The sequence below is a fragment of the Cololabis saira genome, chromosome 24 (assembly GCF_033807715.1).
Source record: "Cololabis saira isolate AMF1-May2022 chromosome 24, fColSai1.1, whole genome shotgun sequence".
NCBI lineage: Eukaryota > Metazoa > Chordata > Actinopteri > Beloniformes > Belonidae > Cololabis > Cololabis saira.
The window spans coordinates 16279368-16351456 of record NC_084610.1 but is presented as its reverse complement, the minus strand read 5'-3'; the positions used below and the strand labels follow the sequence as shown (position 1 = coordinate 16351456).

Genomic DNA, 72089 nt, shown 5'->3' with positions numbered 1-72089 from the left:
GTTTTAGCACAACTTTATCAGCTTGGTGGGAATTTCTTAAAGTAGCTAAAATTTCACTTTTTCCATGTGACCGTACACCCATATGGAACAACCCAGACATCGTGAAAAATGATAAAAAGATGGTTAACTTCGTTCAATGGAGAGATCAAGGAATACGGTACTTACAGCACGTAATTGTAGGAGGACAGTTTGTACCTTTCAATACACTTATGGTTCAATACGGAGTTAGCAGGAGTAAATTTTTAGAGTATCAACAACTCAAGGCCATAATAAATAAAACATACAAAATTAGACAATTAGACTTACAACTTCCCGCTAAGATAATAGATTTATTAAATCTAAGCACTTTAAAGTTGTTATCAAAACTCTACAGGTTAGTGTCTAAACTGGACGAGTCAGTCTCTCTCCCGATCTCCAAGTGGGAGGCGGATCTCTCTCTGAATACCGACCAGCTTTCTTGGTCACAAATATGCTTAAATACGTTTACTATGACTAAAAACCCAAACTTACAACTTATACAGTATAAAGTTCTTCATAGAATACATTATACTGGACAAAGGATGTTCCAGATGGGCTTTGTCACCTCTAATATCTGTTCACAGTGCACAGAGAACACCCCAGATAATTATATGCATGCTTTATGGTTCTGTACACCGGTACAGAGGTTCTGGAAGGAGATTTGTGAGGATTTATCCACATGGATCAACTACAGAATCCCAGTTTGCCCCACGGTATGTATATTAGGTCACCTGGGAGACACTCAAATAGATCCTAATTGGACACACCGGGTTCTCACTGCCTTATGTATCGCAAAGAAAACCATTCTAGTAAATTGGAAACAAAAATCCAGTTTATGTATCAACCATTTTAGGAACCTTTTATCAGATCATATTAGTAGTGAGATAATGTCTGCCTCCACTGAACAACACTCGGCTGAATTGCACTCTCTGTGGTCCCCGATTATTGGCCTCGTTACCTAGTGGGGGCGGGGGGGGGGGTGATCTCGTAGCCCTTGGGGTTGGGGGTCGGCTTGGGGGGTCTGGGGCGCGGGCCTCTGGTGGCCCCTGGGGGGCGGTGGGTGGGGCCGCGGGGTCCTGTCCCTGGCCGGTGGGGGCCTTGGGGGCCTGTGGGGGGGGTACCTCATGGCGGTGGGGGGGGTGGCTGGGGAGGGCTCGGGCGGGGGGCGGTGGCTTGGGCGTCTCCGGGCCTCCTGGGGGGGGCTGGGCCGTGGACGTGGGGGTCCCACCCGGAGGGCCCGGTCCTGCCTGGGTGGGGGGTGGCTGTCTGCGCTGGGGGGGCATTGCTGCCTTGGTCCTCCGTCGCTGGGCGGGGGCCAAGTGCCCCTGCGGATGTGGGGACTCCGTGACCCTTGGGGTGTCCGCCGGGGTGGCCTCGGGGGGGGGTGGGGCCGGGTCCGGAGATCGGGCCTCCCCTGACTGGGGGGTGCACGGGCGGGCGCGGCGGCGGGGTGGCGCCATTCCCAGGTATCTATGTCTTATGTTGTCAGTATGAATGGGAGGATGTTGGACCGTTTCCCCCTCCGTCTGGGGGCTCCAGCGGCTCCGGGGGCGCCCGTGGAGGTACGGTGGGGCCCTGGCCCGGCTCGGGGGGCCGGCCCCCGTCTACTGGATGGCCGGTGGGGGGACGCGGGTGTCTTATCAGGGCCGGCTTTGCTGGTCCTGCCTCCTGGCTTCGGCCTCCGCTCCCCCTCTTGCCCCCCCTACACGATTCATACGTACATAGGCGAAAGGCGGGGGGTCCGGGTCGTGGGGGGCACTGTCCCGCGTGGCCGGCACTCCCCGCCTCACGGTTTTAACAGCAAACTAGACACTGCACATTCAACACTTTATAAATACACTTGACAAGGACACGTAGTTCGGGAGGGGAGGGGGTCGGTGTCAATCGATACTTGGCCCTCCCTCCTCCCTGTTTTTATGGCATTAATCACATGCACTCAACACAAGGGGCGGGAGGGGGTCCCACATCACCCGCGTTCCCTCGCCGGCCTGGGCCTCGGACAGGTGGGTCGGGTTACCCGGGCCTGGCGGGGCCCGCCGTGCAGCCTGGGGTGCCTTCTGGCGGTGCTGGACCCCCCCGGGGAGGGGGAAACGGTGCGTGATTGTGTGTCTGTGTCGGTGAGAATGCGGTATGGAAGGGTCCTGCCATGGAGGATTTGAGCCTCCATTGGCAGGACATCAAAAACTTAATAATTTATCAATATTATATTATACAAAGATGGTTATTATTATTATTATTATTATTATTATTAGTATTATTATTATTATTATGTATAGTATATTATATTATTATTAGTATAGGTATCGGATAGGTGAATGGATGAATGAATGGGATGCCTGGGTCTGGGGCCCTCCGTTGTCGGGCCTGCGCGGGTGTCGCCTTGTTGGGGGGTTCCCTCTCTCCGGGCCCGTCTCCGGTCCCCCCCGCTGCCTCTACGGCGGGGCGCCCCTCTGGTCTTGGAGGGCCACTTTCGTGGGGGACGGGTGCGCCTGCCCGCGTCGGCGGCCGGGGCGGCTCTGTCTCTCCGGGCGGGCTGGCCCCCTGCCGGGTGGGGGTCGTTGGCCTGAAGGGTGAGGGCCTCCTGGCCGCGTGTCCGGCCCGGACCGGGTGGCCGGGGATTGCCTGGGTCGCGGTCCGCCGCCGCGGGATCCCTGGCTGCTTCTTTCCGCGCCGTGGGGGCCCCGCCCGCGGGCCCCCTCGGCCGCCGCCGGGTGGGGGGGGGGCCTCGCAGGCGGTGGGTTGCCTCCCTCCTACTTCTCCCCTCTGTGGGGTTTGCCGGTGGCCTGGGTTCCGGGCTCTTCCTTGTCGGCCTCTGGTCTCGCGGGTGGCGGGGTCGCTCCCCCCCCTCCCCCACTATAGATACACTTCAGGTGGAGCTTTGTTTGGTTTATTACACACACACACACACACACACACACACACACACACACACAGTCATTTAGTCACATGCGCGCACACACACACACACACACACACACACACACACACACACACACACACACACACACACACACACACACACACACACACACACACACACACACACACACACACACACACACACACACACACACACACACACACACACACACACATGATCATATACATACACACACACACACATAGACATACACACTGGCTTGTTCACCTGCATGCTGGCTCTCTAGTTTTTGGGTTTAGGTAGCGGTAGCGATAGCTTAGCTCAGACTGCGATCAGATCCCAAGATTTAGGTCGATTGCTGTTCGTGTTTTGGTTGGCTCCGTGCCGGTTTCGTGCTTTGTTTGTGGTTTTTTGTTGCAGATTTCCAGTGCTTGACGTGTGTCTCCGTGTGTTCCTGCTTCCTGGATTGGCAGTGGATGTCGTCACCCCCCCCCCCAAAAAAAAAAAAAAAAAAAAAAACACTGGGTTTGTATGTGTATATTTATGTATGTGTACGCATATGTGTGCGTATATATATGTATATATTACATATAGTAATAATGCACATATATACACTTTTGGTTTCTACCGACATGGTATCAATCAATAATATGTGTGCAGACAAGGTTAAAAAAAAAAATAAAAAAAAAAAAAAAATTATAGCACATTAAAGTACAGTTACAAATTCACAGTATACACACATCAGTGTGCATAGAGTACAGGTCATAGTGCAATTTTTTGTTTTCTTAGAACATAATAAATGATATAAAATGTGGAATGCAAAATACCAAAAATACAAAAATAAATAAATAAAATAAAATGAGAGGGGACCACATTTTTTCAAAGTGAGTTTATCCAGAAGAGTATATCTTATTCTTTCTAAGTGGGGCGTGTTAGTAAGGTCACTGAGCCACATCTTTGAGGTGGGTATCTTTTTTTTTTTTCCAATGAGTGAGAAGTAACTCTTTTGCAATAATAAGACTATAGGAGAGGAAACATTGTTGGAAGTTGCTTAACTTTATAACATCATCTGATGTTCATAAATAATAATGAATGGATCGGTATCTAGCTGTACAGAAGTATAGAAGAGTATTAGGGCCATGCAGGAGAACAAATATTTTAGAGGAGGAAGATTTTTTTTTCATTATGCACTTTGAGAAAAAAGTTGAAATGTCGAGATTAATGTTGAAGTACAATTTCGAGAAAAAAAGTCTGCTGGAGCCTATCCCAGCTAATTTCAGGTGAGAGGCAGGGGGCCACCCTGGACAGGTCACCAAGGGCAATACTGAGTAGTACACCCTTACTGACTCCATAAAAGCAGAAATCTTGGCTGTTTGCTGCTCGGGACCATTCAAGTGTGTCAGGAAATGATGGAGTAGGACCCAGATGCAGGAGACCAGGAGTTCCAAAAATAGTGATTTATTGTACTTAAATCAAAGAAAAGCGCTGCTTTGCAGGATTGCAAAAAACAAGAGCTTAAACATGAATCAAGACTACAAAAACCAGACCTGAAACATGGAGGAACAAAACAGTACGGACCAGCAGGGAGCGAGAGAAACACAAGACCAGATATACACAGAGGGGTTAACGAGACACAGGTGCAGACAATCAGGCCAGATGGGAACCAGGGAAGTCAAGACAAAAACAAAGACACGGGGTTTCAAAATAAAACAGGAACTGTGTAAATGCAATACCAAGAGGGAAAGATATAAGCAGGGGTCTTAGAGAAAACCAATTCCACACCGTTTGAAGTTGTGTCCTTCAGTAAGAAAGATTATTCACAAGGGGAAAACCTTCCAGACTGCTGTTCCCAGAAGTTTTCAAATAAAATTAAAACCCAAGAACTTCAAAATCGACCCAGCAGGCCTCATGCAGCATGTTAAATGTTGAAATTCATGACAGCACAGTCAGAATAAGACCGAACAAGTCTGGGAAGGTTTCCAGGATTTTCCAGGAAGAACGTAGGCAGGACTGAGGTTAAAAAAAAAACACTTGACTTGTTAAAAGTGTCCCACGGACAGATGAAGCCAGACCAGAGCTATTTAGAGCGCCATGTTTGGCAAAAACCAATCATTCTATTCAGCAGAAGCACTTCACACCCACCATCAAGCACACGGTACTTAGTACTGCTCATGTGAATGAATTTTCTTAAATTAATCTTGTCAATCAAATAATGGCACAGTCGTCAATAAATATATACAGACACATTATATTTATATATATATATATATATATATATATATATCAAAAGACAGGCTGATTTGAAACGAAGACTAAGAATGTATTTGTTGTCATCACCTCATCATATAGCGTATCTGATTGAGTGAGATCAATACATCAAATTGTATATGATTTGTGTGATATTTTTTTTGATTTCTTATTTGTCATTTTATTTTCATTTTTGTAAATGTACTATATGAATTGAGATTGTATGTTTGATTTTGTATTTAATTGTCTGGACCCCAGGAAGACTAGATTTTGTTTTGGCGTCAGCTAATGGGGATCCTTTTAAAGAAACACACACACACACACACACACACACACACACACACACACACACACACACACACACACACACACACACACACACACACACACACACACACATATATCTTTATTCCACATTTCCATCCCAGTGCTACACTATAATCTGATTTAGACACACTGCTGGCTCCCCCTGTTGACTGACCTCCAGTAGTTGCAACAACCAACTGTTTTGGTCATTTTACCTTTCTTTCAATTTTGGTGATATTTCTTCACATCTTTCATATGACTGTTCCACAGTTAATCTGTGCTTAGATACAGAAATGAAAATGTGTAGCACGTTATTACAATTCAAAAGTCCCTATAAATACAAAATGATTACTGTAATACATATAAATCAAAAGGTATAATTCACATAGGCATGTACCTATGGACATGTGTATGTATGTGTGTGTTTATATATATATATATATATATATATATATATATATATATATATACACACACTGTATGGAATGATATTTAATAATTACATGTGGAATATGCTGTATGTTTGTGTACAGTTATTTTATTTATACTCGGGCAACTTTTCATATGGATTTATTTATGTATGTACTCCTAAATGCACTAGTTTATAAAAGCTAACATTTCTGGGTTTTTTTGTGAAAAGGGTAGGCGTCATAAGCTTGTCTTCACAAGTTCACAATATAGCAGGAGTCTGAAAAGAGGTGCAGTAGCATTGAAGTATACCCGAGCTCGGCCTGGTGACACTGACTGGACGCTTTCAAAACTACATCCGTGGTACTACCGGCCCCAATGTTGTGTAAAAGGCTCTGTGAAAGGATGTAAATGTACACCACATTCAAGGACCTGCATGTACACCAAGGACAGGTTGAAATGGGCAAAAAGAGTGAAAACCCTTCATTTGTTCTGTATTTAAAGCGAAGAAGGCCATCTTTTTTGAAGAGGGGAAGTGTTTTAAAGCCAACCGTACAAAGGCACGACCAAGAAATTAGTTTACCCAGAAATTAAGGATTTTGCATATTTCAAAACCACTATTTGTGAGAAAGTATACTTTTTCACAATCTGCTTCCCCCTTGTGGTGGGGAAGTGGTTGCATAGTGTGGCTTTAAAAGGAACCCTGGCTATTAAGACATGTAGTCCCTAATTAGCCACAATTGTTCTCTTATACTAAAATATGTTGTTAGAAACACATAAAATAATCTAATTGCTTCAAAAATCTACAATGTTTATCACATATTTTGACCTGCGGGAGGCGCCATGTTTTACCTGCTCAATGCATTCTGGGGGCGATGACGTAGAGCGGTGGCTCTGGGAAGATAAGCCGCGTTAGTTTAACTGGGACAGGTATCTAAAACATAGATGAGAAGCTCTCTCCCGGCCGTGGAGGCTGACGAGGGAGCCCATAAGACGTCTCGGTTCAGGCAAACTGGATCAAAGTTCTGTGATGCATGGGAGATCTGCAAAAATGATCAATGTCGTTCGCATCTTACCAGTGCATTAGGCTCCTGCGTAGACGGCGTAGCCTACGGCGTAGCCTGCGTAGCCGGGGCTTTAGAGCCTGCAGCGCACCGCCATCCGCTCTCCGCTCTCGCCGCCGCAGGGATGGAGACGCCGGTGGGCAATATGCACGTTTGGGTGGGCATAGCCCACCCCTGCCCCCCCTAAATCCGGCTTCGGTGCTGGGTGATGACAGACCAGAGGCTGAGGGGACTGGCCCGGGACTTTGACGAAACGGGAGGCGCAGACTTCGCTTCAAATAGGCAAGAACATCTTTATTTAATTTAATGACGCCAGATCTGGCTGGGGTTTTTATTGTAGCATTGGCTATCTGCTAGTTGAAACGTGTGGTCGGTTAGTCTATCTGAGTTTTATGGTGTTTTTATAGTTCATGCTTTATGGTGCGGCACTTTTTTTTTTTTTTTTTTTTACTTTTTTGTCGGTGCGCCGTCACCTTAATGTTTAGCTGTGTTTTCATCTGTGTTTCTGGTGCGCCGTCACCTGTTTAGCTGTGTTTTCATCTGTTTCTGGGTGTCTAAACAGTGGACGGGGGCCAGCAGGAGCCACCGTCTGACATCACTACCCAGAATGTAAACAACAATGGCGACCTACTAGTTAAATTATATTTTCAAATTTTATAAAAACGAAGACATCAAAAAGGTTTTTTATATCACATTGTTATAATTGATACCAACATTTATCTTTTAAGACCTACATGTCTTAATAGCCAGGGTTCCTTTTAAGGCTCTGGCTTTATTTGATTTACCTCCCGTTTTACCTTCCCGTTCTGTCTTCGGTTGCATTGACTCCACAAACAGAGAAGTTGACGGTATTTTTGTTAGAAACTGTTGATCCGATTTCTGCTGCAGATGTCACATGCTTCTAAAAACGCAATACTTGAGAGGGTTCTTGGTCTTCATAACTATGATTTTTGTGCTTTTGTTTGTTTTTTTTTTCTTTTTAAGAGATGCTTTTATGTGCAGGCTCATGAGGAGGTTGGCATTCAGTTAAAATACAGATAGTAAAACTTAATACATGGGTAGTCATTTCCTTCTTTTAGAGCAGAAAAACAAACTTATATTGAAATAGTAAATGTTCATTGGCTTAAATGTCTCTTGGCTCAGGCCTGGCGGTCGATCAGAGTGTTAAAAAATGAATAAATGGTTATTCTACAACTCTTGAGCTGTATACCAAAATAAAAGTTCAAAAGGGCAAAAACATCCCTCTCAAGAGTTATTATCAGACTGCGGTTCATTTCATGGGGTCAAAACGGGAAAATCTCTGGTATTCATTTTTCCCCTCAGAATCTGTACTCACTCACTGGACTAGTGTGTACTTTTTAATAAATGCATCAGTCTCATACATTTACCTTTAAAAAGATTAGAAGACGAGAACAACAACGTGTGTTTGGAGTTCACCAAAAGGACATTAAGGACTTCCAAAACATGAAGAAGACATTTTAGTCAGAAAAGACTAGTAAAACATGGAATTGGAAAAAAAAATGAAAAAAATCTGGAATAATTAATTCCTCTGAGAACACCATACCCATAGTCAAGCATGGTGGTGGCAGTGTCATGATATGCAGAGGTATCTTCCTGCTAACTCTGTTATTTTATTATGTTTTATTTATTGATAGACTGTCACATTGGTATCATTTAAAGTTCCCATCCACCCCATAATGCCTAATGTATGAAATAAAACACAGAAAATCAAAGGAAAAGCTCATTTTAAGCCTAGGAAAGAACCTCTACAACAAACGTCTGCTACCACTTTAAAGCCGAAGCTGCACAGATGGCAACGATGTTCGAACAATTGATCACCTGCAAAAACTCACCGATCATGCAGTCAGAATCAACTTTATTAGCCAGTTTCGTGTAAAGAAAGAGGAACTTGAGTCCGGCAGACGTCAGTAAAGGAACCTTGAGGAGGTCCACTGGAGTTCTCTGGAAATTGTGAATGACTGCAACATCTGTTTCACTCCTTGTCTGTACGTAAGACTCATCGCCATCCTGGATCAGTCCGGTAACCGTGACGTCATCCGCATACTTGGTTGTATATACCGACCACAACCCGTTGACCTTTCTGAGTTCGCTACAATGTCCAATTCAACGTCTTATGCGGTGGACGTTATTCCTTCAGGCTCATAGCCTGGATGTCAGACACATTAAAGGCAAAAAGAATGTCAAAGCAGACGCTCTTTCTCGTGCCCCTGTGGGCTAGATAGTGTTTAAATGTGTAAGAAATATATGTATGTTAACTCCATTTTAACCTTAACTTCTATTCCTGTCTAACCTCTTAAATGCTTCATTTTCAGGTACCTGGTTGCAGAGGTTGGGGGGAGTGGGGAGTCATAGAACATCACGATTCGATTTCGATTCTTTGGGTTTCATTTCGATATCGATTCGATATTGATTTAAATGCTTTGATATCGATTCAGTAAGACGTAGAAATACACAAAACCTGTTGGCAATTTTTCATTATTTTTATTTTCAGGCCTATAACACGTGGCATGTTACTTCACATAGAAATTAACTGAGCAATAAACTTAGCAGCACCATAATGGCTCACTTGTGCATTTGTACTGTAGTACAAAAGTTAAAATAAAAAAAAACATGACAGTTCTGTGTCAACATGATCCGCAGGTTTGTTGTGTTGCTGTTGTATTTTAGTTCTGCCTGGCACAACTTAAGCTGCTTTCACATAGAGCACGGTTTGCGCCGCGCCCACCGCCGGGTAGGACGCAGAGTCGGCCGAGATGACGTCACAGCGCGGCACGGTGAAATTAAAAAATGTTCAATTCAGGCAGGCAGGCGCGGCGCCAACCTCGGCGGCAGAGCGGTCCGCTCTTGCGCCGCTGTAGCACATACACAATGAATGGGGTCGCCGGCGGCGGTCTGCGCTCTATGTGAAAGGGGCTTTACACACCACCCTACTTTTGTCTGTTTCTCGTGTTCCTTCTTTAAATGGGAATTCAAAATGAGGCCAAACGTCTGATCTGAAAGATTTTCTGCTTGCCATCGTCGCCATTTTATTGTTGTTTGGTCGCGTGCAGCCACCGTCCACAAAACATGAATCATAAGAAAATGTTGCGCACAGCGCCCCCACTGGCCAGGAGGTGAATCGATTCAGAGGCTTTGCTTAATCGATATTGAATCAGGGCGGGGATAATTGCGATGCATCGATTTTTCAATATTTTTACCCACCCCTACTCTTACCACACCAGCAGAGTGGGAATCAGTGCCAACTGGTGACACCTGGGCCCGGTGTCCACCAGTCTATAAATCCAAGCCTGCTATTCATTCTCTCCCTCTCTCTTCACCTGCAGGCACCTGGTTGGTGTTCAAATGCTGCTTAAAGTAAAATTTTGGGGTTTGTTGTTTTTTTTTTTTGTGAAAGTCAGTCAGTAAAACTTCATTTTTCATTTCACTTGTATTGTGCTGGTCCTAATTAATAAAGGGTTGAGTTTTTTCCCTTTTGCATCATGAAGATATGCAGCGCGGCTGGTTGTGTGAGAGAGAGGAAAAGTGGAGTGACTTCTCAGGAGTTTTTGCGTAATTATGAAGACCTGATAGTCATTTCCTTGGCAGTGTTTCTACTCCCACATACAGTCACATCACATTCTCCCTCACACACATTTAACTGCACGCCCCAAAAGTAACCTTGTTCCCACCATGAAATGTTTTTATACCCTTCCATGGAAAAGAAAATAATCTGCAAAAACTCAAAACTAACGATAGGTAACAACGTGCCTTATTATTTAAGACAAAAGCAGTGGAGAAGAAGGGATTTTTTTTAGGTTTTTTTGGAATCACCAGGGGCCTCATTTATCAAAGAGTGCGTAGGATTCATACTAAAAGTGTACGTGTGCTCAAAAGCCGAAAATGGCGTCACAGTCCAGCTGGAAGGTTGCACATGTGAATTCGCCTCATATCCCGCCCTCTACGCGACAGATGAAAATACCACGTCAGATCACGCTTCCACATAGACATCAACATTTATCTGTGTGGAAGCGTGATCTGACGGGGTATTTTCATCTGTCAAATCATCCTACCTGCCAATATCTATGTGGAAGCGTGATTTTACTTTTTTTTTTTCTTCCGCCAAAGCGTCGTACACATAGATCTATGTGGAAGCACATTCTGACATCCTGCTGTTAAATCGTCTATTTGCATGAAAAAGCCTTTAGAAAAAAAAGAAACTGAGATAAAAGAAACGGGGATCGTACGGTAGTATTTTCTGCCGAGGTAGGACACCGGCTTGGGTGTACATGGATCTATAAGTCTGATGTGATGACATTAAAAGTATGACATGAATATGGATCAATTTCACCACCTCACCGCCTGCGTCGCCAGTTCCCCATGTCTTCAAAATGTTCGTGCGCGAGGATCAGGGTTGGCTTAAAGATACGCACATTTTTCAGTTAGTTTTTTTTTTTTTTTTTTTTAAATCACAACCTTTGCGTAGAAGGTGGCGTGCGCATCTTTCAAGCCCTGTTTTGTGCGCAAGCAAGCTTTATAAATGAGGCCCCAGAGCCGGTGAAGTCTGCCTTTTGAGCTTCGAACCAACTCTTCAGATAACCGTAGATGACATCACAGCTGTTTCTCTGGATGACGCTGCTGCAAACAGAGACTATTATTAAGTTTAGTTAAACTGAGCCGTAAGTAGGGATGGGAATCGAGAACCGATTCTTGTTCAGAACCGGTTCCCAGTGTTTCAATTCCCTTTTCGATTCCAGTGGGCACAAATGACATCATCACAGCCAGCAGTAAACGGTAAACATGGGCCCAAGCGATTCAAACGCTCGAAAGTCTGGTTACATTTCAGTAAAAAAGATGAAAACAGGGCAACTTGCAATACTAACGAAGTGAATATTTTGTCAAAGGGAGGAAATACTACCAACAATCAAAAACATTTGTGCAAACAGCATACAATAACAATCAATGAATGTTGCGTTTTTTCGATCCGCTCCGGATCAACGTTAGTAATTCTCAACCCAGCAGCAGCAGTAGCAACGTTAGCATGTCCCTGGCTAATAATACTGCTGGTAACTAATTACCTAACGCACACTGCCTATCATATTAGTGCCATTTGCCTCATTGTTGTCCTTTTTTTCCAAATGAGAATCGATAAAGAACCGAATCGTTAAGCAGAATCAAAAAATGGAATTCCCATCCCTAGCCGTAAGGGTGCTAACATGTAGTTGTTTCATTAGTGACAGTCAGGGCCCCTGACTGAATTGGGGCCCTAAGCAAAATGTTATTTGGACGCCTCCCCGCCCCAAACCCTCACACCTCTCCCCATCCCAAATCATTGGTACAAAATGACCATATAACATGCTATTTTCCTTGACAACCTATCAATAATAAATGTACGGTATGTCTGCATACAGTAAAGTAGTTTGACTGTATGAGTCAAAAAAAAAAATTAATCCACCTGAAATAAATAAATATTGAATTCAAAAAAATTCAGCCTGAAATAATTTATTTTAATTTAGAATAGGGACAGCGCATATTAATAAACATTTAAATAAGTACCTACATAAATGTAAATATGCCAGATATAGCCAACAGGCTCATTTTCATCTGCAGTCCCTTGTCGGGTTGATGGCAACAGAAAAAAACAAATAAAGACAAATTTTTAAGAAAAATTTAAACTGAAATAAACAAATCCAAGTCACTAATATTGATCAATTACTCATCAAAAGAAAGTTACCTCCACCACCTCAATCCCCCACAAAAAACTGAAAGCAGGTCTGAAATCAGAAGTAAACACGCACGTGTGCCTTTTACAGATGCACATTTACCTCCTAAAAAAAAAAAAAAAAAAAAAAAAAAAAAAAAAAAAAAAAAAACTTCTTAACAACATAAATCAATAAAAATATAGACAATATATGATTTATTAGCTAAAGTTTATAGCTTACCACCAACTGGTCATGTCTTTTTCCACAGAGGTGAATGCAGAGGGCGTTAACAAGGTGTTCCATAAATGTTCATCAGGACCGCTGGAAAAACACAATCCTCCAGTCTAGACAGAGATGGAGACAGAGATTCCTGTCTAATGAGTGGCAGCTCAGGTGTTTGGGCCAGTTTTATTTCAACAACATTCCCACCTTCAAGTGAAGCACGACTTTCATGTGTTTTGCCTTATTTTCTCTCATGCTCATTCCTGATTTTTCTTTTTATTATTATTTATTTGCACATTTTTGAAAGAAGAAAAGAAAAAAAAAATACAATGGAATGCATTTAGAGAAAAATGTTAAAAAAAAATAACGACATAAAAGAAAATGTGCTGGAGAGGTCAGAAACCTGAGAGGGCTTATCGAGTGGCCTCCCCTCTTTGATACACTTCAGACAGTAAAACAAGAAATACCTTAGAAAAAAAACACAAGATGATTAAATAATAGTTAAAATAGACATAAAAAAAATAGACTTAATAAAAAATATGATAACAGGAGCAGAATGTAGCATAAACCAAAACAAAGAGCATCTGAATATACAGTGTACTTGTATATAGGTTAGCCGCTGTTTACATCTCAGTTATGAGTTTGTTTTTTAATCTTTTTTTGAAAACAAGGAGGGTCTCGTGATGTCTTTTGGACAACATGTTGAAATCTCACCTTCTGTAGCTCTGCAAGAGCCTGCTTGCACGCAGCCCTCTGATTGGTCGGGTATACGCTACGGTGCAAATGAGTCCCCTCGTGCAAAACATGGCCCCCGTTGGAAGATGAGGCCCTACGCACAGATGCTGACACTACAAGTAAGATTAGTTGTCTCTCTACAACTAAATGAGCCAAGAAAATCCTAATCCTGTTTTTATACTCAAAAAGATAATTAAATCTTGTGGTTTTGTTGGGTTTTGCTTAAGTCAGCATCTGGGTGGTCGTTGATGTGAAGCTGCAGGAGCTGCTGTTTGTGAAAGCTGGATCTCTTTGAGGGAGATTGGCTCCATATTCTGCTTTTACTGGTTCGATGTGGAATCAATCAAACTTTGGACAAGCACAGTAAAAGAATACCCACTTTTTTCAAAATCGAGTTACGTCCTTAATCCACGCGCAGTCATTTCTTAATGGTCTCCTTATATTTTATATAGTAACTATTTCCAGAAAGTCTGAGCTTGTGTAAAATGGCAACTTTGAAAGGGACAAAATGACATCAGGAAGTTTGCTTTTATATTTGTATTGTATTGCACCAATCACCACAACAAATTCCTTGTGTGTGTTTAACAAACTTGGCAATAAACCCTTTTCTGATTCTGATTCAGACCAGAAAACATACAACATCTGACTTCATAAACTCCTGAGATGAAAAGAAGAATCTACGGAAGAGTATTAGGGCCAGGCAGGAGAAAAATACAAATAATATTTTTGAGTCGAAATGTCGAGAGAAAAGTAGAAATGTCGAGATTAATGTTGAAGTACAATTTCGAGAAAAAAGCTGAAATGTTGAGAAAAAAGGCGAAATTTTGAGAATAACGTCAACCTTCTGAGACTATAACAAACAGCGTAACAACAAGGTTCAGAATACAAGAATTGGCTTTACGATATTGATTTGAAACACATATCGCACATATGCAGTTGCATAACTTCAGAAACACTCACAGTTACACTCCAAGGATGTAAGTTAGTTAGTTAGTTAGTTACGGCTGCTGCTGCATAGCTGTCAGTCGCTCTCCTAACTGGATTTGATGGGCCAGAGACATTTCCACTTTATTCACAAATTTTACTCACCATTCTTGTGATCATTTTTACCCCACGGGTGAGATCTTGCATGGAGCCTCAGATCAAGGGAGATTATCAGTGTCTTGTATGTCTTCCAGTTTCTAATAATTGCTCCCACAGTTGATTTCTTCACACCAAGCTGCTACTTATTGCAGATTGAGTCTTCCCAGCCTGGTGCAGGTCTACAATGTTGTTTCTCTCGTCCTTTGACAGCTCTTTGGTCTTGGCCATAGTGGAGTTTGGAGTGTGACTGTTTGAGGTTGTGGACAGGTGTCTTTTATACTGATAACGAGATAAAACAGGTGCCATTAATAAAGGTAACGAGTGGAGGACAGAGGAGCCTCTTAAAGAAGAAGTTACAGCAAATCTTGCTTGTTTGTTGGTGACCAAATACTTATTTTACCCAGGAATTTACCAACTAACTCAGTAAAAAAAAAAAAAAAAAAAAAAAAAAAAAAAAATATATATATATATATATATATATATATATGTATATATATATATATATATACACACACACAGAGGACTGTCTCAGAAAATTAGAAAATTAGAATATTGTGATTTTCTGTAATGCATTTACAAAAACAAAAATGTCATACATTCTGGATTCATTACAAATCAACTGAAATATTGCAAAGCCTTTTATTATTTTAATATTGCTGATCATGGTTTACAGCTTAAGAAAACTCAAATATCCTATCTCAAAAAATTAGAATATTCTGGGAATCTTCATCTTAAACTGTAAGCCATAATCAGCAATATTAAAATAATAAAAGGCTTGCAATATTTCAGTTGATTTGTAATGAATCCAGAATGTATGACATTTTTGTTTTTTTTAAATTGCATTACAGAAAATAAAGAATTTTATCACAATATTCTAATTTTCTAAGACAGTCCTGTATACATCTTTCTTTCTTTTTGTGCGTGTGAACAGCCATCGTGACACATCACAACGTATCAGAACTTTATCCCAAGTGTTGTTTCACTATCTTTTAACACTTGTATAAATAAATTCTGATTCATTTGAATGAGAGAAGTGGTTTGTGTTTATTTTATACGTTTCACAGCTGCTGGTTGCAAAGGTCTGTGCTCGGACTCCTCTCACTGTTATTCTGTAACGCCCCCCCTGGAAACAGGCTTAGGGAATAACCGCTACTTGAGACTGATTTTGCTGTTTAGTTATTATTTCCTGATAAAGTCAGGTGGTGCCCCGTTTGGATTGATTCATTTTGATAAGTCGTCTTCTTTATTAATTATTAATAACTATCGTAAGACAATTATTAATAACTCTCCAATAACTGAAGCAGCTTTCCCTTTGAGCTCCCAGCAGTACTTGAAGGTAAATGTGATTTCTAAGCATCTCATCTTCTTGTATCTCCTGTGATTTGTCCTCGTCGTGGCTGTTAACAGGAAACAACCTCACTCACAGGTCCAGGCACCTCTAGTTGTCTGATATTCAGCAAAAGAAACAGAAAAGCTATGCCAGTATGTAAATATCTGGAAATAATATTGAAAATTGGTCCGTAGATGCTGAAACAGTTTTTTTAAGAAAGCTCACAGCTCCTCATTTAAAAATCCAACCAAACATCTTTATTTTCCTCACACTTAAAAACACATAGTTTCAACAACTGCACAAACTTTTACACTTAATGAAATTACCATAAAAGGTTTTAGAAGGTGATTTAATCCTCGACATTTTAGTATTTCAACCCTCTGCTGGCTTTCCGGAGAAAATGCTTGCCCTTATTTCATAATTGGACTCAAATCCCTGAAGTATTAATGACACTTTTTGACCTGCTTTGGTCAAAATACGTGATCGACTTTAAAATCTCCCCTTTGTCAACATTTCTATAAAACTTGAGTGGGAGGAGTAACCCGTCCAACTCCTCCCAACCGCTCCACCTCTGCAGGATGTGCCTATTGTGCTGCACGTTTGAGGTCCAGCAAACGCAGAATATCAACTTGGGTGAAGACTTTCATCTGGGTTTGTGATGTCGTACGCTCAGACATGCAAATATTACTGAAGCGTTATACTAATTTTACCTCTTTTCTTATCATTTTATTTGTTATTTACTGTTTAATTGTGTACTGTTTATTGAAGCGTACTCTTCAATTAAATACTTATGATTTTTGAAAACCGCACAAAGTTACGGATAAGCCCTGAATGCAGGCATTGTGACGTAGAATTATCAAATTGGTTTGATTCACCGCACGAATCGGCACAGATTACTTTTGTAATACTGTATTTGACCCGGTCTGTGTACGTTTTGACCGTATAGAAACGTAATTTTTGCCATTGTAAGAATACCTTGTGTTGAACTGTGCTATACAAATAAACTTTCTCTTGCCTTGCCTTGCTTTGCCTATGTCTCTCAAAGCACATTTTTAAAAAGAAAAATGCTCCCTTAAAAACCTTTACCAGGAATGGTCCTGCTGTAAATATACAGCAACATGGAATCGCAGGTTCTTTTTGTGACCCCATCAGAACGCTGTAAAACCGTCTATCCTGTTTGGATCCAAACAGGATAAACTCCAACCCCCGTAGAGCCTAAAACCCCCCGATGTGACTCGGACTCAGTCATCCATACAGAGTCCACAGAACTTCACAGAAGGCCCGTCCACAGACACAATGTGGTGTTTACTTTTTCACCAACGGACACTTGAGGAAAACCATCCACCTCCTCCCGCCTCGTTTATTCATCCCAGGAAGACGTTACTGGGCTACGGAAGAGTATTAGGGCCAGGCAGGAGAAACAATATTTGAGGGGATTTTTATTGTTGTGCACAGTACTGGAGTTGAGGGGGGATGAGGGGGGATGGCATCCCCCCCTGAAATAAAAACAGTCCAAATCATCCCCCTGTAAAACTGCCATCCCCCCTTTCCATCCCTTATGTCATTTCATCAATGAATGTGGTTTTACTGCTATTTCAACATTTAGAGTAATCACCAGAAAAATAACTTATTTGACAATTTTCACCTGTTTCAAGTAAATTTTCACTTGAAATAAGTAGAAAAATCTGCCAGTGGGACAAGATTTATCTTCTTATTACAAGCAAAAAAATCTTGTTCCACTGGCAGATTTTTCTACTTATTTTAAGTGAAAATCTACTTGAAACAAACAGTTGAAAATTGTTGTTTTTTCCAGTGATGAGTCTTGTTTTAAGTGTAATGAGATTTTTTTTTACTAAAATGAGACATTTTAACTAGAAATAAGACAAATATTCTTGTTAAGATTTTGAGTTTTTGCAGTGATCCATGTTACTTACCCTGTGAAGGACAGAGGCATGTTGATAAGTTCAGAAAACTGTTTTTTATTTTTGTGTTTTGATGTATTTGATGTAAGCCCAGTGGATATTTAAAGCTTACAGAAGGCTGCATTTAACTGCTGCTATGTCATTCCTGCAGTATTTCTGCAGGTGTTTTGGTCAGTGCTATTATTTGTAATATATTATATTAGTACTGGTTGTGCACTTCGAGAAAAAAGTTGAAATGTCGAGATTAATGTTGAAATACAAATTTAGCCTTTTTTCTCGAAAATTTTTTTCAACATTCATCTCGACATTTAAACTTTTTTCTTGACATTTCGACCTTTTTCTCGACTCTTCTCAAGAAAAAAATCTTCCTCCTCTAAAACATTCTTTTTATTTTTCTCCTGCCTGGCCCTAATACTCTTCCATACTGGCCGTTAACTGGAATGATGTGAAGGAATAAAAAGGTTTGGACACATTTTACCCGTTTGAATGAACGTGTGCAGCAGCAGTGACACGTCCAAGTGAAATGAAGTGTCTTCATGGCGTCAAACCCCAGAGAAAACAGACGAACAGTCCCTTTGGTCCTTTTATCCTCTTTTCTGAGCAGAAAATAAAATAAAGCCCCCCTACAGCTCAGAGTGGACGTTGTCCTGGTCCAACATGTCCTCTGTGACCACATGCTCCTCGACGTGAACTCCTTCTTCACCCCCGTCCTCTTCCTCCGTGGGAGCCTGCTGCTGGGAGGACTGGGGATCCTGCTGGTCCATGACGGCCAGGAAGTCGTAGGCCTCCACCGGCGGGGGCCAGCGCTCCTCTCCCAGCATCCCTGCGGAGGACGGAGAGGTTAGAGGACGGAGAGGTTAGAGGACGGAGAGGTAAGAGGACGGAGAGGTTAGAGGACGGAGAGGTAAGAGGACGGAGAGGTTAGAGGACGGAGAGGTTAGAGGACGGAGAGGTTAGAGGCTTCGCGCTCGTCGTAACAGGAGCAGCCCACTGTCCTCCTGCTCACCGCGCTGCATCCATTTTAAGGTTCTCTTATTAGTTTTTAAACCTCTTAACGGTCTCGGGCCTTCTTATCTGTCTGATCTGCTTTTATAAACCCTGGCGGACCCTGAGGTCCTCCGACACCGGCCTTTTAATCATTCCCAAAGTTAGAACCATAACCCACAATTAGGCATCATTTCATTACTACGGCTCACGTCTGTGGAACAGCCTGCTGGAGAATCTCAGGGCCGCAGAGACTGTTGATGCATTTAAAAACAGCAAGACTCAACTTTTTAACTTGGCTTTTAGCTGATTCCTTTTAGTCTTTCTCATATACCCTTGTTTTAACTAGCTGTTTTCGTTGTTTTAACGCAGGTCTTATTGTTTTATGGTTTTAAATTGTTCTTATGTTTGTTTTAGCAGGTCTTGCTTCCTAGACCTACTTTTATGATTTTATGTTATACTTTTAAACTCTTTTAGTGTGTATTTTAACCTCATAGCTTATCTTATCCTGCTTTCTTGTAGCTTTTAGCTCCAGGGTTTCCTCATGGGGAGCCTCCATGCTGGGAGTGGACTCTGGCCTGCAGGGGGTCGTCCTGGGGGTCGTTCGTCATTATTAAGTTTTATGTTTTATGTACAGGGCTTTGCGTTGCATTTTTTATTTGTATGAAAAGCGCTATTCAAATAAAGTTTGATTTGATTTGATCGATCTGATGGGCTGACACCGGCACTGGAGCTGCTTGACAGCCGTCTCCACTGCGAACCCTCGGGGAGGCGCTACAGACACCCCGTCATGAACAAGTCACAAGTCTGCTTAGCAGTGTTGTGCAAGTTCCTACTTCTCATGAACTAGTTCAAAGTTCAGTTCACATAGTTTAAAAATGAACAGTTCACATCCATAGTTCACCATTTTCACTTTGAACTAGTTCAAATTCAGTTCATTTCAGTTAATTTTTTGAAATGTATTCTACGAAAGAGTATTAGGGCCAGGCAGGAGAAAAATAAAAATAATATTTTAGAGGAGGAAGATTTTTTTTTCATTATGCACTTCGAGAAAAAAGTCTAAATGTATTTCCACTTTTTTTTCGAAGTGCACAATAAAAAAAAAATCTTCCCCTCTCAAATATTTTTTCTCCTGCCTGGCCATAATACTCTTCCGTAGTATTCCATAATAATTGGACCTAAACAGTGAAGCTGAAACTCCCATAATCTGAACAGTTCAAATTCCAGTTCCTGATCTGAACAAGTTCTTTATTTGCAAATATGTTGCGTTCAGTTCAACGTTCTTACAGAAACGAACGTGTTCATGCACAACACTTGTGCTTAGATAAGCAAACGTGCATCTGCCTAAGCCGCCTAGTTGAGAACAGATCAACCAAACCTGAAGGTCTAACGTGGAGATTCTGTGGGGACTGAGGTCCACTCTTGTCTTGGAGATCTGTTTATTCTGGTTTTCTTTCGCCTGCTAACTGCTTTCAAGCAGGAATGTGACCCAAACGCTTTGACTTTTCTCCGACATGTGTTGCACATTTTCTGAGAAAATCGAAGATTTACGGAGAAAAGCATTCCTGCAGAAACGAATAACTGGCGGAGAGATGTTCCTTTTAACCTGCTCGAGACTCTACAGAGTGAATGAATGAAAAAAATGTTATTGGTCACCACCAAGCATGAACACTTAGGTCACAACCAAAAGGCCAGGGCTGAAGCCTCGGCTTGTGAATGCCCATTCTTACATTTCAGAATGTTCTTTTGTCTGACATGTTTGAGACATTTTCCTTATATGAAATACAACAAATGAATAATAGCTAACAACAACAAAGAGCATATGCACATATACATGCATACCTATCTGCTTACAGTATGACCTACCTACCTACCTACCTACACATATATCCATACATGTACATACATATATACAAGCACATTACATATCCACATACCAATGTACACTACGAATGCTTACACTTACATACATGCATGTATCTGCACACACATGTTAAAAAAGGATTACTGTTATTATTATTATTATTATTGTTTATCATAATAATACTCCATGTACCCATCCTTTTGTTTCATTTCTTTATCACATCATTCAATTACCCGGGAACAAGTCTGTACTTATCTATCATCATGTTTTGATACCTTTTTTTTTTTAATAAAAAACACATTTTTTCTATATTTTAATTCTTCCGGTAATGCATTCCATAACCTCACGCCACAGACAGACTTTTCGCAACTGTATTCCAGATCGGTTGTTTTCCAGTTGAATTAACCCCCCTCTCTCTCTCTCTGAACAGACTCATATCCGGCACTTTACAATCCGGCACTTTACAAACCTCATTGTACATTTCTGTCTATACTTTTTACCTATCCTAAGTTGCTAAGTCACTTTTGTACAGACTCACCCGGCACTTTAAAACCTCATTTTGTACATTTCCGGTCTACATTTTATTTTACTGTCTATACTTTTTATTGTGTATACATTTCATTCTATTTTATTTTATCTCTTATATATTTGTTTTTATATTTGTATTGTGTTGCACCAATCCCCATAACAAATTCCTCGTGTGAAAACTTGGCAATAAACCCCTTTCTGATTCTGATTCTGATTCTGATTCTGAACATGGTTTGTATGTTCGGAGGAAGTAGATTTGTTCTGGCTTCAAACATAAGTAAAGCCTTTTTCTGTTTTCTACCAGGTCCATGTATTTGAGTGCTTTTGACTTGATGAATAATACATTGGTGTCATCATAAAAGTCAACATTATTCACGATTCGTATTACTCTTTTCTGTATTGTGCAAACTGTCTGTAGTGTGGTTTCGCAAGCATTACCCCAGATTTCAACACAGTAAGTCAAGTAAGGTACAGTAGAACAAGTGTGCAGTATAGAGCAGAGGTTTTCAACTGGTTTTGTCCCAGGGACCACCATTATAACCAAGAAGCAACTCGGGGACCACTCATTTTGGGGATGTTTGTTTTATTTTGCAACTTGCTTTTAAATAAGAGTATGGGTCTATATAGGCTATTTATTTGCATCAGTGTCTATTTTTATTTGCACCTTTTGCTATAAAAAAAAACAAAACAAAAAACAGTTTGCAAAATGAACAATAGGAAGCCAAGAGGGCTTATAATATTACAAAGTTCACTCTCACTCATTTGACATAATTTGGATGGGTAAACTATTCACAAAAATGAATAGAAAATGGAAAATAAATTGAGTCTAAAGAATACATATATATTTTTTTAAATTATTGTTTTCCATTTTACAATTTCACGGACCACCTGCAATACCGCCACGGACCACCAGAGGGCCGCGGAGTATTCATAGATCTAAAGTTGAAAAAATGTCTGACTTTGCTCAATACTCCGATACTTCTGGAAATGTTTAATCTTACTTGGCTTACCTGTGGTTTCCAACTGAATTTATGGTCTATTATTATCCCCAAAAAGGTGTTCTCGTATTCTCTTTCTAAATCAATTCTTTCTATTCTTAAACCTACCTGAGTTGTTAAATGTGTTTTACGGTTTCCAAAAATCATAGATTTGGTTTTATTTAAATTCAAAGATAATTGGTTGACATCACACCACATTTTCAGTTTGCCTAGTTCAGCTGTCACGTTCTCCATTAGCCTCTGGAAACAATCATCTGAACAGAAGACAGTAGCATCATCTGCAAAAATTACATATTTTAAAATGTTCAACACTTTACAGACGTCATTTATGTACATAATAAATCATTTTGGTCCAACTATCGACCCTTGTGGCACTCCACATGTGATCCAACTGAAAATACTGTCTTCTATATAATAATATAAAATAATATCATGGTCTATTGTATCGAACGCTTTCTTCAGATCTATGAAAACCCCCACTGCAAACTTTTTCTCATCAACTGCACTTGAAAGCTCTTCTATAAGCTCCATCAAAGCCATCGACGTTGATCTACTTTCTCTAAAACCATATTGACAATCAATTAATAATTTATGTTTTTCAACAAAGCTGTTCTATATTAAATATAGCAATAATGCACATATATATGCCTTTGGTTTTTACCTGCATGGTATCAATCATTAATATGTGTGCAGACAAGGTAAAAAAAAAACAAAAAAAAAAACAAAGCTGTCCAGTCTGGCAACAAAATGTTTTTCAAGTATCTTTAAAAATTGGGATAAAAGAGAAACTTGTCTGTAATTTGTGTATAATTTTTTTATCTCCAGCTTTGAACAGTGGAATTACTTTCGCTACTTTCATTTTATCTGGGAAGCGGCCCAATTGAAAAGATGGGTTACAGATGTATGTCGTAAGCACTACAATAACTGAGATTGCTTCTTTTACTATAGACATGTCAATCCCATTCCAGTCAGTAGATTATTTGTTTTTACATTTTTTGACAAGTTCAATAATCTCTTTATCCTCAACGTTTCTCAGGAAAATTGTTGCAGAATTTCTAGCACCATAACATTGCTCTGCACTGCCCTTCTGGCAGTGTTATTTCCCCGGCCAGTTTGGGGCCCACAGATACAAAGAATTTATTAAAACCTTCTGCCACTTCATTCATGTCACTGGTAACTTTTCCATTGTCAATAAAATGACTCAGAGCTCAGTCACACATATCCCACAATGCAACCCTCTAAAGCAGCAGACTTGCACTCTTTTTGCTCCAAATGAGAGAAAATTGCGAGATTTTCTTGCACGTTCTCTTACGCAACCAGGGCAGGGTTTCCAGCCAAGGGCCAAATTCAGAGTTCATTAAAACTTTCTTCTTGAGAAACAACTATTGCAGTGATGTTTCCTCTGTATTCTGTGCAGAGACGTGATGGAATATCCTGGATATCATCACTGACTACGTTTACATGCAGTCAAAATTCGGGTTATTGCTAATATTCCGGTTACTGAAACATTCGGAATATTCCGTTTCAATGCGTGAGCAAACAGGGTTATCCCTGTATACATGATAATTGATCATTTGGGATATCTGGATCAAACCAGCGACGCACGGAGAACGTCATGAAGCAATTCCCGTCATTTCTACTTCTTCTTCCTGTATCCAAATCCAAACAACAACAATAACAGCAGCACGGTGGATAATGAACAGCCCAGTATAAGTCGTTTTGTTTCTTGACCCTGTAGTTCTCCTTTTTCAGCGTCTTCCAGCGGTGCTTGATCTGGTCTGGCGTTCGTACAAATCCTGCTTCGCGCAACTTTTCGCTCACCTTTTTGTAAATCTTGCTATCCCGGTACTTTCTACCGTCTACAAATGCCAAAATGTTCATATCTTTCATTACATTTATGAAGTGATTAGTCTCCTCCTGGTTTTGCGTTTCACCAAGTACTTCCTGGACTCAAAAGACCAAGATTCCTGGTTCCTTGCGCAGAAAACAAATTAATGTTCCTTTTGATGGGGATATCCCGTTAGGCGAATACATGACCAAATATTCAGGATAGAAAAGGAGTAACTCAGGGGTTTTTAAAAACCGGAATATGAGCAAATTCCGGTTATTCAAATGGGTTATTTGTGTTTACATGGCCGTGCGCAACCGGTTTATTGCTAGTATTCCGGTGCAGAATTAAGTCGTTAAGTTGTTTTTTAAAAGTTAATTTGTTTTGTTAATTTATTTTGTGAGCGAGATATGTGAGGAGGTTATTGAACGATAGATAAGTGAGTGTTTGAGTAGATTATTTCTGGGAGTTGGAGGTATCAGGTATCCAGAGCTAGTATTTCTGGTGTCATGGTTATGTCTTTCTCTAGTATTTAGTAATTGGTTGAAAAAATATTCAGGTGTCTGAGTAGGGCTGGGGATCGATTCAAATGTCAAGAATCGATTCGATTCCAATTCTTAAGATTCAGAATCGATTATCAAGATTTGATTCGATTTGATCCGATATTGATTTGGGTTAGTGTTATTAAAACTGTTCTTTCAGCTGTTTCATGAATTATATGACTGTAGTTATGCAACATATTAATACTAGTATTATATTGAGATTCAACAGCAAGTATTGGCAGCTAATGATGCTGTAAGGACCAATCACCTCCCAGAATGCTCATATAACTGCTTTCAGAAACATCGTGTGGGTCAGAATTATCAAACAGATCCAGGGAGGAAACAGTCCGTATATAATCGGTTTTATTTTTTCCCACATTCCGTTTAAATTTTTTTCCCATTTTCGTACTATCACGGTTTTTAATTTTTGAGAATTTGGTTTTTAGCATTTTTTGCAAATGTAACCCCAAGACAGTATAAAGTAATGAAATATAGACAATTTATGCAATTATAACTGAAAACTTGAATGTTTTCATACCTTTAAACATATTTAAAGGCAAAAACATGGCACTTGTTATGCTCGTGTCCAACAAAAAATTCCTTTTTTGGGCATAAACAAAAAAATACCAAAAGTTGTATGAAAGTTGATGAAAAAAAAAATAGATAAATTTAATCGATCTTTAGACATACGAATCGATTTTTAGGAATTAATATGAGAATCAATTTAGAATCAACACAGGCCTAAGCTTCATGAGTGTTGTTGTGCTGCGGCTGCCGTGCTCCTTACCCGCCGGCGGCTCCGCCCCGTCCTCCACCCTCTGCAGCCACTGCAGCACCGAGGACGCCCCCATGGCAGCGCTGGGCGGGTACTGGTAGATCTCCCCTCCGGAGGGCAGGTGTGCCAGCACCAGAGCAGGGAGGGGGGGCATGTACCCCAGGTACGCCCCCAGGACTGACATCCCAGCCGGGGTCCGCCCCCTGCCACACGGGCCAATCACACATCGTTATTCATGAATAAAAAGGGAGGATATGTCATGGTAGTGGGAATGGGGAGTGCCGTGCGTACAGGTGGATCCAGCAGGCCAGGTAGCGCTCCACCCTGCTCCCTCCCAGCTCCACCACCCGCCTCAGCTCCTCCACCAGGGCCTGGTTCTGCCTCCGCCCGATCTCGTCCTCCTCCTCCCCCACGAAGAGGAGCAGGAGGGCTCGGCCCGGCTGGAGGAAGGACGGCAGGTTCTGCACCGTCAGCTCAGGCTGGAGGGAAGAGGGAGAGGAGAGGTCAGTGATGGTCATTTTCAATTCAATTCAATTCAATTCAATCTTATTCATATAGTACAGGGGTCGGCAACCCAAAATGTTGAAAGAGCCATATTGGACCAAAAACACAAAAAAACTAATACGTCTGGAGCCGCAAAAAATTCTTCTTTTATAAGCCTTAGAATGAAGGCAACACGTGCTGCATGTATCGATATTAGTTATAACTGGGGGAAGATTTTTTTTCTTCATTATGCACTTCGAGAAAGAAGTTGAAATGTTGAGAAAAAAGTTGAAATGTCGAGAAAAAACACGAAATTTCGAGAAAAAAGTCGAAATGTCAAGATTAATGTTGAAGTACAATCTTGAGACAAAAGTCGAAATGTCGAGAAAAAAGTCAAAATGTTGAGAAAAAAGTCGAAATGTCGAGAAAAAAGTCAAAATGTCGAGAAAAGTCGAAATGTCGAGAAAAAATTCAAAATGTCGAGAAAAAGTTGAAATGTTCAGAGAAAAGTCAAAATGTTGAGAAAAAAGTCGAAATGTAGAGAAAAAAGTCGAAAAGTCGAGAAAAAAATCAAAATTTGGAGAAAAAGTTGAAATGTTGAGAAAAAAGTCGGAATATCGAGATTAAAAAGGAAAGGAAAAAGGAGAAAAAAAGGAAAAAAAGAAGAAAAAAAGAAGAAAAAAAAGGAAAAAAAAGGTCAAACATTTTTGAAAAAGCTCCATGGAGCCACTAGGGCAGCGCTAAAGAGCCGCATGCGGCTCTAGAGCCGCGGGTTGCTGACCCCTGATATAGTGTCTATTACAACAGAAGTTGTCTGCAGGATCTTTCCAGAGACCAGAACATAAACCCCCGAGCAATTATTACATAAACAATGGCAGGTAAAAACTCCCCTAGAGGGAGAAAAACCTTAAGCCAAACATTGGCAAGAAAAACTCCCCTTTAAGAGGGAAGAAACCTTGAGCTTCAGCTCCCTCCAGGCTGATAAAAGCCAGTTACACTCCTAGCAGATAAATGGATGACGGTACAACGCAGAACCTCCATCAGGTCTGAAACTGGTGAGCAGGTGGAAGCAGCGACTCCTGACCGGAGGACAGAAAATAAAGTCAAGACAGAAGAATGAAGCCTGAATCCTTCACTTCACAAGACAACGTGGACTTCAGTGGCCTCGTGTACAAAGATCTGAGGAGCCGCTGATGCAGGATCAGGAGGAGAGGTTGGTTTGTGCCAACTTAATATATGAATACAGTTTTTATTGAATGTTTAGGCGACTTTCAGAGTCTGATATTGAGTCGGCTGCAGGTACTGCAGGACTCCAGGAAGTGTTTCTCCGGTGATGGAGGCCGGGACCTGGACAGGGCGTAGTGTCGTGCTCCCACACATACGCTCAATTCCACATTGATTGTGATGTTCAAAGAAACATTTTTGAACATCTGAATTTTTTGGGGCGTAGAATTCCACGCACTCTTTGTACATGAGGCCCCGCGTCTCTGTTATTGTTCATATGAAGTGTAAAACTGACTGCGTTTACATGCACTCAATAACCCTTTTAAAACCCGAATATTGGCAATAACCCGAATTTGCACGGCCATGTAAACACCAATAACCCCTTTGAATAACCCGAATTTGCTCATATTCCGGTTTTTAAAAACCTGAATATGACCCCTGGGTTACTCCTTTTAAAACCCGAATATTCGGTCACGTAAACGCCAAACGGAATATCCTGATCAAACGGAACATGAATTTGTTTTCTGCGCATGCTCTGTTCGCAAGGAATCCTGGTCTTTTGAGTCCAGGAAGTTCTTCTTAACACGGAGAAACACAAGATCAGCCACACTTTTGGAGTGAGGAGGAGACTAATCACTTCATAAATGTAATGAAGGATATGAACACTTTGGCATTTGTAGACGGTAGAAAGTACCGGGATAGTGAAATTTACAAGAAGGTGAGCGCAAAGTTGCGCGAAGCAGCATTTGTTTTGGATTTGGATACAGGAAGAAGAAGCGGAAATGACGGGAATTGCGTCATCACGTTCTCCGTGCGTCGCTGGTTTGATCCAGATATCCCGAATGATTAATCACCATGTTTACAGGGATAACCCTGTTTGCTCACGCATGGAAACAGAATATTCCGGATGTTTCAGTAACCGGAATATTAGCAATAACCCGAATTTTGACTGCATGTAAACGTAGTCACTGACTGATTGTGTCATCCGTCAGATCAGACCCAAAAGGCGACCACAGTCTAATCGCCACAGCACCTGGAAATAGTGCGGACCCAAATTCATCCGAGCTGAAGATGGCCGTCGCCACGTCACTTCCCCCACTGTTTACGTCAGAGAGAGTAAACACATTTTTAAATTCGGATTCTGAAAGATGCTTCAGATCCATGTTGGATCCAGGAAGCTGGTGTTGAGCTGCTTCCAGCCGTTTAGACCAGGATCAGACCTAAAGCTGAGAGGTTCTGAAGTCTGAAGTATCGGTGCGCCGCCACTGCTGCAGCTAAACGGTTTCAGCTAAACGGCTGCAGCTAAAAGCCTCGTACCACGGGGTTGAGCAGGACAAGGCTGATGTGGGCGAGCAGCTCCTCGGCGGAGGAGGACAGGGGCAGCGCGGAGGGACGGGTGTTCGTCCTCCAGGATGGAAACACCAGCACGGCGGGGAGGTCCACGGCCAGCTCTGCAGCCCTGCACACACACCAAACACACACACAGATGCTTTACCATAACAAACAATGGCCTCATCTATATTTGTCAGAAGAAATGCACCAGAACTGGAGCTCAGATACGATCTCACTTGTTCATTATTATTACTCAGCTAGCTCTGGAACCGGGGAGACGAGGCCCCTGGCTCCCGATCACAGCCACCAAACTTAAAACATTCTAATCACAGATTTCATTGCAGCGATTACGGGAACAGTTGGTCCACTGGTGCAGTCAGAACCACCTGGACCCGCTCAAGATTGTATATATGTTCATAAGTGCCACAATAAGTGTACAGTTTATTTACTGTACATTTGTTATTTACTGTTTGCTACTTTTTAAATCTGGGTACAGTGAGCGAAATAACCGGAGTCAAATTCCTTGTCGGGCAATGTTTAAACTTGGCCAATAAAGCTGATTCTGATTCTGATTACGGGAAACTTCTGATGACATCATGATCACTTTTCACTTGAGAAGAACTTCTACAGAAACAAAGGTTTTCCCACTGCCCGGCCCCGCGGGCCGATGGGTTTGGAGCCAGTACCGTTCCCCCGCCGGTGGGCCCGTCAGCAGTCCACTCAGCACCTCTCCCCTCAGAGACCTGGCTGCCTCGGTGAACACGGACACTCCTGGACAGACGGGGACACATCAGAGACACACCTCCAGCAGAGACACGGCCCAGTAGGGACACGGCCCAGCAGGGACCGTTCTTCAGTACCTGTCTGCGTCTGGAACAGTCCCAGAACCCGGTCGGGCCTGAGGCCGGCGAGCTCGGGCCGGGCGGCGTCCTGCGTGAAGGAAGTCACATCCTCTCGGGTGGACAGCAGCACGGGGCAGGCTGAGCGGCTCCTGGGGGGACACAAGGGGACGGACGTAAACACTCTCAGCCACAGGGCTTTTCTTGTGGAAAACCACGGGGCTTATGGGAAACATGACAACGCGTCAGCAGATGAGAAAACCTCATACAACCCCCGGGACGGATTTGATCTGCCGGTAAGAGCCCGGGCACCTACTGCATCTTCATCCCGCAAGAAACTAAGATGAAACACTTGGGTCCAGTGAGCTGACTCATCCTCTGCTCTCTGCTTTCTCTTCTTCTTTCAGTCTCTTCATCAGCGTCGGAGACAAACGTCCTGCAGGGATGGGCTGGTATTCTGGGGACCAAAGCGTCTCCCATCCCTGAACGTGGTGCACATCCCCGTCTTTACGTCTACTAAACAGACTTTGATGTGCGCTTAAAAAGGTGCACAGCTCCTTCATCTGTGCTAGTACGGAAGAGTATTAGGGCCAGGCAGGAGAAAAATAAAAATAATATTTTAGAGGAGGAAGATTTTTTTTTTCATTATGCACTTAAAGAAAAAAGTCGAAATGTCGAGATTAATGTTGATGTACAATTTCGAGAAAAAAGTCGAAATGTTGAGAAAAAAGTCAAAATTTCGTGAATAAAGTTGAAATTTTGAGAAAAAATTTCGACTTTATTCTTGAAATTGTATTTCAACATTAATCTTGACATTTTGACTTTTTTCTCGACATTTCGACTTTTTTTTTTATTGTGCACTTTGAGAAAAAAAATCGAAATGTCGAGATTAATGTTGAAATACAATTTCATGAATAAAGTCGAAATTTCGCCTTTTTTCTCAGCATTTCAACTTTTTTCTCGAAAATGTACTTCAAGATTAATCTCGACATTTCGACTTTTTTCTCGACATTTCAACTTTTTTCTCGACATTTCGACTTTTTTCTGGACATTTCAACTTTTTTCTCAACATTTCTACTTTTTTTCTCGAATTGCATAATGAAAAAAAAATCTTCCTCCTCTAAAATATTATTGTTATTTTCTCCTGCCTGGCCCTAATACTCTTCCGTAGGTTATAAGGATTTCACTGTTATATCTGGTCAATCTGTATGTAACTTAGTCAAGGCGTACTGTTGATGTGTTGTTGCTTTTTGTGTGCGTTTCTTTGTTTCAGGACTATCTTTGTTAATGTCCTTTACCTATGCATTATAATTCATAAGTGCAGTTATACCCTTAATGTTTGTCGTGCCAAAAGTTCAATCCAAAAAAAAAAAAAGGTTAAGAGACTTTGATGTAAAACTGAAGTGATTTCTCCTCACATGAGGATGAAGCGATGCAGCGCCTCACTACCCAGCATTCCTCCGTACGGCTGGGCGGGCTCTTGGGGGCGGAGCAGCAGGACACTGGGGAAGGCTGTGATTGGCTGGAAGGGAAGGGCTTCTCCCGTCCGCGCGGCGCAGAGGTCGGTCCACTCGCCACAATCCACGGCGCTCATCTGAACATCGTCCATGTCGGAATCTGAAGAGACGGTTCAAAAAACGCAACGTCAGATCTTATTTACTGTCGCTTTCAATAACTCAGATATTCATTTCTACGTTTTCCTTGTTGAATTGCAGATGTGTGATTATCGTTTTTATAGCAGACAAAAACAGCAACAGTCGGTTTAATCACAAAGGAATTCTGATGGAGAGCTCGACTACGAGGAAATTATAGTATTATAAACTATGGATGAACCAATGTTCGTCCTCTAAAACAACTTTGATGAGAAAAACAAGACATATATTAAAAAGGAAATCGACACTATTCTAGAGATAGACGCTACACTAGTATAGTATAGTAGTAATATATATATATATATATATATATATATATATATATATATATATATATATATGTATGTACATATATATATGATTGAGAAAACTCCATTAACAGGCGATAATCTACTTTTGACAATAACTATTTAGTCTACAATTCTGTATAAATGATTCCCATGACGTGAGTCGTGTGACTAATGTCAACTTTAGAGCGGAAAAACGAGCTAGCTAGCTGTTTAAGAAAAGAAAATTTGTTGCGAAATTGACTTCATATTTAACGCTAGTTAGACCTGATGGATAAATTTGTGACAATAACGAAGCCTAAAGCTGGAGATTGTAACGTTACAGCTCGGCCTAACGTTACTCCTTCCACGTCTGACGAGGCCAAAGTTTCATCAATCGTAAACACATGTAGCTAATAACCCAGTCAGGAATTGGTTAATTAGGTGATATAAGCAGAATAAAACTCATTCAAAAGTTATTATAAGCCAGACTTAAAACTTGACACATTAAAAAAAAAGGGAAAAAATAAGAATTACAAGCGGGGATCCCTGCTCTGTTTTTCTCTCATCCAAGGGGTCCCTGGGCTAAAAAAGTTGAAGACTCCTGATGTAGACCAACAATCGGAACACGCGCTGTGCGTACGGCCTCATCTTCCAAGGGGGGCCACATTTTGCGCAAGGGGACGCATATGCGTTACCGTGAAGCGGAGGAGAGAGAAGAGACCTGTAATCTGATCGTGCAATGATTGACAGCACTAGAAATGTGACCAATCAGAGGGCTGCATGTGCAGGCAGGCACTTGCAGAGCTACAGAAGGCGAGGAGATGTCGACATGTCATCCAAAAGACATCACGAGTCAGGAGCGAGCAAGAGAAAGAAAAAGGCAAACACAGGAAACTCGTGCTTCACTTGAAGGTGCGTATGTTATTAGAATAAAACTTTGTGGCCCAAACACCTGAGCTGCCACTCAGACAGGAATCTCTGTCTCCATCTCTGTCTAGACTGGAGGATTGTGTTTTTCCAGCGGCCCTGATGAACATTTATTGAACACCTTCACCTCTGTGGAAAAGGAGTGGTAAAATGACCAGTTAGTGGTCGTATATAAGCTACAAACTTCAGCCAATATATAATATATTGGCTAATGTTTTATATCAATTTATGTTGTTAAGAAGTTGTCGACTATTTTTAAGGAGATAATGTCGCCATCTGTTGGTGAATTTAATTCACAACAGTCAGCTTTTGAGGAGACGTTACAGAAAAAAATATTGATTGAAGTGAGTGTGTAGCTGATGCATTTGTTGACAGAGGGAATTAAACGTGATTGTAAAATTTGACACATCAGTCTGTTTGATTCTGAATTACGGTATGTTTTCTTTGGACTGTAGTCAGTACATAATAATAATACAACACAACAATAATGATAATAATAATAATAATAATAATAATAATAATAATAATAATAAGAGTAGTTTTTGTTAATATTAGTAGAAGTAGTAGTGAAGAAAATGATTACAGTGAACTGGAGAGAAGTAAAACCACCAACTATAAGTCAATGGACCCAGAGACTGAAAGATGTAAACATGATGGAGCGAACGACGGCTAGTCTACAACTCACAATCAGAGTCGGCATAAGCGAACTAAGTGGCTGCTTAGGCCCCCGTGACCACTAGGGGGCCCCCAAGAGTTAAAAAAATTAAAATAAAAAATACAACTTTGTATGTGTGAGTGATTCACATTCATTACTCAGGTAGAAGCATAGATACTAGAGTTTAAAAATACTCCTGTAGAAGTTGAAGTATCAACTCAAGTTTTTTACTCAAGTAAAAGTATAAAAGTACTGGTTTCAAAACTACTTAAAGTATAAAAGTAAAAGTAATGTAAGGGGGGAAAAAGCCATTAAGGACAAAAGCCATTGAAAATGAATGTATCTTAGTATAATGCAAATATATTAAAGAACCATATATGTGTACTATTGAGCATTAACATGTGTTTCAGAGAGCAGGAGATATGATGACTAGTTGCCTATAAGTATTGTAATGGTGCAAAAAGTCAAACTTCAGAGGCATGTTATCATTTATCCTAACCTTTATTGGAATGTACATCCAAGTTTAGTTGCAGGAATCTGAGGGAACGGATGTAAGAACAAAACTGGACAAGAACATCTGAAACAACCACAACCAAATTCACTCTATCCGGATGGAGCAATTTAACTGGATAGTTTTATTTTAAAGACTGAAATGCAATAGAGTAACGGGGCTGTTTTTAAAATGTAAGGAGTAAAAAGTACAGATAATTGTGTGAAAATGTAAGGAGTAAAAGTAAAAAGTCGTCTGAAAAATAATTACTCCAGTGAAGTATAGATAACCAAAATTTCTACTTAAGAAAGGTAACGAAGTATTTGTACTTTGTTACTTGACACCTCTGTCAAAGGTATGGTATTGTACAAAATCACAATAATTAATATTATTACATAAAAAAAATTATGTTAACAGACTAGAGTAGATACTGCTGGCGTATTGACTGCTGCCTCTCGGCTCCAGAGTTCCACTGGTCATGTGTTCATTCAACCGTGCATTGCACACGGCACTTCTCATCTGAGGAGCCGGTTGAAGGCCCACCATGTCGCAAGACGGAGTGGACTGGCAGTTATTAGTATTAACAACAAAGTTGGCAATCAAATTTCTTATAGTGATGTCATAAATGACTTTGCTTCCAGAAAAGAAAGGAAACACAGCTTATAAGGAGAGGGTGGAATATTGAGGACAAATAAAAAAAGTCAAAGGTTTGTATTACAGTAGTTTATTTAGATTTATTTCTCCCTAATTTTACCAAAGCTTTTGCACATTTTTACATCGTTTTCAGAACTAATTATTTCACTTAATATTGGATTTTTCATAACCTTGTTTCTGGTACCTCTGTTCAATACATCATTATTTAAGTATTTGTTTGATTTTATTTGTTTATTCTATTTAATAATTTCTGTTTTTGTACATTTTAATTTATTCTTATATGGAGAACATGTTTATCTAAGTTGAGTGATTTTTTATTATAGTTCTAGTTTTTGTAGTACTTTGTTGTTGCACTTAATTGTTGTTGCACATTGCTGTTGCAGTTTATTTAAAACCAAAAATAAAGTCGATAACGTGTTTACAGTAAATGGTTTATAATTTATCTATTTGATTATTTTGTTTCTTTTAGTAGGCCTACACTGTAGATGACACTCAGTATCACACAAGGTTGGAGAAAGACATTGCAATGGCCCAAGGAGTAAATACTTATATGGAAACAATTGCTTTTTCAAATAAACAGAAAATTAAAAAAAAAAAAAAAAGAAACAAAACAAAAAAACTAAATAAGACATGATCCCTCTCCAGTAGAGCCGTTTACCTGCCAGCAGCTCCGCCACCTCGATGAAGGAGCTAAGAAAAGCCATGGAAACAGCGTCCCCTGGTGGTGAGAGGAGGGACAGCATGTTATCATGCTTTTTTTTTGTTTGCATATACAGGACTGTCTCAGAAAATTAGAATGATAAAGTTCTTTATTTTCTGTAATGCAATTAAAAAAACAAAAATGTCATACATTCTGGATTGAATACAAATCAACTGAAATATTGCAAGCCTTTTATTATTTTAATATTGCTGATCATGGTTTACAGCTTAAGAAAACTCAATATCCTATCTCAAAAAATTAGAATATTCTGGGAATCTTAATCTTAAACTGTAAACCATAATCAGCAATATTAAAATAATAAAAGTCTTGCAATATTTCAGTTGATTTGTAATGAATCCAGAATGTATGACATTTTTGTTTTTTTTTTAATTGCATTACAGAAAATAAAGAACTTTATCACAATATTCTAATTTTCGGAGACAGTCCTATATATCAATGGTTAATACCATGTTGGTAAACCTGAGGCATATATATGCATTTTTAATATATAATATATATATACACATATACATATATATATATATATATACATATATATATATATATATATATATATATATATATATATATATATATATATATATATATATATATATATATAAATACACATTTTTTTTTTTTATGTGAAGGGAGGGGGGTCGGGGTGAGGGGTGACATCCGCTGCTAGTCTAAAACGCGAAAAACACAGGGAAACGCACAACGAGCACACAAGCCTTGGAGATCTGAGAGAAAAACCAAACAGACATGCTTCTCCTGACGTGTTCCGTGTCCCTGCCACGGCCCCCCCGGCGGGACGCTCACATTTGAGGTAGAAGAGCACCACGGAGAGGCTGCTTCCTGCCACCGCGGCCAGGAAGCCGTCAGAGCTCAGCTGGGTGACGGAGTCCATGTCCACGGCGCCGCCTCGCTCTTCAAACACGGAGGCCGCCACCTCGTCGTCCAGCTCGCCTGGAAACATCCACACAAACACGGATAAACAGGGACACTTCATCCCCCCCTCTGACTGATGTCTGATTATTGCTCTGTATGTTTTACCAAAATGTAGATCTTCCTCCTCATCCTCCTCTTCATCCTCCTCCTCCTCATCTCCGTCCTTCCTTTGCGTCATGAAGAGGTCCAGCACCTCGTCCAGGCTGTGTAGGGTCAGATATTTCACCTCCGAGCTCTGGAACGGCACAGAAACACAAACCAGGGGGGTGGAGACGGAGTCCTGCGGCGCAGAGCGCGGGAACGGGCGGTACCTTCTCAGGCAGCCGGTAGGCAGCGTTGTACTCCTGGGGGGTCCGCACCGCCGGACTCTGCCTGGGGGACACAGACAATTCAATTCAATTCAATTCACTTTATCTGTTGAACAGGGACCGTACATATTAATAAACACATGTGTAAATATGCATGGTTGTAGCCAGAGGCTAATTTCTACGACTGAGCTCGATAAAAATCATTAAGCAATAAAACATGTTACCATTGATAAAACAGTAATTAAGTGACCATAAAGTTAAAGTGCTAAGTGCTTAAGTGCTAGAGTTTGTAAAGTGCTGATGCATATTGCACATTGCCCTATTGCACTTTTCTGGCACACACTGTGCATATTTGTTATTATGTATGGACCATTTTACATTTGCATACGTACTAAATGTATGTAATGATACAGTAACGGGTCACGACAGGACTTGTTAATCACCACCATAACCCCCCCCCCCAAAAAAAAAGCTCTTACATTAGAACGGTGTCGGCAACCCACGGCTCTAGAGCCACATGCGGCTCTTTAGCGCCGCCCTAGTGGCTCCCTGGGATTTTTCAAAAATGTTTGACCTTTTTTCTTCTATTTTTTCTCTTTTTTTCTTCTTTTTTTCCTGTTTTTCTTCCTTTTTCCTCTCCTTTTAATCTCGACATTTCGACTTTTTTCTTGAAATTTTTACTTTTTTCCTCGACATTTCGACTTTTTTCTCGACATTGTACTTCAACATTAATCTCAACTTTTTTTTTTTTTTCGACATTTCGACTTTTTTCTCAAAATTTTGACTATTTCCTCGACATTTCGACTTTTTTCTCAACATTTCGACTTTTTTCTCGACATTGTACTTCAACATTAATCTCGACATTTCAACTTTTTTCTCGACATTTTGACTTTTTTCTCGACATTTCGACTTTTTTCTCAACATTTCGACTTTTTTCTCGACATTTCTCCTTTCCCCATTTGCCTTCATTCTAAGGCTTATACAAGACTTTTCATTTTTTGCGGCTCCAAACACATTTGTTTTTTGTGTTTTTGGTCCAATATGGCTCTTTCAACATTTTCGATTGCCGACCCCTGCATTAGAAGTACAGTTATCAATTACAGTTACAATATCGAATTTATTCTAATAGCCCAATTAATGTTCACAACTCTGGTTTTCCTTCAGCCAGATTTTAAAAGAAGGTAAAGGAGAGCTGTTTCTGATAGTGGTAGGAAGACTATTCCAATACCCCCCCCCCAAGATGGACAGAACATTCCTGCCGAACGCAGTGCGCCTGCAGGGAAACTCAACATCTCCTCTGTCGCAGGCCCTGGTGTTCATGCCAGGACCTGCGACTCGTGATGCACCGAATGTTCGGTAACCGAAATTGTTCGGCGAAAATAGCAAAAAAAACACCCTTGGTGTTCGGTGGAATAAGTGGGGTAAAAAACTAACAATTACCTGTAATAACGGCGTGTTTAAATGATGCAAAAGAAGTGGACAAAACAAAATAAAGAAAAAGAAAATCAATCCCTTTCCCATATTAATCTATGGGAAAGGGATTGATTTTCATTTTCTTTATTTTGTTTTATCCACTTCTTTTTCACTTTTTTTCCAATGCACTTTAATGCATTTTTTTTGTTTTAAGGCCTATGTTACAATTTTTCAGCAGTCAGCTATAGGCCTAATGTAAGCTCAAAGATGGCCAAAAAAATTATTTTGCTAATTTATTTACTTTAAGTTATTGTGCCTTGTTGGTATAATGTCTGCTGGAATATGTAAAAAAAATGCTGGGAAATTAAAAAATGTTCAGTTGTTCATGTTAAAAAAATATTTCTACCTTTTAATTTTGTAAAAGATTTTTTTCTTTGAAAAGCATGCCTAAAGCACATTTATTTGATTTATGCAATGGTGAAAAAATTGGCAAAATAAATGGAAAAACTGCGAAGAACCATTGTTCGGTATGTTATTCGGTATTCGGCCAAGTGTTTATTATTATTTTCGGTTTCGGCCACAATTTTTCATTTGGGTGCATCACTACCTGCGACAGAGAGGGTCACGGCTCAGACACTGACATGGGAGGTGGGAGAGGTTCTGCAGGGGTCACCTGTGGACGAGCAACAGCAGGGCGACGCCGCGCAGCCTCCAGGCCAGAGTGGTGGCCGTGTCCAGGTCCAGGTGCTCGGTGGCGGGCCGGGAGAACAGGAAGACCTGAGGGGTCAGCTGGTAGGGGAACTGGGGGGGCGGCACCGACGACGGGTCCACGTAGACCTCGGACTGGCGGGGAGAGACAGAGACAGCTGTATGCAGAGACAGGCCTATGCAGGAGATGAGGATGCTCCTACCTCCTATCTAAATCATTAAAATGAATTGACATAGTTGAATTAAACACTGCACTCCTAATGTATAAGGCACACAAGCATCTCCTTCCATCCTGTATCCAGAGTCTGTTCCAGGCTAGAGATAGCCGGTACGACCTGAGAGGCACTGCTATATATAATAGAACCAAAACTAGCATAAATACTAAAGAAAGATGCATATCGGTTGCAGGAGTTAAAATATGGAACAGCCTAAATAATGAATTAAAAAACTGTAGTTCAATAAATACATTTAAAACGATGTATAAATCCAAAATAATCGAAAGATACAGAACATTAGTGTGATACAAAACTATATATATATACATACATTGTTGTTGTAATAATAATATCTATATACCAAAAAATGTAATGATTGGTCTTTGGTTTCCTTTTGTTTTCACTCTTCTAGAGATTGTTTCTGTTTCCTCTAAGCATTGATTATTTACTTTCTCTCTTAGTTGTTTTTCTGAGATCTGTCTTCTGTTTGTTTTTTTTACTAGTTTTTTCTGTCATATTTATATTTTTCTTCCTTCTTGTTTTGCACGTGTGTTTACTTTGCTGGGTTTTTTTGTTGTAGATTGTTTGTCCTTGTTGTATTAGTACAGTAGTAGTACTATGAAGCAAACAAAGTTGAAAAGGGTAGGCACAATAAGCTTAGGCTTCAGCCTACACCTTTTGGTCGGTTTATTCCTTACTTCCTTTTATTATTTCTTTCCTACAAAAGGAAATGGAATGCTAAGTATTTATCAATGGAAACTGATGGACCAAATAAACTACTTCATCATAGGGCTGGGCAATATATCGGGATTTTAATATATATCGATATATTTTCAAACGCGATATGGTACGAGAAAATATTGTTTATATAGATTAAATTTTTTTTTTTTTTTTTTATGATTTTGATATAGCTTATTTTGTGACAAATTGATTTGAATGTTTTATTTGAGATTTGCACAAATGTTTTGTTATTTGCACAGTCTGCCTGTTACTGTCTACATTGTATTAATTGCACAGTGTATTTTAATTTCATAGTTATGCAGGAAAGGGATATTTGTTTTATTTTATTCAAGAAGCATTTTTATTCTATATATGCAGGCAGTTTATTTTTTATTTCATTTTTTTTTTACATTTTGATATTGTGCAGACCTCTGTTAATAAAGGAACCTGTGTGACATTTGGCACGAGGCTTTGTATTAAAACTGACTGTTTTTTTAAGGGTTTGCCTCAGAAAAAAATGAAGCTAACAGAGATGCTATGCTATAATGTTTTGGGGGAAACCCCAATTATGGCACAGAAAAAATAGCGATATATATCGAGTATCGCCATTCAGCTAGAAAATATCGAGATATGACTTTTGGTCCATATCGCCCAGCCCTACTTCATCATCATCATTACCAGCAGCGGCGCCTCCATCAGCTGCAGGAAGGCGTGGAGGCTGAGGGTGGACACGGCCGTCCTCAGGGGGGTCAGGGGGCAGCGGTCCGACGTCATGGGGCTCATGAAGGCGCTGTGAACTCTGCAGTGGAGGAACCAGACTCGAGACGACGGCGACGACTCGTTCACCCTGCAACGCAGACCAGACATGACCCTGACGGTACTCTGCTGGGGGGGGGGGGGGGGGTCGTACCGGTGACTCGCGCGCACAAACTCACCCCAGCTGCTTCAGAACCGGACCTCCGGTGATGAGGATGAACTGATACTTGGATCCGTACACGTACGCCGTCTCCATCAGCGACCTGTGCTCTGGATTCATGCACGGCAGGAGAAGACAAGGCAAGTTTATTTGTACAGCACAATTCAACACAAGGTAATTCAAAGTGCTTTACATCAATATTACAAGCAGCAAAGACACAATTAAACAGTAAATAACAAATAAAATGAAATAAAAGGATAAGAAAAGAGGTAAAATAATAAAAAGCACAAGTTGCACAACACATCTCATTCTTACAATGGCAAGAATTACGTTTCTATACGGTCAAATCGTACAAAGACCGGGTCAAATACAGTATTACAAAGTAATCTGTGCCGATTCGTGCTGTGAATCAAACCAATTTGACAATTCTACGTCACAATGCCTGTATTTAGGGTTTATCCATAACTCATGACCGGATCTCTCCGGTTCTGGCGCTTCCTCCCCCTCCCCATCCTCACCTTGCGTTCCCAGACTGCGGACGAACCCGAGCACGATGTCCTTCCTCCCCCGTGCTGCCTTCTCCATGGCCAGCAGGTCGGCGTCTGTGTGGACGTATTTGACCTCCTCTCGCAGGATGGCACTAGGAGACGCAACAAGACGTTATATCTGCACCGTTTCCCTTGTTTACAACCTGGCTTAAGTAGATGTATCTGTGTGTTTGGAGCGTGTGTAGCTCCAAGTGCAGAGAGCTCTACCCGGTTATGGCGCTTTTCCACTAGTACCTACTCAGCCCGACTCGCCTCGGTTTGGTTCTTTTCCACTAGGGGTCTAACGTGCCGAGTAGATACTTTTCTGTAACTATTCTGCTGAGGTTTTAAGCGGCTGAGTCGGCTGTATCTGACGTCATCACACAATACGCCACCGATTGGTCGGGGGGTTGGAGTCAGACGTCTGAGTCAGGAGGCGGAAATCAGAGAAAGAGCAACTCTGACAGTGGCTTCTTGTTTATTTTATTCGACAGGCAATTGCAGCAGAAGTCGGTTTCGTACGGAAGAGTATTAGGGCCAGGCAGGAGAAAAATAAAAATAATTTAATTTTAGAGGAGGAATACTTTTTTTTTTCATTATGCACTTCGAGAAAAAAGTCGAAATATCGAGATTAATGTTAAAGTACAATTGCGAGAAAAAAGTCAAAATGTCAAGAAAAAAGTTGAAATGTCGAGAAAAAAGTCGAAATGTCGAGAAAAAAGTCGAAATTTCAACTTTATTCATGAAATTGTATTTCAACATTAATCTCGACATTTCTACTTTTTTCTCAAAGTGCACAATAAAAAAAAAAATCTTCCCCTCTGAAATATTTTTTCTCCTGCATGGCCCTAATACTCTTCCCTAGTTTCATGATCCAACTCTGAGGTGCAGATGTTCATAAACCTGGTGGCTGAGGAGAGAATTAAAAAGGGATCTAGACGGGCGATAAAGAACGACCAGATCTACCAGGAGCTCTGTCTCTTCATAGCTGCTCGTGGCTCCAGCTGACTTTTCAGCAGCGAAGGGACAAACAAACAAAAAAAAAAAGAAGTGTCGCACTTGAAGCTTCTCCCACTCTCATTTTTTAACTTGATATCAAACACAAGCCACAGACCCAGCAGCACATCTATCTTCTACTCCAGGTTCTACATCTTTAGTGTTGTCTTCTTCGTTTAGATCACACAATCAAATACATCACAGCAGCTTCACTCCAACCTCCTACTTCTGCTCCAGGTGCTGAATTGTTATGGAAAAGAAACCAGGCCGAGTTGAGATGAGAAGAGCCGAGTAGGTGCTGGTGGAAAAGTGCCATTAGAACAGCTGTTCTACTCACAACAAGACTTCTGAGACGATGGAGTTGACGTCGAAGACGGTGTCCAGGTCAAAACTCAGGAACTCCTTCCCGCCTCTGCCGGCACAAAGACACCACATGGTTACCGAGAGGCCGACACCAGAAAGTTATGCTGCCATTCCTCCAAACTGCCCGTGTGTGATGTTATATTATTTCAAAAGTAACTGATCTGCGTCAGACGGAGGAATGATTGACACTTTACAGGCCCTGTACCATACATATAATGCAATAGGTCTGGGCAGGTGGTGGAGATGTGATGGTACGGGAGACACTATCTGGGCACCACAGTCACCTTGAGAGCTGCAGCCCCCCCCCAGTTATCCCCTGCACCAGATCTCAACCCAGTACAGCAGATGTGGGAGGTTCTGGAGGAGGAAATGCCGGGCATCAAATCTGCAGCAGAACTATGGATATGGACTAGGCCTGTGTTGAAAAAAAATCGATTCTAAATCAATTCTCATATTAATTCCTAAAAATCGATTTGTATGTCTAAAGATCGATTAAATGTTTTTTTTTTTTTTTCATCATTACAACTTTTGGTATTTTTTTGTCTATGCCCAAAAAAGTGATGTTTTGTTGGACACGAGAATAACTGGTGCTGTTTTTGCCTTTAAATATGTTTAAAGGTATGAAAACATTAAAGTTTTCAGTTATAATTGCATGTATTGTCAATATTCCATTACTTTATATACTGTCTTGAGGTTACTGTTGCATAAAATGCTAAAAACCAAATTCTCAAAAATTAAAAACCGAAATAGACCGAAAATGGAAAAAATTTAAACGGAATGTGGGAAAAAATAAAACCAATTTCATACGTCTCTGTTTCCTCCCTGGATCTGTTTGATAATTCTGACCCACACGATGTTTCTAAAAGCAGTTCTATCAGCATTCTGGGAGCTGATTGGTCCTTACAGCATCATTAGCTGCCAATACTTACTGTTGAATCTCAATATAATACTAGCATTAATATTTTGCATAACTACAGTCATATAATTCATGCAACAGCTCAAAAAACCTTTTTAATAACACTAACCCAAATCCATATGGGATCGAATCAAATCAAATCTTGATAATCGATCCTGAATCTTAAGAATCGGAATCGACCCCCCGTACCTGAACAGGAAGGCCGTGTGCCGCAGCCGCTCCTCGGTGCAGTACTTCTGGACCCGCTCTCTTCTGCAGCTGACCTGAAGTAAAAAGGGACATATTGGTTGTTTTCCCCTCGTTCCTCCGCTGCAGCAGCTACAACAAGCCGGCCGCGGTTACCTTGCCAACCAGTATCCCATAATCCTGCAGAGCTTCAGCAGACTTCGCTAGCTCCTCCAGGAAGAGAGTGATGGTCGGAGTGACTGGAAACAGAGCAGAGGAATACACATGTTTAAGGAGGAGAGGGGAGGAGCAGCTCCTGACACGCCTGTCAACATCAATGAAGCCTTTATTTAGGGATCCATATCAATTTTTTTTTTTCATTAAAACTTTTCTCGGAATTCTGAGATAATTAACTCGTTAATTCGGAAAAACAGAGCAGTTTTTTTTTAATTAAAATTTTATCTCGTTATTTCAGAAAAACAGCAGATTTCTTTTTTTAATTAAAATTTTATCTCATTAATTCAGAAAAACAGAGCAGATTTTTTTTCTCAAGTGAATGCAATACGCTTCCGTACAAGCCTTCTATTTTATTTTAATTTATAATTTACTGTCCTTAATTTGTAACTACATTTTATCCTGAAGTTGTGTACCTTTTCTGTATATATCTGTCAATAAAAAAATAAATAAAAAAATTAAAAAAGCTGTAAGTGACGTCAACAATGATGAAAGTCTCAGTCTGCAGGTCTGCCAGGCCCTTAACCTACACAAGCATGGAACACAATGCAAAAACTGGAGATATTGTGCTGTTGGCGTTGTTAGGATTTTATGAAATTGTTAAATGTATGAGGGGTTTTTCTATAAGATTGTACACTGATGGTTGCTCTCAGTGCAGAACCAGCTCCTGTTTTCATGACCAGACTGATTAGCTGAGTTCTTCTGGGACGGTGAAGAGGAACGGATGTTTTAAGATTAATGGTTCTCCTCCTGTTTTTCTCTGGGTTTTGGTTGTCGTAGATATTTGCTGGGTTGGCATGTCTGATTAGAGGTAGGCAACAGAAAATATACAGTACGGCTGACAGTGTGACATGTTTAAGTTTCTTTCCCTGCAGTTGGCCTCCCAGATAAGGTTCAACATCGGCTCCTACTAGGGCTGGGCGATATGGACCAAAAGTCATATCTTGATATTTTCTAGCTGAATGGCGATACTCGATATATATCGGTATTTTTTCTGTGACATAATTGCGGTTTCCCCCAAAGCATTATAGCATAGCATCTCTGTTAGCTTCATTTTTTACCGTTTTTCAGTTTTAATACAAAGCCACGTGTCAAATGTCACACAGGTACCTTTATTAACAAAGGTCTGCACAATATCAAAATGTATAAAACAAATGAAATAAAAATAAACTGCCTGCATATATAGAATAAAAATGCTTCTTGAATAAAATAAAACAAATATCCCTTTCCTGCATAACAATTAAATTAAAATACACTGTGCAATTAATACAATGTAGACAGTAACAGGCAGACTTTTCCACTGAGGTTGACAGTTGTGCAAATAACAAAACATTTGTGCAAATCTCAAATAAAACAGATATTGCATCTCTTTGAGCAAATCTCAAATAATTACAACAAGTCAACTACTGTACATTTTACAGATTTTGTGCCAGGAAAACTAACTTGTCAACACTGTCAGGTTTCAGCACACAAAGGTACTTTTTTGCCAGTGCGAGGGGTCAGCGTTGATGTACAGTCAATTTTTCACAAAATAAACTATATCGATATAAACGATATTGTCTCGTGCCATATCGCGTTTGAAAATATATCGATATATATTAAAATCTCTATATATCGCCCAGCCCTGGCTCCTACAACGTACAAAACACCTCCCTTTTTCAGTATAAATATGACTGGATTGATGACCACAGAGTGCATTTCTCTCCTAACTCTGTGGTTTGAGAAAAGTGTACCTCCGGCTGGAAAACATTGTGCATGATATAATAAAAGCTTGTAAAAACTTTGATTCTGTTCACTGGTTTTCTTATGGTGCACCAGACAAACGAACACGAGGATCTTTCAGCGTGTTTCACTGGTGTGAGCAGTACTGGAGTTGAGGGGGGATGAGGGGGGATGGCATCCCCCCTTAAATAAAAACGGTCAGAATCATCCCCCCTGTAAAACTGCCATCCCCCCTTTCCATCCCTTATGTCATTTCATCAATGAATGTGGTTTTACTGCTATTTCAACATTTAGAGTCATAACCAGAAAAATAACACCAGAAAAATTTGACAATTTTCACCTGTTTCAGGTAAATTTTCACTTGAAATAAGTAGGAGAATCTGCCAGTGGGACAAGATTTATCTTCTTATTACAAGCAAAAAAATCTTGTTCCACTGGCAGATTTTTCTACTTATTTCAAGTGAAAATCTACTTGAAACAGGTGAAAATTGTTGTTTTTTCCAGTGACGAGTCTTGTGTTAAGTGTAATGAGATTTTTTTTTACTAAAATGAGACATTTTAACTAGAAATAAGACAAATATTCTTGTTAATATTTTGAGTTTTTGCAGTGATCCATTTTACTTTTTTATTTTTTTACATTTTACGTTTTTATTGTTGTGTTTTGATGTATTAGATGTAAGCCCAGTGGATATTTAAAGCTTACAGAAGGCTGCATTTAACTGCTGCTATGTCATTCCTGCAGTATTTCTGCAGGTTTTTTGGCCACTGCTATTATTTGTAATATATTATATTATTTGTAATCAGCACAAATTATCTGTCCCCATATGATAAAATCCACCATCCCCCCTGTTTTTATTTTTACAACTCGAGTACTGGGTGTGAGAGTTGTACCTTGATGCTCAAAGTAGATGAACAGCATCTTCCCTGAGAGCAGTTTGTCCTGCAGGTCTGCAGCTGTGAACTCGATGTGGCTGGAATCTGCTGCTCTCATACACAGCAGCAACACAGCAATCCACATCCTGCAGGAAACTTCTGTCATCTCTGGGAGGGAATGGCTGTCCAAACAGGAACAGAGAAACAGAATTAATAAATAAATAAAGGGTGAAATCAGAAGAAAAGGGAGCATTTTGGCTCTGTGCATGAATGATTTGTCAAATTTACCATTGCAGCTGTTACCTGAGAAAGATGAATGTGGAGAGAAACGTTAGGGTTCAAACCACGAACAGGGAGGAACACGGAGGAAGGCGTTTTAAATCTATTTGAAGGTGAAATTGTGTCATATGAATATAAAATCCAGCACCAACTCCAAATGTAGCTCTCAACCTGAGAAATGCTACTTTAATAACCAGGCTTGTTGGCCGCATGCTAATAAATGTTCTTCCACGTCTTTATACAGCTAACACACATTTCATATGTTACAAATATTCGTATATTTCGTTGTAAACATGTACTATATAAAAATATAAGATGCATTTTCGTCAGTTTTCACGTTGATTTATGCAAAGTTACCAGCGCTACCGGTCCATTTCCGTTCTACTTTCAAAATAAAATCAGGAACATAAAAATATGGGGGGTTATTGGTCGCAAACTACATTACGTCATTAAATACATTGTAATCATATATCACAGATGATAGCAATGCTGTTTTATATGTGCTGTTGTTTTTGGAAACTGCTTACTACTCGCGAACTACAATCATTTAGACTCTTATTTTGAAATCCGAAACGCTTTTGCAACGCTTGATTTCCCCTAACTTCATAGAAAACCCTGCAAACTGTTTTTAAGGGGAGACACGCCCACTGCCTCGTTTCAACCAATCACGTCAGGGAACAGATTTTACTTGGAAAAGTAACCAATCACAGGGGTGTAAGGGGGCGGATACCTACACAGCTGTAACTGACTGATTTTTTTTCATTCTATTCTTTATTTCATTAAAAAAAACAAAAAAAAAACAATTCAATACAAATACAAATACAAATGTTCACAAACTGTGAATGAAAAGGGAGCAGAAAGAAGAAGATTCTTATCTGATCTAACCCTTTTTCCAAGAAATAAATTCACAAATGACATAAATTACAAATAAAAAAAAACAACAACTAAGTAAATAAAAAAACTAAAATAAAATAAAATTACCGCCGTCTATGGGTATGTCAAACTTAACTAACATATTTCATTATATTTACTTAACATACAGGCTTTAATTGTTCTTTTGAATGTAATGTTTGATTTGGATTCTTTGTTTTCTTTGTTCAGATTGTTCCATAAACTGATTCTTTCACAGAAACACAACGTTCCATCAATTTTGTCCTGCATCTTAGTTTTAAAAAAATCTCTGTTCCTTTTAATCTTTTCTGAAGGTTGATTGGTAAAGTTTTTTTATGAGCTTTAAACATAATTTGCAGAATACTATAATCTACTAATTCATGAAATTTCAACAATTTTAACTGAAGGAATAATGGATTTGTTGGATCTCTACATCGTTTTCTACTGATTATTCTAGTAAAGGTAGTAAAGGGATTCTTTTAAGTTATACAGATCTCCCCAAAAATTACAATTTAAATTGTTCTCATAGAGAATTCAACAAAATATGTACCGTTATTCCTCTACCATTAATTCACCTAATTCAGAACTTTTTGGTGTATATGACAGCTTCAAATGTATTACCAAATCTATTAATTGAAGGATGTACTCTGATTGATAAAAAGTGTGGTAACAAGTTTATTTGTAATGTTTTTAAATCCAGATTGTTCCATGATTTTTGCAGAAGGATAATTCGACAGGATTCTTGCATGGTAAATATAAACACATCAAACAAAGCGCATTCCAAATTTATTAAATGGCCTATTTTGCCTAAAATTAAAGAAATACATTTTAAAATTATGAATAAGGTCTTTCCTGTGGCAGAATTTCTTAAAAAAAAGATTTAAATTTGAGGTAGATCAATGTTCCTTCTGCAAAAAGGATGAAGAAACACTGGATCATTTGTTTTATCAATGCCCTTTGTCTCATTGTTTCTGGACACACAATTGGATATCTCTTAAAATTAATAATGTTCCACCTTTTCAATTAAGCCATATTATTTTCTTCATGGATGATTTGGAATTTTCTGTTTCTGATATTATTAATATAATTTTGTTACTGGGTAAGTACCATATTCATTGTGCCAAATGGAGAAATTGTAAACCCTCCTTCCGGGGTTTTATTAACAATTTTAAGATTTTTTTCACGTCTCAAAAGAGTAGAAAACAAAAATGCAAGTAAAATATGTCTAGACATTGGCTTGTTATTTGTTATTCTAATTTAATAATTCCTCTCCTTTTCTATGCTCCATTATGTGAATTTAAATGCTTAATTTATTTTGTTATTCATATGCACCTTTTAAGATAAGATAAGATAAGATAAGATAAGATAAGATAAGATAAGATAGTCCTTTATTACTCCCTCAATGGGGAAACTCACGTGTAAGCAGCAGTACACTTAACATATACACACACACACACACGCATGCGGGGAAGGGGGTAAAAAGGTAAAAAAGTAAAAGATATATATAATAACAAAATATGGACAGTATATACATTGCAGTGGAGATAAAAAGATAAAAAATATAAGATAAAAAAATAAAAAAAAATAGTGCAAAAGAAGAAAAACAGTGCAAGAAAGGTAAAAAGGTAAAAAAGTAAAAGATATATATAATTACAAAATATGGACAGTATATAGCCTACACATTGCAGTGGAGATAAAAAGATAAAAAATATAAAATAACAAAAAAAAAAATAGTGCAAAAGAAGAAAAACAGTGCAAAAAAGCAGGTAGAATGAGTGTGAGGAAGACAGGTATTGCATGGATATTGCACATATGGTTATTGCACTGTTATTTTAATTCTTAGAGCACCTTGTTTTTTGTATTCCTTACAAGAATCCCCTTTTTTTTTCTTTCTTTTCATATTGTATTTAAATTGTTATTTGTCCATTATCCTTTTTGAGAGCTTGTGTATTTTCCATAAAGTTTTGTTTAACAAAAAAAAGGATACCTCCACAGCTGACATCATTAGGAACCAATAGAAATGATCCATTTCTGGGGGTTGGGTGGTTTCAGCAGCCAATCAAATCGCACCTTCGGGAGGTGGGCGTGGTCTTTTCGCTGACTCAGTAAATTAACCTCGGAAACTGGTAAACATTCGCGGCTCTCCGGGGAGCTCTTTACCAGCAATGTAATGATAATGAGCCAAAATGGCGGCCGACGGAGGGCCAGTTTCCGTTTTAAATGGAAGTATGGGGGCGGGTCTAGAACTGCATCACAGCTGATCTGGAGGCTTTTTTTCCCCCTCAAGTTGTTTTTTACAGAGAGCAGCTTTGCAGACAATCACACGGGGCTCCACTGTCTTGTTTTCTGTCTCTCCCCTGTTATTTTTTATCTCTTTTTAGCGCCCTTTAAACACATATCCTTAAGTTTTCCCATTTTTAAACCCCAGACTGGCTTAATAATGCCAGTTCTTTGTAGAAAAAGCTGCTTCTACAGCAAATGTCATCGTCTTTTTGTCTTCGGAGGTGGATTTAGCTCAGGTCTGACCCACTTTTAGCCCCCTTGGCTTCACATTGGCTCTAGTTGGAGATGTTTTCGCATCTGTTCCGCTCCCCGGAGGAGTCCTGGGGGGATGCGATCTCCCCGAGCCTGCAGCTGGCTCTGACCGCCGTGTACACGGCTCTGTACTCCCTCCTGTTCGTGTTCGTGTACCTGCAGCTGTGGCTCATCCTGCACTACGGCCACAAGCGCTTCAGCTACCAGAGCGTGTTCCTGTTCCTGTGCCTGCTGTGGGCAGCGCTGCGGACCACGCTCTTCTCCTTCTACTTCAGGAACGTGCTGCAGGCCAACCAGCTGCAGCCGCTGGCCTACTGGCTGCTGTACTGCTGCCCCGTGTGCCTGCAGTTCTTCACGCTCTGCCTGCTCAACCTCTACTTCACCCAGGTGAGACATGCACCCTAATGCACCCTGATGCACCCCAATGCACCCTAATGCACCCTCATGCACTCTGATTAGGGCTGTTCGATTTTGCCCAAAAATAAAATCTCGATTTTTTTCTCCCAAAATCCGATTTTCGATTACGATTACGATTATTTTGTGAATTGACAAAAGGCAAAGAAATGATTTCAAATATACTGTTTTTTTATTGAAAATTTGCCCCATTGGGATTTAAGTGCAAACGTTGCTCTTATTAAACCAAAAATGAATGAATAAAGTGCAAAGCTCTGTAAAATAAGTTGAAAAAAAGTTTTAAAAAATATAATAAAATATAAAGTTTTATCTCTGGAAAAAAAAATCAGCAAATCAGCACTTGCAAACATACAGTAAGTTATATTTCCAATTAAATAAAACAATACATTTTCTAATTAAATTAAACTAAACTGGGTCTTTGCATGCTAAATAATAATGCAACCCATGAAGGAGGTAGAGGTGTGTAATGTCAGTCATTACATTTGCTGTTCACATTTGCAAGTTTTTTGCAAGGAACACGAGCCGGTCTACCACATCTGGCTTGAGGGATGCCCGGTGGCATGTTACAACGCCCCCTCCTACACTAAAGAGCCTCTCCGATGGGGCACTTGTCGCAGGTATTGAGAGGTATTTCCATCAATCATTAATATGGTATCAATCATTAATATGTGTACAGACAAGGTAAAAAAAATAAATAATTAAAAATCGATTTTACGAGTTTCACGTTTTAAAATCGTTCTAATTACATAATTACGATTTAAAATCGATTAATCGAACAGCCCTAACCCTGATGCACCCTGATGCACCCTGATGCACCTTAATGCACCCTGATGCACCCTAATGCACCCTGGTGCACCTTAATGCACCCTAATGCACCCTGGTGCACCTTAATGCACCCTAATGCACCCTGGTGCACCTTAATGCACCCTAATGCACCCTGGTGCACCCCCCAATTTCTGAAAAACATGAATTGTCTCCCCCAATAAAAATACCCTAAATTATTCAAAATTGAACAAATGTATTTTCAGACTTAAAGGTTGAATATGTAGAATATTTATTAAAAATATATTTCTAAAAAAATAATACATCCACGGTGCGTTTTTAGGTGTACAGAATGAAAGTATTGCTACTCCATAATTATTTTTTTTTAGTCTGAATTAATATTTTTAAAATTTTTGATTTTTAACTGTGTTAAAACATGATCAGTTAGTTTAAACAACTTGTTTAGGGCTACATTTATCATCCATATATCAATTGATCGTGCATAAAGTAGTCCCATAGGATAAAAGGAAGACGGTGAGAAGAATTTGAGATGAGTAGAGACTACATGCCCAAAACCCTTAAAATTATGATTTACGAATATAACAGTTAAGTAAGCAGTGACACACACTGTTGGCTGTTTAGGACAAACAAGAAAGGTAAGCACAATAAATGATTCCCTGTGCAGTATTTTTTGCCGAGCCTTTACCAATTTATGGCATGGTATGAGTTGCATATTGGCAAAAAATTAAAATCATGTTGGTGCCCCCCCCAATCCTGACATCGGATCTGCACCCCTGCTAATGCACCTTAATGCACCCTACTGCAGCACCCTGCAGCAGAGAAGTGAGGACTGGAAGCTTCCAGTCCTCACTTCTCTGCCCCTGTGGAGAAAGATATCTCCAAAATTTCCAAAAATGTTAGGGCTGGCCAGGTGGGGCCACTTTAAATTCTGGGGGTGGACACCAAAACTAAAAGCCATCATTACAGGATTTTATTATACTGTTGCAGTAAAAAGCATCAGAAATACTTTACTTTAATACTTATTTATTTTTTATTTATTTTTTTTTTTACTTTCTAACTTGTCTGCATATATTAATGGTTAATACCATGTTGGTAAAAACCTAAGGCATATATATATATATATATATATACTTTTTTTTTAAATATATCATATTTTTATTTTATTAATAAATATATATATTTATTTTATTTTTATTATTAGGCTGAAAAAAAAATCCACTCTGTTTTTCTGAATTAACCAACTTGCAAGAAGCTGTCATTCACTTGAGAGCTGGATTTCATGGAAGCAAACATGTTCCGCCACTCCGGTTTAATTCAGTTTTATTTTGGTTTGAAACATTGGGAGATACTCTTGTCTTTAAGTTATATAGATGGTATTATTAGTTAGTAGTAGTCGACTTTGTGCAAGCACCTCAGGACTTGGCACGTGAGAGCTTCCCGCAGGTTGTAAACACAGCAGATTTATTTTTTTATTAAATCCGAAATACTTGCCCAACTGATTTGGGATGAAACGCAGAATCTATGTGACCGGCAAGTGTTTTTTTAAATTTATTTATTTTTTATTGAGGCCAGTGGGGTGGCCAGCAAATTTGTAGGGGGGGCCATGGCCACCCCAGCCCCCCCCCCCCCCCCCCCCCCCACCCACCCCCCTGGTGGCGCCACTGCTCCAAGGAAACACCATTTTAGAGGTTTCAACCAAGTTATTTGTAGTAAAAAAGTGTTTTCTGCTTAAAATATCAATTTAAATCTAATTTGAAGGAATGTTTGATTATTTTTAGAAAGTGTTCTCCCATGACCTCCCATCCCTGCTGTTGACAAAGTCCACGTAAAGCAGCTCCGGAGCCCAATCGTCTCTTGTGACAAGCAAATATCACTTTGTGGCTCGGTGTGACATGCACAGTCATGGCAGAGGTCACCTCAGACTCAAGCTGCTGCCTTTAGTTTTCTTTAGATGATGTAGTTTCAGACTTTCAGACTGGTATCTTCCAGCAGTGCTAGTCCAGCTTCCTGGCTGAGGCCAACCTGGAAGTAATGAAAAGGTGCAGTTCCTGGACCGACCACTAGGAGAAGACTAGTGGTCAGCTCCAGAAGACTCTTCCATGTTAGGACCCATTTACATGTAGCAAAAACGGTGGTGTTTTCATGCGTTTTTGCCGTTCATTTACACAAAAACGAAGCTCAAAGTCACCAAAAACGATAATTCCTGAAAACTCCGGCCAAAGTGGAGATTTGCAAAAACTCCTTCTTCACGTTTGCTTGTAAACGGAGGGAAATGGACATTTAGGCTTCAGAACGTCACATTATGAAACAAACGTCACCAGCGTCATGTGTGCCACCTGTCATTTTTTTATGTGTTTTTCCAGGATTCCGATTGACTAGCATGACTTTATGCTTCTCGTTACACTGCCCCCTGCAGGTTTGGCTGCTCATAGCACCTTAACAGCGTATTTATGCAGGTTCGTGTAAATTATGGTATTTTTCAAAACGTAGAGGGGGAAATATCAGTTTTTGTAAATACCCGGTTCTGTGTAAACGTGGCCTTAATATGTTCAACTTAACCGCAGAAAAAAACACTGATTTTTTTTTTTGTTGTTTTTTTTTTTTGTTCTACATGAGGTGGATTTATATAAAGGGACACATTTATTTATGATATGTGGCATGGCCGTTGGATTGGCAGTCAGCTTAGCCGATGGATAGCCAGAGGTGTCAAGTAATGAAGTACAAATACTTCGTTACCTTACTTAAGTAGAAATTTTGGTTATCTATACTTCACTGGAGTAATTATTTTTCAGACGACTTTTTACTTATACTTCTTACATTTTCACACAATTATCTGTACTTTTTACTCCTTACATTTTAAAAACAGCCTTGTTACTCTATTTCATTTTGGACTTTAAAAAAAAACTATCCAGTTAAATTGCTCCATCCGGATAGAGTGAATTTGGTTGTGGTTGTTTCAGATGTTCTTGTCCAGTTTTGTTCTTACATCTGTTCCCTCAGATTCCTGCAACTAAACTTGGATGTACATTCCAATAAAGGTTAGGATAAATGATAACATTCCTCTGAAGTTTGACTTTTTGCACCATTACAATACTTATAGGCAACTAGTCATCATATCTCCTGCTCTCTGAAACACGTTAATGCTCAATAGTACACATATATGGTTCTTTAATATATTTGCATTATACTAAGATGCATTCATTTCAATGGCTTTTGTCCTTAATGCCTTTTCCCCCTTACATTACTTTTACTTTTATACTTTAAGTAGTTTTGAAACCAGTACTTTTATACTTTTACTTGAGTAAAACACTTGAGTTGAGACTTCAACTTCTACAGGAGTATTTTTAAACTCTAGTATCTATACTTCTACCTGAGTAATGAATGTGAATACTTTTGACACCTCTGTGGATAGCTATAGCTAAAGCACCCTTCTAAAATGGGATGTTCTGCTGCAGACGTTGGCGGTTGTTCTGCTCGTGTCTCCCAGAAGCAGCGACACTTGGACAGCTCGGCCCTCAGGGCACGGCCCCTGAAGCATGTCTCATTTCCATGTGGGATGAGAGGGAAGGAAGCCGGGTCATATGACTGCTGGAGGAACATGTCAGCTGACCGCTGGACGTTTATTGCAGACAAACTAAACTTCCTCCCAGGAGCACTGACTCCAGGTGCTGTTCCTGAAGCACGGCGTCTGTTTGTCAGCTAAAGCTCATCAGCGCGGTCGTTTAACCCGACGTGAAGACGGTAAAGTGGAGTAAGTGGCTCCTGGACTGGAGCTGGCCTTCCCTCTGAGTTAATGTTGTTAGCAGAAGCAGCGGCGCTTCTGCTCGTGGAAGTGTGGGCTGTCACATGACGGCGTCATGTGGAAATGAAAATCTGTCAACAGCTGCAAGGTGCCCTGCAAAAAGGATGAAAAGAGAAACAAATCCTCCCCTTTTCTGGTCTTGCTTGTGTCTAGAGAACTAAATACAGGACTGTCTCAGAAAATTAGAATATTGTGATTTTCTGTAATGCAATTACAAAAACAAAAATGTCATACATTCTGGCCTCATTACAAATCAACTGAAATATTAAGCCTTTTATTATTTTAATATTGCTGATCATGGCTTACAGCTTAAGAAAACTCAAATATCCTATCTCAAAAAATTAGAATATTCTGGGAATCTTAATCTTAAACTGTAAACCATAATCAGCAATATTAAAATAATAAAAGGCTTGCAATATTTCAGTTTATTTGTAATGAATCCAGAATGTATGACATTTTTGTTTTTTTAATTGCATTACAGAAAATAAAGAACTTTATCACAATATTCTAATTTTCTGAGACAGTCCTGTATATTCTCCTCCAGCTAGATTCATGTTGTTTTCTGGTTTTTGCACCTTTTACAAGGTTCACTGGAGATGGATAAGTTATTCTCCTTTTTTTTTTCTAAACTTTTTCACAGTTTTGTTCATCCTTAATATATATATATTTGTATATAAATGGTGAGTTGTTTAAAATCAGGTACATTTAAATAGGCAAATCACCTGCTATCAGCTCACAAATGTCCCCTAGGAAGAAGAATCCCACATCAAACTTCCCCTGTTTTTAATAGGAAGCAAAATAACAAAACTATCAGCTGTGATCCAGAACTATCCAATAATCAGTGATTACATGCTCCACAATCAAACCGAAACAAATGCCACGTGTAATCAGTGTTTGTCCCCATAAAACCGTGATGATGTTTTCTCACAGCTGTATTAATAAACGCCATGCGTGCCTTACGTTAGCGCTGCGGTGCTGGTTGGTATCTACCCCTGAACTCGCTGGGGGGATGAGCTGTGGCCCGACACACTCGTGCAGGTGTAAACACCCCTGGTGTTGACCTGGGATTCATTTCCTTTTATTATGGCACTTCTCCACCAGCACCTACTCGGCTCTACTCATCTCAACTCGGCCTGGTTTCTTTTCCATAATAATTCAACATCTGGAGCAGAAGTAGGAGGTTGGAGTGAAGCTGCTGTGACGTATTTGATTGTGTGATCTAAACAGAGAATACAACAACACTAAAGCAGGGGCGTCAATTGGGTATGGCAAGGTATGGCAGCCGCCACACCTTGGCTTCAAGGGAAAATGTAAATGTTTGTTTTTTAAATACATTTATGGAATTACTCTGTGTCTATTTGTATTGATTATTCTATTACTTTATACATATAGAATAACTACAAATGCAAATCAGAACAACATGATCGATTTCACTAGTTATTTTACACTGCAAAAACTCAAAATCTTAACAAGAATATTTGTCTTATTTCTAGTTAAAATATGTAATTTTTAGTAAAAAAAAAATCTCATTACATTTAAGACAAGACTCAAAAACAACCATTTTCACCTGTTTCAAGTAGATTTTCACTTAAAATAAGTGGAAAAATCTGCCAGTGGGACAAGATTTTTTTGCTAAGATAAATCTTTACTTGAAACGGGTGAAAATGGTCAAATAACAAGTTATTTTTCTGGTAATGACTCTTGATTTATGTGTTATGAGATGTTTTGACTAAAAATGAGACATTTTAACTAGAAATAAGACAAATATTCCTGGTAAGATTTTGAGTTTTTGCAGTGAGTGAGACTGCATTTGAAAAAGTTCCAATTTTCTGTGTTGATTGATACTCTAGTTAAGTTCTGTGACTCGTAACCTTGCCATACCTTAGCTTTGACTGAATTGACGCCACTGCACTAAAGATGTAGAAACTGGAGGAGATGATAGATGTGCTGCTGGGTCTGTGGCTTGTGTTTGATATCAAGTTAAAAAATGAGAGTGAGAGAAGCTTCAATCAAAGATGCTTTTTTTTTGTTAGTTTGTCACTGTGCTGCTGAAAAGTCAGCTGGAGCCACGAGCAGCTATGAAGTGACAGAGCTCCTGGTGGATCTGGTCGTTCCTTATCGCCCGTCTAGATCCCTTTTTAATTCTCTCCTCAGCCACCAGGTTTATGAACATCTGCACCTCAGAGTTGGATCATGAAACAGACTTTTGCTGCCATTGCCTGTTGAATAAAATGAACAAGAATCCGCCGTCAAAGTCGCTCTTTCTCTGATGTCACTTCCTGACTCAGACGTCTGACTCTAACCCCGGTGGCGTATTGTGTGATGACGTCAGATACAGCCGACTCAGCCGCTTAGAACCTCAGCAGAGTAGTTACAGAAAAGTATCTACTCGGCACGTTAGAGCCCTAGTGGAAAAGAACCAAACCGAGTGGAGGCGAGTCGGGCTGAGTAGGTTCTAGTGGAAAAGCGCCATTACTTTCCGTCCTGGGCTGAGTGCAGGAGACGCTGCTGCTGCTGTAATAAACTGTCCATGTTTACGTGCACGGTTCAGGTGTTTAACTGGACTCTTTGTACCATCATGCTCGCAAAGACCTGGTTTACCCTCCCGAGTAACCCGACCTCTGTCACAAGCGGTTGCGAAAGTGCCTGCGACCTCGTGCACTGTGTGCATGGAGGCCCGGTGCCAGGTTCAGTCCAGTTCAGCGCTGGTGTGCAGCTTCCACCACACGTGTTCAGTCTGCATGCATCAGGAGACGTGAAACACAAGCAGTGGAGCACGGTGGTGGAGGGGTGATGGGCTGGGCTGGGACCCGGGTACCTGCAGGTCCTTCCTAGAGCCGGACCTGAGCTACCGTGTCAGGCGGTAGGGCAGAAACACGACGGTCCCGAACACACCTGGGTAGGGATTAGGGCTGGGCGATATGGACCAAAAGTCATATCTCGATATTTTCTAGCTGAATGGCGATACTCGATATATATCGATATTTTTTCTGTGCCATAATTGGGGTTTCCCCCAAAGCATTACAGCATAGCATCTCTGTTAGCTTCATTTTTTCTGAGGCAAACCCTTAAAAAAACAGTTAGTTTTAATACAAAGCCTCTTGCCAAATGTTACACAGGTTCCTTTATTAACAGAGGTCTACACAATATCAAAATGTATAAAACAAATGAAATAAAAATAAACTGCCTGCATATATAGAATAAAAATGCTCCTTGAATAAAGTAAAACAAATATCCCTTTCCTGCATAACAATTAAATTAAAATACACTGTGCAATTAATACAATGTAGACAGAAACAGGCAGACTTTTCCACTGAGGTTGACAGTTGTGCAAATAAAACATTTGTGCAAATCTCAAATAAAACATTCAAGTCAATTTGTCACAAAATAAGCTATATCAAAATCATAAAAAAAAAACTTTTTTTTTTTTTTTAAATCGATATAAACGATATTGTCTCGTACCATATCGCGTTTGAAAATATATCAATATATATTAAAATCTCGATATATCGCCCAGCCCTAATTCCAATTTTGATTCTGCTTACCGATTCGGTTCTTTAAGAATTCCCTTATCACTTCCCATTTGGGAAAAAAAGGACAACAATGAGGCAAATGGCGCTAATATGATAGGGAGTGTTCACTAGTTGATTAGTTACCTGCAGTATTATTAGCCAAGGACATGCTAACGTTGCTGATGCTTCTGGAAAACACAACATTCCTTGATCATTTTTGCTGCTGTGTGCGCAAATGTTTTTGCATGTTGCTAGAATTTCCTCCCTTTGACGAAATATTCATTTAGCAAGTATTGCAAGTTAGCCTGTTGTCGTCTTTTTTACTGAAATGTAACCAGACTTTTGAGCGTCTGTATCGTTTGGGCGCCATATTTACTATTGACTGCTGGCTTACACACGTTATGCAACATGCGTGATGACGTCATTCATGCTCATTGGAAATTCGAAAAGAGAATCGTTTGAAAAAATATGCAAACGATTCCAAGCAATTGAAACACTGGGAACCGGTTCTGAACAAGAACCGGTTCTCGATTCCTATCCCTACACCTGGGAACACCAGGGAAACCTGCACCGTGTCGGCTGGGAGAGGAGGGGGAAAAAAAAGGTTATGCAACGGCACAAAGTCCAGACCTTGACCTGCCTGAACGGCTGTGTCTGGACCTCAGGAGGGCTGCGATCCCGGTGATGTAAGAGACGGGTCGGTCGGAACACCTGAGGTTACCCGCTCATCACACTCCCGCCGCAGTTTGGCTCATTGGTGGATAAAACCAACACGTGTGTAACATGTCCCATGTTGTTTTGTTCATTTGGACCTGCGTTCACCCGACCGCCGACCCGGATAAGAACCAGATGATGTTTTATGGCGCTTTTCCACTAGTACCTACTCAGCTCGACTCGACTCGCCCTCATTTCTTTTCAATACCCAAATGAGAAGTAGGAGGTTGGAGTGAAGCTGCTGTGACGTATTTGATTGTGTATCTAAACGGAGAAGACAACAACACTAAAGATGTAGAACATGGAGGAGATGATAGATGTGCTGCTGGGTCTATGGCTTGTGTTCGATATCAAGTTAAAAAATGAGTGAGAGAAGCTTCAAGCGGCAACGCTTTTTAATTTTTGTTAGTTTGTCTCTGCGCTGCTGAAAAGTCAGCTGGAGCCGCGAGCAGCTATGAAGAGACAGAGCTCCTGGTAGATCTGGTCATTCCTTATCGCCCGTCTAGATCCCTTTTTTTTAATTCTCTCCTCAGCCACCAGGTTTATGAACATCTGCACCTCAGAGTTGGATCATGAAACTGACTTTTGCTGCCATTACATTGCTGGTTGAATAAAATGAACAAGAAGCCGTCAGAGTCGCTCTTTCTCTGATGTCACATCCTCACTCAGACGTCTGACTCCAACCCCCCGACCAATCGGTGGTCTGTAGTGTGATGATGTCAGATACAGCCGACAGAAAAGTATCTACTCGGCACGTTAGACCCCTGGTGGGAAAGAACCAAACCAAGGCGAGGCGAGTCGGGCTGAGTAGGTACTAGTGGAAAAGCACCATTACTATGTTCTGACACCAGAGAGGCTGCACTCCTTTACTCTGTACGTCTCTACGCTCGGTTCACATGAGGTCAACAACCCATCAGCGCTTTGTTGGCTGGTCGCTTCATCTCTAGGTTACTAATGACCTCACATCTGCCCGCGGTCAGCGACGCGGCCCGGTGGCTTTGCAGGTGTGTGTTTATGTTTGAACTGAAACTCTATTGGGGTCATTCTCACCTGCTGTGTTGCAGAAATGATTCATCATTAACTCTGTGTTTGTCAACATCAAGGCCACAGTCCACAGCTTCTCCGGTGTAAACTGCATTTGTGCACATTTTAACGTGTGTTTTTTTTGGAGGCTGTTGTCCAAAGCAGCGTTCGTGTTCGACTCCCTGCAGTCCTCGTTCTCCTTTAGGCAGCCCCCGCTGGTTCATGACATCCTTTTATTCACTTCAGGCCAAGTTTCCCAGTTTTTCCGGAAACTATTCTTGTCGCACGTGATCAGAATGCAAAGAAGAGTTTTGCATTTTCTTTCCCACTCGTAAAGATGCATCCCATGCTCTTGTGTCACAACTGAACGAGAAAATACGAGTAATGTGGTATTTACCGGGATACTTCCCATCATTGTACAGAAGATGCAACGTAGCCACCGTCTGGCACGGTGGCGGCGTGGTGATGATTTGGGCTTTTTGTCTCTTTTTTTTTTAAAGCCAGTTTAGCTTGTCTTTAGCTATCGGTTTTATTGATCTGAAGTGGCGGTTAAGCTAACGAAACACAGCAGGTCACAAAATACAATAAAATAATAAAATGAATTATTTCATTTTAACCACATGACCTCAAAAACTGAGCCAGAACAGTGGAAGCCATGATTTTAATGTGGCTATACCACTCGCGGCCAGACGGGGGCAGCATACTACAAGAAGGTTCATGAGTCGGCGCCTGGTTGACGCCAACAGGGGAGGCAAAGTTATGGTGGCCGAGACCCGCCATTGCTGAAAATAAAAGTAACGCTGCAGTGCAAACAGAAACAAACGCCGCTGCAAATAAAATAAATGCTTAGCAAATAAAATAAACGCTGCAACCAAAAAAGGAAAGCAGCTGCAAATAAAAGAAACGCTGAAAATATAAAGAAACCCCGCTGCAAATAAAATAAACCCCACTGCAAATAAAAAAGCCACAACGGAAGTGAATTACGGGGGACTATTTTTGCCGATGCACCGGTGCCTAACGCATCAAAAATTACAAGTAGCGACATTGAACACTAACCTTTTCACTTATTTTCTCGTTCGTTGTTCTTCTTATTCCTCGCTCTTCTTATTTCTTCCTTTTCACTTACGTCCTCCTTTGTCTTCTTCTTCTCCTCACGTAAAAAACACTGGTGCATCAGCAAAAATAGTCCCCGGTAATTCACTTCCGTTGTGGCTTTTTTATTTGCGTCGTTTTTTTTTTATTTACAGCGACGTTTCTTTTTATTTGCAGCGTTTATTTTATTTGCAGCAGCTTTTGTTTCTGTTTGCAGCGTTACTTTTATTTTCAGCTATGGCGGGTCTCGGCCACTGTACAAAGTAGTATTTGCGGTACCGTTTCCATCATTAGCTCAGTGTCGTTGGGCTCTTTTGTCAACGCAGCAGCGCTACATGCCCCCGTGTGGCCGGCGGTGGTACTGCTACATAGGGTGGCTTTAAAGCGCCTCTTGTGGTGATCTCATTTTTCCTGCTTATGTTTCATGTGTGCGACACACAGCTGCGTTTGCTGACTTCAGCGGCAGCAGGACTAAAGCTGTCTCCACCTTGGCTTGTTCTGTATTTCATATTTTTTAAATCGTAACGACCTGGAGAAATCTGTTTACGCTCCAATCAGCTGGAGATTAGACTATTGTAATGCACTTAATGTTGGTGTCTCCAAGTCGTCTATTGGCCGCTTCAACTAGTGCAGAATGCAGCTGCCCGTCTTTTAACTAACACTCAAAGACGTGAGCACATTACTCTAGTCCTCTATTCACTCCATTGGCTTCCTGTCCATTTTAGAATTGATTTTAAACTTTTAATGTTTGTTTTTAAAGCCCTCAACGGCCTTGGCCCACCCTATTTATCGTAGCTTTTAACCGTGTGTTAGCCTGGCAGGGCGCTGAGATCCTCAACTGTTGTTGGAAGTGCCCAGGTCAAAGTTCAAGCGCTGGGGTGACCAAGCCTTTTCAATCCCCCCCCCGGCTCTGGAACAAGCTCCCCTGCAACTTACGCACCATCTCTGACCTGGGCCTTTTAAAATCAAGGCTTAAAACCTATTTATTTAGAATGGCTTTTAATACCCAGTAGTGTGGTGACACCTTTTACTCTTTTTCTTTTATTTTTTTCTTTTATTCTATTTATTTTTTGCTCTGTCTTATGATTGTATGTTGTATTTCTGTATGTTTTATTCTGTAAAGCACTTTGGCTCACCTACAGGACTGTCTCAGAAAATTAGAATATTGTGATGAAGTTCTCTATTTTCTGTAATTCAATTAAAAAAAACTAAAATGTCATACATTCTGGATTCATTACAAATCAACTGAAATATTGAAAGCCTTTTATTATTTTAATATTGCTGATTATGGCTTATAGTTTAAGATTAAGATTCCCAGAATATTCTAATTTTTTGAGATAGGATATTTGAGTTTTCCTAAGCTGTAAGCCATGATCAGCAATATTAAAATAATAAAAGGCTTGCAATATTTCAGTTGATTTGTAATGAATCCAGAATGTATGACATTTTTGTTTTTGTAATTGCATTACAGAAAATCACAATATTCTAATATTCTGAGACAGTCCTGTAGAGGTGGCTGTAAAGGGCTATATAAATAAAGTACATTTATATTTAAATATCCTGAAATGTAAAAAGAGCATTGATGAAAGTGTGTTTCTGCAGGTGATGTTCAAGGCGAAGGCCAAGTATTCACCAGAGCTGACTAAGTACAAGTAAGTCCTCAACTCCAACCCTCCGTTCCAGTTCCGGCTCCGGCTGCATTCACCAGTGTGTTTCTCCCTGCAGGACGCCGCTGCGGCTCTTCTTCCTCTGTCTGAGCGTCTTCTTCCTGGTGGTGAATCTAACGTGTGCGTTGTTGGTGCAAGGGGCGCTGGAGCACGCTGAGTCGCCAAAGTAAGTACCGACCCCAGCGAGCGGTGCTGCGGTGCCGGGCCGGTTCTGAGCTGTGTGATCCGTGTGTGCAGCGACGGCGGCGTCAGGCATGCAGTCCTGGCTCGGGTCCTGATCAACGACAGCCTCTTCGTCTTGTGTGCCATCTCTCTGGCCGTGTGCATCTTCAAGATCGCTAAGATGTCATCCGCCAACGTTTACCTGGAGTCCAAGGTAACGAAACCATGGAGTTGGTCTCGTTCTTTTTATTCTTGTTGAAAAGACTCCTGATGATCGTGATTGATGATAATCATTATTGGTGCAACTTCTAAACCTTCACATGAGTCCTCCCTATGATTGGCTCTCGCTGTCTGAGTGCTAGATTTATTTATCGTTGTAATGAAACCACAAATGTAAGCAGTTGTGTCACCACGTCCTCCCGCTCAATACATATCGAAGTATTACGGAAGATAACTAAGCCTGTGTTGAAAAAAAAATCCAATTTTCCGATTCTAAATCGATTCCCATATTAATTCCTAAAAATCGATTTGTATGTCTCAAGATTGATTTTTTTTTTTTTTTTTTTCTTCTTCTTCTCTCTCATCATTACAGTACAACTTTTGGTATTTTTTGGTTTATGCCCAAAAAAGGAATGTTTTGTTGGATACGAGAATAATTGGTGCCATGTTTTTGCCTTTAAATATGTGTAAAGGTATGAAAACATAAATTGTCTATATTTCATTACTTTATATTAGGGCTGGGCGATTTTGGACAAAAATAAAATCCAGATTTTTTTTTTTGTTTTGTTTTGTTTTTCTCTGAAAACCCGATTTTTCGATTTCGATTTAGATTTTTTTGGTAAAACTACAAAAGACAATGGATTAAATAGTTTCAAATATTTTCTCTTTATTTTTAAAGAAAAATAGCAAACAAATTTCCCAATTGGGAATGAAGTGCAATTGAAAGATACTGTAAATCCTCCTTGAGTTTAGTAAAGTGACAACATTTACAATTTTCTTGACCAAACAAGGATGATTAGACGAGCTCTGTCTGTAATGCAGCCAGCTGCAAAAAAGGAAAATCCATTTTCTGATTTTCCTTTTTTAACATCGTCTTGATTAATAAATCCGATTTAGATTTAAAATCGATTAATCGCACAGCCCTACTTTATATATTGTCTTGGGGTTAAATTTGCATAAAATGCTAAAAACCAAATTCTCAAAAATTAAAAACCGAAATAGACCGAAAATGGAAAAAATAAAAATAAAAGCGATTTAATACGTCTCTGTTTGCTGTCCTGGATCTGTTTGATAATTCTGCCACACGATGTTTCTGAAAGCAGTTATATCAGCATTCTGGGAGCTGATTGGTCCTTACAGCATCATTAGCTGCTAATACTTGCTGTTGAATCTCAATATAATACTAGTAGTAATATTTTGCATAACTACACAGTAGTCATATCATTCATGCAACAGCTCAAAAAACAGTTTTAATAACACTAACCCAAATCAATATTGGAATCAAATCTGGGGGACGTGGGCCGGGACCTGGGCCGGTACCTGGGCCGGTTCTGACCCCATGACTCTTCTCTCCAGGGCACGTCGGTGTGCCAGGCGACGGCCATCGGAGCCGTGGTCATCCTCCTCTACACCTCCAGAGCCTGCTACAACCTGGTGGTGGTGTCCCTGTCCCCGCAGGACCGGCCCAGTCCCTTCAACTACGGCTGGTACACCGTCTCCGACCAGGTACCGGACCCGGCCTTTACTCGCAAAATAGGAAATCAGATTTCCTGCAGCCGACTGTGTGGATGGTCCATCTTGGGAGATTTGGGGAAGTAATGCTTAGTGGAGTAAAGGGCTTTGTCTGGCTATAAATAACCCGGTGTCTGCGTCTGACCTACATTAGGCTGCAGGCTCCGTGCACAACAGCCGTGTAAAAAGCTTGACTTCTGTGTTTTTGTGTGTGTTTGTGGGACAAGTGGATGCAAACATGTCGCGTGAGAATAATCTGGCAGAACAAATAATCCCGGTAATCGGTCTTTGATTCCTAAACACCCCACTGCTGCTTCCAGGAACTGTATAATTGATGGATGTGCTGACTTGTCAAATGTGTTTTTGTGGAGAAAAATAGCGTTTAGTTGAAGTTACCATGACTGCAAGGGATAGGGTTAGTTAGTTTACTTTATTTACAATAAATATGTTATATCCAAGTCTAAAATATGAAACTCTGGTTCTTGGCAAACGCAAAGTTTTAGGAAATTACTCAATTTCATAGTTTTTTCTTCTTTTTTTCATTGATTTCTGCACTTAGAGCAAACAACAAAGGACTTATTTCAAGTTAAATATCAGTTTCAGCTCATTTGGAGGAATGTTTGCTTGTTTTTAGGAAGCAGCATCTAGCTCCTGTGCAGCTCGTCTATTCTGCAGGGATGACGTCGTCGTCAACAATCAAAGTAGCTCCAGATTTGCACGTAAAAGCAACCTCGGCACCCATAGGGGGCTCCACTGAGCTGGAACTGACACATCCTTTGTACTGCTTTCACACAAATAATGAGTTTTATCGCTACGTAGAGATCCGTCCCAAGACCCCCGGCAACTCTGTGGCCTCCAAAATACTGCAAATGTTTAACTGGCTACATAAGAAAGAGCTGGAACAGAAAAACCACCAAGAGTTGTCTGAGCCAGTGCTGGTAAAGGTGTGTGTGTGTTGCAGGCGGACGTGCGGGAGATCAGCGGCGAGGCCTACATCGTGTTCGGCATCATCCTGTTCTTCTGGGAGCTGCTGCCCACCAGCCTGGTGGTGCTGTTCTTCCGGGTCCAGAGGCCCCACCAGAACCTGGTAAAGCCGTGGGTCCAGCCCCCCCGGGTGTCTGTCCGGTGCAGCCGGCGGGCGGGCGTGACCTCTGTCCTCTCTTGCAGGCTCCAGGCGGCCTGATCAACAGCCACAGCTTCAGCTCCAGGGCTTACTTCTTCGACAACCCTCGCCGCTACGACAGCGATGACGACCTCTCCCGCAGCGTCAACAGCAGGAGCGACCGGGCCAGGTGGGTGTGGCGTCCCCCGCGTAGCTGTCGGGGTGTCGGGGTGTAGAGGGCTGCGTTGGGATTGGGTCCCGCCGGGGCCCAATGCAACTCTGGCGGGACTGGGCGGTTTGAACTTTGCTGTGGGCGGCTAAAAAAAACACTGCAGGATCGGGATGTAGTCTAGCGACAAGATGGAAATCAATGACGTGAAAAGAACCTCAAACATACGGAAGAGTATTAGGGCCAGGCAGGAGAAAAATAAAAGTAATATTTTAGAGGAAGAATATTTTTTTTTTGTTATGCACTTCGAGAAAAAAGTTGAAATGTTGAGAAAAAAGTCGAAATTTGATGACGATATTGATTTGAAACACATATCACACATATGCAGTTGCATAACTTCAGAAACTACCCTTAATGTTCCACTCCAAGAATGTTAGTTAGTTAGTTAGTTAGTTACGGCTGCTGCTGCATAGCTGTCAGTCGCTCTCCTAACTGGATTTGATGGGCCAGAGGAGACATTTCCACTTTATTTACCAAATTGTATTTCAACATTAATCTCAACATTTCGACTTTTTTCTCGAAGTGCACAATAAAAAAAAATCTTCCCCTCTCAAATATTTTTTCTCCTGTACGGCCCTAATTCTCTTCCGTACAAACAAGGTCTTTACAAAACAAAGATAAAGCAAGGCAAGTCAGATATTTGGAGAAACTGCGTTTAGTGTCTGTGGAGCATCTTGGAAGAGACGCAGGGATTGGAACCTCAGTCGGTCAGCAACATTCTCTTCCTCCACAGCAATGTAATGGCCAAGTGATTCATTTGTGAAATTAATTCATTTCATTTGTTAACTTTGTTTATTTTATGTTATTTATTAGTGTTATTTGAGCCACTCACAGCTACTCTCGTTGCTATAACCTCAATCACTTAATTGATGCGCAAAAGGCGAAATACAGTAGCTTGTGCGATGATGACAATGATGCATCTAACTTTCAGTCAGGTGACCTTTGAACTGTCAATTATCCATCAAGCTCCACAATTATCATGTTAACATTAAATCAGATAGATTTGTCCAGGACATTTCTCTTGCGGGACGGGAGAAGACACAAAATTAATGCATCTCTATTATTGTGCATGAATTCTCAGAGTTTTGCGGGTGCGGGTGGGAGTGGAACACGGGCGGTAATGGTCAGAAACTCGCGGGAGCAGGATGAAGGCAGGGCTCTATCATACTGTTCCCCCTAACCCCCCCGTCTCTCCCCCAGCCTCCTCTCCACCACTCCCCAGCTGGCCACGTCCAGCTGGTACGGCTCCATCCAGCGCCACGGGCTGTTAGCCGCCGCGGGGGCGGCGTCGTCCCTGCAGCCGCCGCCCTCCACCGCCCCGCTGCTGTTCGCCAACGGAAACATCCAGAGCCACCAACACCACCACCACAACTACTACTCCACCCCGCAGAACAACAACTACCAGCACCACCACCACAGCAACTACTACTCCACGCCGCAGAACTACTACTGCGGCTCACAGACGCATTTCTGCCCGCCGCAGAACTGAGCTAGGACCGGGGCCGACTACTAACCCTCCTTCTCCCTTCATCCCTTTATCCAGCTTGATCTAAACTGGGACTTGTAAGCGATGCACCTTGCACAAAAGTGGGTTCAGCAGCTCTTGCTAGGAGGAAGTGGAGGTCACATGACCACGAGACGGTGACGAGTCCCGAATGGTTACGCTGCTACGTCTCCAACCCCAACCCCTGTCTTTCCTGTTAAATGCTTTGAAAGGTTCTCAAACGGGAGACTGGAACCACGACGGACCAGATAATCATCATTCCACCTTCCTGATTCGCACATCTGAACACGGAGGGGGGGGGGGGGGGCTAAATTAGCAGCTGCGAGCTAACCGCTAATTCTGAAGCGGGTCGGAACTTAAGAGAGAGAAACATTAGTCACATTGTTGTTCACGTGGTTATTTGGGTTGAGAGTGTTTGATACAATCATGTCACGCTGTTCAGGCTGGCGGCCGGTTAGCGTTGCTGAGAGTTAGCTCGGCTTAAATCACAGAATATTGTTGTTCTTGTTCTTGTTGTTGATTCCTCACCGCACAGAGGGTGTAAAGGTGCCGCTGGCAGGACCGACGCTCGGTTCTGCTTCACTGGTACGGCCGCGGGTCCAGCTGGACGTGTAATATAAGCTCCCGGCGTGTTAGCGCTCACGGCGTGTTAGCGCTCACGGCGTGTTAGCGCTCACGGCACAGACGTGGGGTCGTCGGGTCCAGGTCCAGTCGCCGGGTCATGGATGATGACGGGTCAGGGGGAAATCCTGGCCGTCTCAGCCCCAAATAGTCAGTTAAAAGGTCAGAGTTCTCAGACGTGGGTCGTATAAGGGACTCGACATGAATATTGGACCTGCTCTTGACAGCAGAGTGAAACTCTGAGCTTTAGCTGTATCCATGCAGGCTGGACGAGTTTTTAAAGTTTATTTGTGACCAAAAACAATTCATATAAACTTCTTTTTTTACTTAATTTATGTTTTGGTTTTTTTTAGCTGTGAGGCAGACATTTGCACTTAGGTAGAAAGTGGGCGTGGCCCTGATTGTAGTTGGTATTTCTTCCTTTCTCAAGTTTCTTTTAGTAATCTTCTAGTTTATATTTTACTATTTATCCCTTGAAAAAAGGAAATATCAACGTGCCATCACATTTCGTCATTCCTAATATTTGCATTCCTCAAAGAAAGATATTTTTGCACAAGAAATGGCCAGATGATGTATGTTTTTAATCGTGTCTTCATGCCTGCGCCGCGTGTTCGGGGGCATCCGTGGTCTTAGCTTAGCTTTGTCTCGTGTGCTTTTATACATCAGTTTAATTTTGCACAGATTCTTTTTTTTTTTAACTAACAGATTTTATAGGTTTGTTTTGTTGTTACTCTGAATCTCATGACGGACTGCAGCCTGTCGGCCAGGAAGAAGGTAGTTTTTTTTGTCGTTTTCGATCCACTTCTGACGCCAAAATCGGCACGTGTGTGTTAGATAACTGAGGAATGACCGCTGTTGTATTTCGGCTAAAACCTTTCCCAGCCGGTTGATTCGTTTCAGCTGCCGCTCATCTGACAGAGAAGAGAAGTCTTCATCCTTGTGCGGTGCAGAGTGCATGTTTCCCAGGGCGGAGATATTTCTGTGAAGACGTTATCAGTCTATGCTACACAGCTGCAGCATCTTATTTCCTGAAAATGAACCGTTTTCTGTCATTGATGGTTTTATCTGTGGCCATATTGAATGTAACCTGTGCAACAGATCACTAATGTGTATGCAAGAAAAGCACTACCATGTTTAATAAAGGCCTACTGCACTGTTCAGGACCGCGGCTAACTGGGTCATTCAGATACACATCTGCAGGAGAGGGAAGGAAAAAGAGCTTTCACATGTCAAAGTGTGATGATCGAATCAAGAGCGCAGCACAAAGTCCTCGTTGTTGCTGCCGCCGCGTCCGTCTGGGTCCGACCTTTCCCACCGCGGCACGCTGGTCATGTGGCCGAGTTTAGCAGCTAACGAGGTTACGAGGAGCATCGCGGCGTCGCTTCACGACACGCTGGTCCCTCCATCTGCTGTCACGCTGGAGCCGGAAAATTCAGGTCCTTCATAGGCCACGGTTACATGATGTTTTTTAATTTGGAATTAATTATTCCGAATTAAATAATTCCGAATTAAACTATTTTCCTTCGAGTTTACATGGAAATAGTAATTCCGAATATAGGTTTAGATGGAAAACACGTTTGATCGGCTTTATCCAATTCCTCTTCAGGTCTGGGGGTTGGGAAGGTTCTGATTGGATAGGGGGGAAGTTACGTCTACCGGAGGAAAAACAAACTTAGCCGCTACAACTTTGAAAAGCTCACAATTTTTATGTTTCCTTCCATCTGTTCTTTTAATTATTTCCAGGTCCTCCAAACTATTTATTAAATAAATGGTCTCTGTTCTTGACCACCGTTTACTGCGTGCTGCCATCTTGAAACTTTGTTTGGAAAACAAGCCCAGCGCGGAATATAAGCGTCATGGAGACAGACGGGCGAGGGAACGAGCAGAAAGAAAGACCGGAATTAATTTAAAGCGGAATGAGTGTATACATGATCACAGAATTATTCTATTTGGATTTAAAATTGGAATAAACCAGCCACTTACTTCGGAATGAAGTTTAATTCGGAATGGCCATTTTCATTCGGAATTAGGTGTTTACATGGTCAGTTTTTACTCATTTTAAATCAGATTTAATTTTAATTCTGAATTAAAGAGGAATTAAACTTCCCATGTAAACGCACTGATAGTCTCACTTTTTTTATTTCTCCCATCAGGAGAAGCTCAGAAGATCAACAGGCTCTTATTCTCGTAACAACCTGCCACCTAGTACGGAAGCGTGTTGCATTCACTTGAGAAAAAAAAAAATCTGTCCTGTTTTTCTGAATTAACGAGATAATTATCTCAGAATTCAGAGAGAAGTTTTAATGAAAAAAAAAAATCTGCTTTGTTTACAACCTGCGAAAAGCTCTCACGTGAAATAATAACAATACCATCTATATAACTTAAAGACAAGAGTATCTCCCAATGTTTCAAACCAAAAGCAAAATAAAACTGGATTAAACTGGACAGGAACATGTTTGCTTCAATGAAATCCAGCTCTCAAGTGAATGAAGCTTCTTGCAAGTTGTGAGGTATCTGGTTAATTCAGAAAAACAGCAGATTTTTTTTTGTCATTAAAACTTTTCTCAGAATTCTGATAATTATCTCGTTAATTCAGAAAAAGAGCAGATTTTTTTTTCTCAAGTGAATGCAATACACTTCCGTAGCCTAGGGTTGCCAACTCCCTGAAAAATAAATAAGGGACACCTTATTGCCTTCACCCTTCCTGGTGTGGTGAATTTTATTTGCCCCTTTTTTTTGTGAGTGAAACGATTTTTTAACTATTTGACTCGAACCTGAATTGAATTAGATACATATTTTTGAATGCCACGAACACATGGAAAACAAATTATTATCCAGCAATTAACTTTAATCCAAAATAACAAAATGAACTGAATAAAATAAGTATCTTTCTTAAACAGAAACCTGTCCTGCTTAACTTAAAATTGTATAAATTAATATAAAACAATAGAAAGAAAGCAGAACATCCATTCTGTAATAGTGCACATTTTTAGTGCAATAACAAAAGTGCAAACAAAGTCTGTAGAAAACTAGTAAACATATTTGTTCCTCAAAGGCCATGACTGTAGCTACAGTTGTAGTAAAACTGAAAAAATTACTTATGAACTCAACAGCTCAATTCCATTTTCCATTGGCATTTTAGGACCTTTTTCTGACTCTCACAGTAATACGGGACAAAGTGCGTCCCTTTTCAGCTCAATACGGGACGCTACTTTAGTTTATAAATACGGGACGATTCCGTTTTTCAAGGGACAGTTGGCAACCCTACTGCCACAACCAAAGAAACACAGGCTTGGAAAACCCTGTCAAGATATCAGCCTTAATTAAGAGATGTAACAGAAAAACCTTTAGAAATAACACAAATAGGTCAAAGCAAAGTTTCCTTTTGAAAAGTTTGCAACAGTTTATCCAGATAAGTGTCTCAGTATCTCAGGTATGTTCACAGGGGCCACTGCTGCCCTGCTTCATTCCTCCTTAAGTGATTCAGTTAAAAGCTGTATACACATCTACACCCGATTAAGTGATCAAATAAAGCCGTAAAAGTATAATAAGGAAGGATTTATTTAGAAAAATATTCAAAAATAGTAGGGATAGGTTTGTTACTGCACCTAAAAATGAACAAAAACCAACATTAGTCTTGAGTTTATATAATTTTCAAGTTGAAAGCTTCAGTAACAATATTACGGAAGAGTATTAGGGCCAGGCAGGAGAAAAATAAAAATATTTTAGAGGAAGATTTTTTTTTCTTTTCCATTATGCACTTCAAGAAAAAAGTTGAAATGTTGAGAAAAAAGTTGAAATGTCGAGAATGTTGTTGGAAGTACAATTTCAAGAAAAAAGTCAAAATTTCGTGAATAAAGTTGAAATGTTGAGGAAAAAAGGCGAAATTTTGACTTTAATCACGAAATTGTATTTCAACATTAATCTCGACATTTACTTTTTTCTCGAAGTGCATAATGAAAAAAAAATCCTCCTCCTCTAAAAATGTTTTATTTTTTTCCTGCCTGGCCCTAATACTCACAATATAGTGAAAAAGCATGTCAAATGAAAAGCAGGGGAGGATGTGCAAGAACACATCCTACCCGTTTTCTGAAGCTGCCACCATGAGGAATGGTGGTGTTGTATGGAGCCAAAACAAGGCCAAAAGTTTTGCTAATTTGAAAATAAAATTGTAATTGAAAAACTAAGATTTGAAACTGAAAAAAAAAGATGTGAAACTGAAAAAAAAAGATGTGAAACTGAAATAAAAATCTGAAACTGAAAAAAAGATCTGATACTGGAAAAAAAAATTTTTAACTAAAAAAATAAGTTCATGATCAAAACTCGATCAGGTTCAAATCAT

At 40.5% G+C, this 72089-nt stretch overlaps 2 protein-coding genes across 2 annotated transcripts; one reads left to right on the top strand and one right to left on the bottom strand.

Moving 5' to 3' along the window:
* Positions 1-18485: 18485 nt before the first annotated feature.
* Positions 18486-46295, bottom strand: txndc16 (thioredoxin domain containing 16). The gene is made up of 20 exons (XM_061715622.1): positions 45990-46295; positions 45705-45868; positions 43035-43117; positions 42882-42955; positions 41751-41825; positions 40409-40530; positions 39910-40000; positions 39653-39821; positions 38005-38174; positions 35922-35982; positions 35716-35845; positions 35482-35628; positions 34618-34677; positions 30731-30929; positions 29334-29464; positions 29160-29244; positions 28459-28600; positions 25726-25913; positions 25447-25637; positions 18486-18738 (listed from the first exon to the last, which is right to left on the bottom strand). Exons 2-20 carry the CDS (start codon positions 45850-45852, stop codon positions 18539-18541), a joined length of 2466 nt encoding a protein of 821 aa, XP_061571606.1. The 5' UTR covers positions 45853-45868; positions 45990-46295; the 3' UTR covers positions 18486-18538.
* A 2868-nt stretch (positions 46296-49163) lies between these two features.
* gpr137c (G protein-coupled receptor 137c) lies at positions 49164-68905 on the top strand. Its single transcript, XM_061715871.1, has 8 exons — positions 49164-49778; positions 62334-62383; positions 62457-62564; positions 62636-62774; positions 64136-64285; positions 65253-65378; positions 65459-65583; positions 66823-68905. Exons 1-8 carry the CDS (start codon positions 49425-49427, stop codon positions 67109-67111), a joined length of 1341 nt encoding a protein of 446 aa, XP_061571855.1. The 5' UTR covers positions 49164-49424; the 3' UTR covers positions 67112-68905.
* The last annotated feature ends 3184 nt before the right edge of the window (positions 68906-72089 follow it).

What these genes read in the sequence shown, in the direction of transcription:
- gpr137c (XM_061715871.1), top strand. Translation starts at nt 49,425, where the DNA reads ATGTTTTCGCATCTGTTCCGCTCCCCGGAGGAGTCCTGGGGGGATGCG. An exon ending in TCAACCTCTACTTCACCCAG is followed by an intron (nt 49,779 to 62,333) that starts GTGAGACATGCA and finishes GTGTTTCTGCAG; the next exon opens with GTGATGTTCAAGGCGAAGGC. An exon ending in AGAGGCCCCACCAGAACCTG is followed by an intron (nt 65,379 to 65,458) that starts GTAAAGCCGTGG and finishes CCTCTCTTGCAG; the next exon opens with GCTCCAGGCGGCCTGATCAA.
- txndc16 (XM_061715622.1), bottom strand. Translation starts at nt 45,852, where the DNA reads ATGACAGAAGTTTCCTGCAGGATGTGGATTGCTGTGTTGCTGCTGTGT. An exon ending in CACACGGCCTTCCTGTTCAG is followed by an intron (nt 41,826 to 42,881) that starts GTACGGGGGGTC and finishes TTGTGCCGGCAG; the next exon opens with AGGCGGGAAGGAGTTCCTGA. An exon ending in CTGCATCGCTTCATCCTCAT is followed by an intron (nt 29,465 to 30,730) that starts GTGAGGAGAAAT and finishes GTGTCCCCCCAG; the next exon opens with GAGCCGCTCAGCCTGCCCCG.